Raw genomic sequence first — 72,089 nt, forward strand, 5'->3', positions numbered from 1 at the left:
TATCATAGGTAGATGAACTGGAGTAAAGCATGAGGGAATACAAACTTATACATATGAATTACGGGCCTGTAAGACCAAAATAACCACCTGTGTACTGAATATGGGCGACAAGGCCATACAATCTTTTACGTACATGACATCTGTCTAAAAGCCTCTAAGAATACATTATTTTCATAAAGGTCAGGAAAGAGTCCTACCATACCAAACAATACACATCTAAATCATACTAACCAAACAAGCGACTCCGAAGCAAATGGAGCGTACCAATATCTTCTGCTGAGTTGATAGCCCACTTGGAGGGGTCTCGACCTGTCTATCGGGACCTATGGGCATGAAACGCAGTGTCTCTAGGAAAAAGGGATGTCAATACAAATAATGTAAAGAGTATGTAAGGAATGAAAATCAGTAAATAATAGACATGAGAGAAACATGGAGTAAAAGACTCGACATGTATGTTTGCACAGCTCTGTGAATCACTTAATATTTAATTTCATACATATGCGTATAAATGTCATACCATACATGTGTATATGCTTTCATAACATCATCAAGTCTCTGAGGGCATCCCATCATATCATCTCGGTCACTATGGGCAAATCATCAATGTATATTAGCTGATCAGGTGGTGGTGTGTATATAACGCTGTAACATTTTCCCATATCCCATATACATATAATATATACATATATATATATATATATATATATATACGCGTATATAACGCCATCTGGTCATGAGTCAATGTACATGAATGCAATGCATGAGAAGTAACTCATCTTCGTATGCTTTATTGAAGTAACTCATGTTTCCTTTAGAACATTATCATTACAAAAGCTCTCTTTTTGAATTGTAGAGATTCCAAAATGATAGAGCTCTCTTTAGTATTTTTGGGGTGGGCCCCACTTAGTGAATGACTAAGCCACTTTAATTCTCCAAATTGTGCCATCTATGCAAGATTTTAATAGTCACTTTAAATATGATTGGGGTGCTGCCACGTTTCTTTTTGGGGGAATTTAATCTTATCCTATTATTTCTTAGTTAATTAGGTAATATTCCGTTACTCGGTAATTAAACAATTCCCCGCATAATTAAGAATTATCTCAAATTACTTAAAATTCTACTTATTTTTAATTCCTTTTTATATATCATACTATCATGGTCATATTGTTCCTTGCATGATACTAGTCCATAAATATCGGATATTAACGTTCGGCCTGTATTTTATCCCAACATGCCAAACTTGGACGAAAATTCATTTTCTTTGACTTGCTTCCCCTCTCACCTTCACGAATTTACTCATCACTTGTTTGAAATAGCTTAATCCTTATAATCTCCAAATAATCTTTTCTGTGGACTGCTGTCAATTACCCTACGACGAATTCAACGTACAATACTACAGGGTGCAACATCGTCGTAATTTAATACTGCAAAGCATAACATCATCGTAATGTAGTACTACAAGGCGTAACATCATCGTAATATAATACTATAGGATGAAATATCGAAGTAATATTGTGGGACATAACATCATTCCCCCTTTTGGAACATTCGTCCTCGAATGTTGACTAATGCTCTTAGTACTTTTATGAATAGTCATTTATGAAAGTTGTGTGTTTGCTCGTTTCGTTTGTATCATATGGATTATGCCACAAGGAAAGAAGAGATAGCCTTAACGTACCTGAGCCGATTCTCTTGACAATCCCTCTAACACACGTCAATCGCGACAAAACACGTAATATCGAGATCGAAGTAGGAAAAAATCCGTATGATATTCTTGAGAAAGTTTATACTGGTTCCCTTAGAATTACAAATCACGTTGCTATTACATTATGTAGTTTCGTATGAATTCTGTTGTAGCTTTGATCCGTTACTTTGCAAATATATGCATCTCCCTTTAATGAATTAGGGAGATCTCTTATCATAGTGGTTGTGGGCCCCACTTGATAAGGATTATTTTGCCAAAATCCCCTTAATATGCCACTTAGCCACATAAGCTGAGGAGTCATTGTTTGGTCTTAGCAAATAAACCTCTTGCTGCCACGTTGGGGGTGATATTTCCACTAAATAATTATCCATCAATTTTCAATTGATTTGTTAATCTCCCACTCAAATTAATAATTAATCCATTACCAACATAATTAGGTAATATCTTAATTTACTTAAAATACTAATCACTTTTAACATACTTTATACACCTTACTATCATTGTCATGTGGTACCTTGTATGACACTAGTCCATAAATACCGAATATTATAGCTTGGATCGTATTTTATCCCAAATTGACAACCTTCAACAAAACTCATTTTTTTTATTTGTTTACCCTCTAACCTTCATGACACTAACTTATCACATGTTATAAATAGCATAAATACTTTTAACCTCAAAAATAATCTCATAGCCTACGTCGATTAACTTATGCCGAAACTTTAACGTACAAAAACGAGAAATGTAACAATAATATAAAAACATGGTAATATAAATAAAATGGCACGACATCACCCTTCTTACTTTTACTCTCAAATGAAATTACACGGCATTACCCTTCGTGATTTACACTTTTCTTCACATGACAAAATATATGAAATGACACAGCATCACCCTTCGTGCTTTACACTCTCACTCACATGATAATATATATGTAATGGCACGGCATCACCCTTCGTTCTTTACACTCTTCCTCACCAAACATATGTATATCAATGAAAAGCAAGGTAGGAAGCATAAATAACATCAATGAGAGTGGTTAAATGAATATTCCAAATGAACCTCAATCACCACGTTCAATCCAACAATAGTTCAGTAAACCCTCAAGAACCTTATTGTTCAAGTATTTCAACAAACCTAAAAATGATCTACAACTCAAGTATAGAATCTAATATCTCAAGAATAACAGTCGTAGCAATGTATTAGTGATTAAGCATAATGATGACCGAATTAGACACATCAATGTTTCTCAAAATGCCGTCAAATTTTAATCAAGTTATAATAAACTAAATCTTGGTTTCTAACATTTAATTCCATGTTCTTAGTAATCTAGAAGTCAAGTAAGGCATGAAGCAAGAAGGTCACGTAATTCTACATGGCGCAATTTATAGTATAATTTACCCCCGAGCATGATTAACCTTGCCACATGCAAATACGCTCGTCACGTCACATATGTATCACCCCCGAATGTAGCAAATAATGGCAATTAGTAGGAAAAATTCCCTCAACAAAGTTAGGCAAGACACTTACCTAGAACAAGCCAAATGGAGACATTAAAAGCCCTATCCCGCTCAAATCATCTTCCGAAAGGCTCGAAACTAACCAAAAGTAACTTACAATCATTAAATAATGCCATAGCAATTAAACTCAATCGATAAAGGTCAAATCTTTACATATTTACTTAAAGTGAACTAAAAAGTCAAACCCGGGCCCGCACCTCAGAACCCGACAGAACTGACAATATCCGATAACTCATTCAATTACAAGTCCAACCATACTAGTTTCTCTCAAATCTGACTCTAAATCAATGTTCAAAACTCAAAAATTCACTTTAGGAAAGTTTAGACAAAACCCCCCAATTTCTCTTTTGAAATCATGAATCAAATGCTAAAAACAAAGATGAAATTACGGAATATAATCAAAATCGAGTAAAAATACTTACCTCAATCCACATGGTGAAATTTGCCTCCAAAATCGCTCAAATCCGAGCTCCATAACTGAAAGTGTGATAAAATGTCTGAAACCTTCGAAATCAAGTACTTTATAATATTGCTCCAGCAATACCCTTCGCGAACGCAAAAAGACCATCGCGTTCGTGATGAACAAAATCACACTGACACAAAAAGACTCTACGCATTCGCGGCATAGTCCTTGCGAACATGATGCAAAGCAGAACTAAACCTTCGCGAACGCGGTTACTATTTCATGAACCCGAAGACATTTCCTCTAGATCCTCAACTACAACTCTATGCGGACGCGTCACCTCATCCCGAACGCGGAACAGAATCAGCTTATCTTTCGCGAACTCGTTCCATATATCGCGTCCGCGAAGAACAAATTTGCAGCAGACCAAATTACACTTCGCGATCGCCGCTGGACCTTCGCCATCGTGAAGAACACTAGAAGCAATAGGTAACAACAGAAACCAGCAATCACAACATGGCCCAAAATGGTCTGAAACTCACCCAAGCCCTTCGAGACTCCGTCCAAACGTACCAAAAAATCTCAAATCACACATAACAACGTCCAAACTACGAATCACACCTCAAATCGAACTAAATGAACTTTTGAACTTTAAACTTCCAAATCTCATGTCGAACCATATCAAATCAACTCAGAATGACCTCAAATTTTGTATACAAGTCCCAAATGACATAACGTTGCTATTCCAACTCCCAAAATAAAAATCGAACCCGATATAATCAAAGTCAACTTCCGGTCAACTTATGAACATTCTAAAACTCCAAATTACCAGCTTTCGCCAATTAGCGCCAAAACCTCCAAGAAATATCCAAATGCAAATCTGAGCATACGCCCAAGTCCAAAATCACCATCCGGACCTAGCGGAACCATCAAAACTTTGATCCGAGGTCAAACACACAAAAATTAAACTTGGTTAACCCTTCCTACTCAAAGCTTCTAACATGAGAATCCTTCTTCCGAATCAATCCTGAATCACCTGAAAACCAAAACCAACGATTGGCACAAGTCATAATACATCATATGAAGCTACTCAAGACTTTAAACGACTGAACGGAATGCAAATATTGAAAACGACTAATCGAATCGTTACAAAAAAAAAAATATGAGAAAAAAGGTTTTACTTTTTACACTTTTTCACACACCTCCAAATAAAAATATATTTATACATAATCCAAAAGTGGACATTTGATTGTTAATTAACATTTTCATTGGTAATACCAACAAACGCTACATAACATTGGAAGCAATTAAGCCAAAAAACAAACAGTAAATTCATTATCATAAAAAATCAAACTTATTTTGATAGCCGTAATGATAGCCATTAAAGATTAGTAAAAATATTACATTCAAAATTATTCAAATTTTCAATTATGGATATTAAAATATATCCAATTGATTGGTATAATAAAAACTTATTAAAATAATATTAAAATAATGAACCTACATATTAATTTGAATATTTTTTTTTGAGTTATCAAAATTATTTTTCTAACAGATTTTACCCAATGCTGCCAGTAAATTTACTGATATTGAAATCCTTAATAAAGTGACATTATTATCTCTATATATTAATCACAAAAAGAAGAGCTTTGTTGCAACGGCACAAATTTTCGCCAATATAATTAAAATTTAGTGCATCAAACTGTCCTATATATAGAAAAGTTTAGGGAGAAGACAACATCTATATATTCAAGTCAATCTTGGCGGACTCTATAAATTATAATAGGATATATAATGATATTTCACGTATTCTTGATCCATTGAAAATGTATGAACCAGCTTAACTAACACCTCTTTACGTCATTTAGAATATGATTTGTTATAACAATAGAGATGTCGGGCTATTATTGAGAAAAGGAGATCTAAATAATCCAAATTTTATTGGAGTATAACATTATTGTAGCATATCTTATATAGGTTCCGCTTAAAAAATGTAATGTTAACAAGTACGAAGTTAATTCCCTAGGTTTCATTGTCAAATGCATAGCTTAAGCTTCTTTTGCCATAAAATAGAAAAGTTTGATTTAAAGAATTTGTTGAAATAATAGTAATTTTTTGCATATAACTATATGTTTTATTTCGAAAAATTTGAATTCAGTTGAACCATTTATCCTCTGGACGTGAAACTTCCGAACAATATTCTCAGTAATACGTTATCTTGTAGTATTATTGTGTTCCCATCTCCCATATTAATTAAGTAAATATATTTAATCATGCTATCAACCTTTTATTAATCATCACAAATTAATAGCAACGCTCTAGGCGGATGAAGTTCGAGACTGTTCTGGTGTTAGAACGAACATTTTGAAAGAACGTGCGATTAATTAATTATCAAGTGGCGCACACACTAGCTCAGTATGGGAGCCACGACAACACTCATACTAATACTGAATGTGACAAATACTTCTGAAATGAGCTGTCTTTATTCACTTTCTTTATTTTCCGCAAAGACTTACTTGGAACTGTTTCGTTAAGATAAGTCCAGCACTGTAATAACTATCTCTAGCTTTTACTGCTTAATAATAAATCCAATGCCTTTAAAGCAAAAAAAATTATAAAGGATAGAAAATCAAAATGATTGATGTCCAATAATATATTCTGTATTATCTCTTAATGATCTTTCCACCTTGATAATGCAACATCTTTGATCAATACATTTTTCTTAGTGGGAAAATCAACATTACTTTAACCTATAAAGAATCAATCTTTTACAAAGCCGTGGGTACTCACTATTAGAAGAAAGGCTAAATAGCCTTTACTCATTAATCAAAGATATGGATGAATATTAAAAAGTTCAGTAAAATAAGAAAAGCAAATCAAAACTAGTCTATAATCACCTAATTATGGTTAATTAATGTGCACTTTTGCCTCATTTATTAACTTAATCACGATAAAATATATTAATTTCGTGTAAACATCTATGCTGTATCGTCTATAATTAGGATTTCTTTTTTTCTGTTAAGCAGTGATAATACTTTATTGTCAGATTATGTCCACAATATCATATAATTACGACTTTGTAATGAGTAGAGAGGTTGGTCAATTCTTTGGCGAATAGCTCGAGAAAAATCTCTAAATGATGGTATATGCGTACATATGTAATCAATTTTAATCAAGAAGATAAAAAGGATAATTAATTTATTGTGCTTTTCAGAAGAATCTTTCATCGTCATATGTAATTATTGACTTTTGCATTATAGGAAGATAACCCCGAGAAATTCCATTATCTCATCCCTAACAGAAGACCATTAAAATAAGGTTTTCATAACAATCATAAACCCTAATTACTTGTAAGAAGATCTTTCATATCTTTGGAGATATACCATTTATTAATAATCTAGAATGTATTATGATGGGCAATAATAAAAAGGTTTCAATTGTTGAACAAGCACCTCTAACTGAGAAATCTTGTTACAACATCATGAGAACAATTTTCATTCTGAGAAAACAATAATTATGATTCTCTTGCAGAAAATGGAATATCTTGATTAATTGTTTGAATGATTTTTCTTCGAGGTTAAGTTGAATAATTTCGCATATATATAAAAGCCTTTTGGCATGAAAAACATATAAACATGCAAATTTTACATAAACTGAAGTTTGATTGCGGATAAACAAATCAACGTTTCATCATTAATCTTTGGAGGCATGCGAATTACATAGTCATTCATTATATAATTATTTGATTTTCACACATATATTTATATTTCGCATTAGAAATATTAATTTCGGATGAATTTGCGTAGTCGAAGAGATACGTTTCCCCTACACCTACCAATGGTATATATGATGATGAATCGAACTCTTAAGATCCATCACTCCACCATGTTTTCGCAGGGAGATAGAAAAAACACATATTCATGCATGAACAAGGTTTTTAATTGTAATAATTAAAAGCAATCTACTTTCGACCACTTTTACGTTGCATGATTGTGATCTTTCATTTGCATGCGACGTAAATAAAATGAATGTGTCATATGATTTTAAACATTATGAACATAGACAAAGAAGATCATTCGTAAAAGTGAATATCAATAAGAAATTAAATCGACACGTCAACTTACGAAGGGTCACCTTGTTCCACAAATAATGAGGTTGATATGACATCAATTACCTTAGATGCCTCTATAATTACAGACATTAACGGATAATCATGGAACAATTTTATAGCCACAATAAGAACATTTTTTTTCCCGTTTCTAATCTGGTTTGCCTTTATAAAATACTATTATTGTATTTTGTTTTGCATTCACCTTTTTGTTGCTTGACGATTTGGACTATTACTTCCCCTTTGTTTTACTATGTCATGATGCATGTCAATATCATACCATGGTAAGACCACTACGGAAATATTTTATTTTTATTAGAAATTAGTGTGAGGCCAAATAGAAATATTTTGCTTAGTGTTTTAATTATAATATACTTCAGTAGAGATTTATATCGGTTTGTTTACCAGTTGCCTTGTTGAATGGTAATGCTCATTTTTATTGAATGGCAAATAATACATGTATAATTATTTTCATTGAAGTATAGTTGCAATGAATTTGAGCTAGAATTTAGTAGTCACAAAGTGTAACGAGAAGATTCAAACTTTTATTTTAAATTCAATATATATAAAACTTATTAAACTCGTGGTGGTGCACAAATTCAGCTTTTAACTCTCTATTTATTATCATTTCTGTCTGTAACTCGATTATCTGTGTATCTTGAATTATATATAGAGAAAAGAATATTTTGTTATTGAATAGATCGTTAGTAACAACGTTTTTTGTTTACTAGAAAGAAATGGCAGATTCAGTTATCACAAAAGAAAAAGAAGAAAAAAAAATTGGGAGAAAACACAAAAGAAGAAGAAACGAAATATTGGGAGAAACATCTCACACTTTTGCATAGAGCCAGTATAAATATAGATACCACCAAAGGACGTGGTGCAGTGGATGAGACAGGTCTCGAGTTCGAGCTTTGGGTATGAAAAAATCTTTGATAGGGAGCACTTTCTCCCGAATGAGGCTCTACGCGGCGCGAATTCGAATATAGTCGGGCTCCAATATAAGTACTGAACACCGGGTGAGAAAAAAAAAGTACAAATATAGATGGAGATGTGGATAAAGATTGCTAATAAGTTAAATTGCATCGATATTATGTAAAAGTGAAAAGGCAAATAACAAAAGTTGTTCTTTTCACTGTTTAATACCCGTGTGGTTTTTTGTCTGATGGGAAAAGTTGCGCAAAAAGGGGAAGAGAAAAGAGCTTCCAATTAGGACTTTGGGACCCTAACCTATCTAATTTAATTTTATTATTCAACTATGGTAGGAGAGTACTATTTGGTCTACCTTGGCATTATTTTTGGTTCTTTATGATTTGATAGTGCAAATTTTTTAGATTTATATGTAGGGGTGTCAATGGTTCGGTTCGGCCGGTTATTTTATAAAATTTGTATCATAACAATTTTTCGGTTATTCTATTATGTATAACCAAAATTAGACTTTTCGAAACCGTCCCAATCATGTCGGTTTCTCTTCGGTAACGGTACGGTTCGGTTAATTTTCGATTTTTTTTTTAAATATCATGTAAAATTCACCAGTAGAAGTAGAATTGCAATAACATACGTTCTTTTATAGGACTTAGCAAAATTCTCTAGACATTTTTACTGTTTAAAGAGTAATGAATTAAAAAAAGATGGCTAGAGTATAGATCCATCAACTATTCTACAACAACGTAAAAGAAATCAAACAAAGGCAAACAAAATATTAATCACACGAGTTGAAAGATATACCAAGCTGGTACTCAAAAATAAAATCTATAGAAGATTAAATATTCAAAAAGATAAATCTAAATTATATGAAAGGAAACATATTCAATACATTATAGTTTGCTACTCATAATCGCTAGAATACTTTGTGTCTTGCTAATAAAGATACTTGAAATAACTTAGTTTAAGTAGAAGTAGCATAATAGGTTTTAGGAACTAGTATTTTGAGTTTAATTACTTGTTGGCTTGTAATAGTTTTTATAATTCCAAGGCTCAAAGAAAATTTAATGCATTATTATTTTTAAACTTACTAAATAAATATATTTTTTACATGTAAAATTTATTCGGTATGGTTCGGTATTTTTTCGGTTTATTTTTATAAAATAAAAAACCTACCATAATTATCGGTGCAGTTACAGATTTATATAAAAACCTACGGTTTCTTAAAAAGAAACCTAAAAATCGGTTCGATGCGGTATGATTCGGTCGGTTTAGTCGGTTTTCGAATATCCATTAACACCCCTATTTATATGTAACACCAATTTATCAATAGCTATATTTTTCCATGTCGCGCCTGGTCTAGTACAAAATGAGAAACTACTTGGAATTCTCCATTTTCCCAAGAATATTTTTCACATAAGCTTATCCATGACTCCTAGTCATAGAACTTTAATTTTTTCTTCTTTCTTTGTCTTTTGTTCTTGTTTTATAATTTCAAAAATAGATAAAGAGATTCTTACAAATTTTCAAAAGATTAGGTTGAATTCGACCCAAAAAGAATTTTAGATAAAATAGTTTTTCGGAAGATAGAGAAAAATACAAAAACTATTATCTACCTAAGATAAGAAGAAAAAATTCATATTGTTCTAATTTTACTAAAGGAAGAACTCACTTTTATTGACAAAGGCTTCTTGATTGGTAATCAAGAATATAGGTCAAAAAAGAGTTATCTTCAACTTTAATTTTAATTCTTTCTACAATTAGATCTTCTGTCACCAAAGAAAATATCATGATTATCTTATATACTTTGATTCCAATGGATAAGGAAAACACCAACTTATGCACATATTATTTTGTCTAATTCTAACCAAAGACATTTTCAGATAGGCGATTATTTGGTTTAAACAACACCTTCCTATGATATTCTCAGCCACAATTCGTATCCATTGGTTCGCAAGTGAATTTGAGATTTTAAATTAGCGAGTCAGAGTATCGCTACAATCAATATTCTGTTGAGGAGCTCTAGCTATGGAGGAACTGAAGATTCTAGAAGATGAGAAAGGAAGAAGAAGAAGTATGAAATGAAGCTATGTATTATTCTTACAGAAGGAAATAAAAATAAAACGTGAAAATACAACTGTTTAGTCTCATCCTATTTATACACAATTAACTAACTTCTAAAAACTACAACTAACTCTAATACATTCTAACTAATTACATTTTGTATAAATAGTTGGGACCTACACTACTTAACACTCCCCCTCAAGATGAGGGATGAAATATATCTTTCATGTCCAGCTTGCCTAAGAGATACTCATGGTGTGGCTTGCATAGTCCCTTAGTTAACAGGTTAGCTAGTTGTTCTGTTGTTCTGATGTGTTTGGTCTGAATTAAGCCTTGTACGATCTTCTCTCTCACAAAATGACAATCAATATCAATGTGTTTGGTTCTTTCATGAAAGATGGGATGAGCAGCAATTTGAATAGCAGCTTTACTATCACAATGAAGTTGTATAGGCTGCTCTATGTATGTTCCCAATTCTTTGAAGAGTCATGTTAACCATACCACCTCTACTACAGTAGAAGCCATGCTCCTGAATTTAGCTTCGGCAGAGCTTTTAGACACAGTTCCTTGTTTCTTGGACTTCCAAGAAATAAGTGCTTCACCAAGCTTCACTGCATACCCACTCACTGATCTCCTAGTCTTCACACAAGCACCCCAATCAGAGTCACAAGATGCAACTAACTGCTTGCATGTTTTTGCAGGCATGAACAGTCCAAGGCCAAGTGCAGTCTTGATAAATCTCACTACTCTTAAGGCAGCTTCCATATGAGACAGCTTAGGTGCATGCATGTATTGGCTGAGTACTTGACCCACAAAGGCAATGTAGGCCATATCATGGTCAAGTACAACAGCCTGCCAAGTAGCCTCTGATAACAGCCTTTTTCTTCAAGTTCCTTATCCTCTGTAGTATTGTCATTTGGTACTTCTTTGTCAAACTCAATGGATATGAGCTTATGGTTGAATTCAAGAGGTGTGGCTACTGTCTTTCCTCCTGCTAGACCAAGCTCTGACACAAGCTCAAGGGCATACTTCCTTTGACACATTACTATGCCTTCTTGAGATCTAGAGAACTCAATGCCAAGAAAGTATTTGAGTTCACCAAGGTTTTTCATCTTAAACCTCTCTTGCAACCTTTTCCTGACCTATTTGATTAGTGTCATATAACTTCCAGTTACCAGGAGATCATCCACATAAACTAGAATGACAACCAAGTCTGAGACTATTTTCTGTGTAAAGAGTGAGTAATCACAGTGAGATTGAAGAAAGCCCATATCAACCAAAGCTTCAGTTAATTTCATATTCCATTGTCTAGGAGTCTGTTTCAAACCATACAAAGACTTAAGAAGTTTGAATACCTGCTGACACTCCCCCTCGCTTGAAAAGATATTAGGAACATGCATGTAAACTTCCTCTATGAGATCTCCTTGAAAAAAAGTACTATGTACATCTATATGAAACACATACCAACCAGAAGCAGCAGCTAAGGCAACTATAGCTCTAACGGTGACCATTTTAGCCATTGGAGAAAAAGTTTCTGTATAATCCAAACCTTTCTGTTGACTGTAACCTTTGACTACCAGTCATTATTTGTACCTTTCCATTTCACCAGAGGATTTGTACTTGACTTTAAAGACTCATTTTCAGCCTATAGGAACCTTCCCAAGAGGCAAAGGAACAACGGACCAAATGTTGTTTTCTTCAAGAGCAGTAATCTCATCCTTCATAGCCTCAATCCATTTGAGGTCTTGACTAGCTTCAGCAAAGGACTTAGGCTCCACAATGGCTGAGAAAGCAGTCAAAGAAGATCTGCAACTAGGTGACAGTTTATCATATGCCACATGATTGATCATAGGATAGGAACAGACCAATTTCTTTGATGGAACTACATAGTCAGCTAGCCACATAGGTGGTTTAGTTAATCTTGAAGACTTCCTGAGTGGTACAGAAGGAGCAGAGGATTCACAAGCTGAGGTAGGATAAGGCACTGGTGAGGGCAAAGGAGAGAGAGATGCAGAACTGGGAGCAACAACAACAACATCAACATTGTTGAGAATAGGAGATCCTGCCGGTGAGGAAGTAGCATTAGGAACTATCACACCCCTTTTTTTTACCCCTCCAAAAGATATGTACAAAATGTAACGTGTTATGGATTATGGGTTAAAGAGTTTTTCCATTTGAAGTGACAAATTTGAAATAGGGATTATTTTATTTACAGAGTTGCCACTTGGAATTGATTTTTGCCGATGTTCCAAGTCACCTTTTATTTGAATCCCTATTCAAAGGAAGGTTTGACTCTATTATTATTGGTCTGCGAAAACAAAGTCTGGGTAAGGAATTTTGTTGACCGAGGAGAAGGTGTAAGGCATTCTCTTGCACGGCCGCTTTATTGACTACATTTGGCTTGAATTAAACTTGGATAAATTGTGATTTATTTGATTTTTATGCTTTTCTTATGTCCGCTTTTATTTATTTAAAAAAAATAAAGAAAAGATTTGAATAATAATCTACAACTTAACTAATGAGAAAAAATTATTGTTATGAGTACTAATTTAAAAGTTGAGACTAATGAGAGAAAATTATTAATTGACATTGCTTAAAACTAGTAAGATGTGGGCTTGTCTTGATATTGAATGAGACAGCCCACTATTGGGTTGATGGAGTCAAATGGGCTCATGTCCAAGACAAAATCCAAAAGCCCATATGCTTTTGGACTTTAAATCTGCAGATATGGCCTTTTAAGGCTATGTTACAGATTTGGTCATATCTTGCTATTTGCAATCCGTAGCCAACTATTTACAAAAATAATTTTACAGATTGTCTTTCTAATCTATAACTTAACTACCTTACTAAATAAGTATTTTAGAGATAAAAAAAAGATTATTGGGACTTTAAAATATAATAATAATAATAATAATAATAATAATAATAATAATAATAATAATAATAATAATAATAACTTAGTTTGGTGACAACAAAGGGACAAACATAGCTACAAGGGTTCAAATTTTAATATATATGCTCCTTTCAGACAACCAAATGCCCAGTGGAATTATATCTAATGCTTTGCAAAAAATAAAAATGCAAATAATTAAAGATGCTTAACACAATTTAATTAACTAACATATCGTTGTAACATTATCAAACATTCAAGAGCATATAAAAATGAATTACAATAGAAGGATGAAGCTACTAATATATCCCAGCATCATTATCTTTCATTCCAACTCAATTTTATGAGTTTACATGATCCGAAAATTACCTGGACAGCAGAAAGAAGAACAAATACAGCAGAGTCAGCTCTTTCCAAAATCAACAGCAAAACAATTAAACGGGCAACACTAACAGCAAAAGACAGCGACAACCGGCAGATTCAAACCCAAGAAAATAAACTAGAAATACCCCAGCAAAATAATACAATTATGTAACTCCAAAAAAATCTTTCAAGACTACTCTATTTTCCTTAAACAAATTTTTCACTTAAGAATCAACTCACAAAAGCTGCTAAGAGATATTATAGCTACTGATTTTTTTTTCTCTTTTTTGTGTGTAGAGCTCCCTCCAGTCAGATGGAGTGTCCTCCTTTTTATATCAAAACAACCAGCTATTTCAAAAAATAAAAAAACAATCTTTTTGACAGATTTTTCTACAAAATCTGCTCTTAAATTCAATAATCAAGACTTTCTGGTTCAAATCTTGTCAAGTATTTCAAACAAAAACTGCTCTCCACTATTTAAAGACAAACTTTTTATTCATACACTATCCAAAAGTCTACATTTTCTTACCAAACAATTTGACTTTTGAGTGTTGTACTCAAAGAGTCTTGAAGCAGAAAATAAACAACCAAACAAGTACCATATACTCTTAGGTATTCTTCAATACCTCACTTTTATCAATATAAAACTATTTTACTACTTCAACAAGTGCAAAAACAGAAAATTTAACATTTCAAACTTCAAAAACTAATGCTAAAATAATTAATAATAGACAAAATAAAATCTGGAAAAAAAAAAATCAACCACGAAAAAGAATAGGATTTTTACCATTTTACAATTCAAGTGGCCGAAAAATGGTGGTATACCAAAAGAGGGCGTTCGGGGAGATCGCCGGATTTTGGTCGCCGGATTTTCAGGGTGAAATTGGCATCAATAGCTAGGTCTTGAGGAGCTCTATCCATTGATGTAGGTATTGTGGGGTGATAGTGGCCGGAGCTTCAAGAATTTGAGAAAACAAGTGGCGGTTAAAACTTTCTAGATCTAAGATTCAAGGAGTTTGAGGGAGTTTTGAAGGATTTGGTTTGGAGATATGGAAAGAGGAGGTGTTGGAGATTACATGATGAAATTTTGAGATGGTTTGGAGGTGGTCTGCCGCCGGTGGGCGAATTTCGGCGGCGGTGGAGAGGCGGCTGTTATGGAGAAAGAGAGAGAGAAGAGAGAGGGAGGAGAAAATAATTATGGGAGAAATGGGGGGAAAATTTCAGTATTTCTAAGTCTTAAATACCTAGTTGGAAGATTGATTGTGGACCATTGGATGAGGGAGGGATGAATGGATGAGATTGAATCTTGTCACTTAACCAAAACAACGTAGTTTCAAGACAAAACTACGTCGTTTTAAGCTCTTCTTGGCAGCCCCCTTTTGGACCGAATTTTGGCTCTTTGGGCTCAAAGTTTGGGCCAATTTTGGCACAATTTTAATTAAATTACACTAGCTCAATCCCTACCTCACACACACACACACACACACACACACACACACACACACACACACATATATATATATATATATATATATATATATATATATATATATATATATATATATATATATATATATATAGCAAAAATTAGGCATTTACAGCTGCCCCTCTTTGCTCGAGAACATGAAGAGTTTTCGTGCAAAGACAAATAAATGTCATGGATAATTTTTGCTCACATTCACTCTAGTGGAATCATTTTGAAAAGGTGGTGACCGAACCTTACTTTTGAGGTTGCCTACATATCCTTGGCTATAAAGGAATCAGGTTAGTGTAGTTCTGGGAAAATTTGGTAGGTGGGACTACCAGACACTGGAGTTAAGACTGCTATTGTTGCTGTTGTTGCTGTTACTCTTACCGTTACTGCTTCTTACATCAAAAGAAAAAGAGAAGAGCACTACATATGTCTGCAAACTAAGAGTACAAAAATTCCTATCCACGTGTCTTCTGGAGTCAAATCTTGATTCTTGACCTGCTCGCTTGTGTTGACCTTAGAATGAATCTTAATTCTTTTGAAGAAAAGATTATGACTCAATCTCGATGGCTTGCTTTCTGGATCAGAATTTGAGAAGATGAATCTCGAGAAGCTGGGCTGCTGACACATTATCAAAGCTAAACTCCGACTATCTTGTGATCGAAGGATTTCTTTCTTCTGATGAGAAACTGAAACTGCAAGCTCTAATCGTCACTTGTGCTATACGGCAGAGCCTGCAAAGCCAACAAAGACAAACAAAAATTTTCTGCCCCAGTCTAGCACTAGAAAAATTTTGTGAGTTATTAGAGAAATCTGTAAATTATCTAATTTATTGAAAAGGCAAACAAAAATAGTAGTAAAAACTAGCAAAAAAAGGATAAAATTTGGTAACGAATGATTGTGTAACCAGGGATGGGTACCCCGTACTACAGAAAGGAAATGTAATCAGGGGCTGGTACCTTCTCTTACTAGAAGGAAATAGAATCAGGTGTTAGCACCATGTATTATTGATAAAGTGTTGAATACTTCTAGGTGAAAAAAGGTTCGATCTGAGTTAAACTGTATTAAACAACCTGAGTGAATATTACTTCTACCCAGAACTACAAACTGGATCCCCCTAGGCGAAACGGTTCTACCTGAGTTAAGCTACGTAAAACACCCTGAGCGAAGAGTACTTCTACCCAAAAACTATAAGCTGGATCCCTATAGGCAAAACGGTTCTACCTAGGTTAAGCTACGTAAAACACCCTGAGCGAAGAGTACTTCTACCCGGAAACTATAAGCTAGATCCCCCTAGGAAAAACGGTTCTACCTGGGTTAAGCTACGTAAAACACCCTGAACGAAGAGTACTTCTACCCGGAAACTATGAGCTGGATCCCCCTAGGCGAAACGGTTCTACTTGGGTTAAGCTACGTAAAACACCCTAAGCAAAGAGTACTTCTACCCGAAAACTATGATCTGGATCCCCTTAGGCGAAATGGTTCTACCTGGGTTAAGCTACGTAAAGCACCCTGAGCGAAGAGTACTTTTACCCGAAAACTATGAGCTGGATCCTCCTAGGCAAAATGGTTCTACATGGGTTAAGCGACATAAAACACCCTGAGCAGAGAGTAATTCTACCCGGAAACTATGAGCTGGATCCCCCTAGGCGAAACGGTTCTTTCTGGGTTAAGTTACGTAAAACACCCTGAGCGAATAATACTTCTACCCGGAAACTATGAGCTAGATCCCCCTAGGCGAAACGGTTCTACCTGGGTTAAGCTACGTAAAACACCCTGAGCGAAGAGTACTTCTACCCAGAAACTATGAGTTGGATCCCCCTAGGTGAAACGGTTCTACCTGGGTTAAGCTACGTAAATAGGAGGTCTGAACAATAGTGATGCGTGCTGAAAATAAAAGAAAAATGGAGATTTTAAGGAGCTTACGTTTGGTGACATTTGTTCATTTAGGATCGACATTCTGCATTGCTTTGTTCCTGCTTCAAACAAAGAAAAATTTATGAGTTTTCAAAGTGGTGGTTGGTTTGTGGCCTTGATGCCCTGAGTAGCTTGATTCACGGCCACTGCTGTCGAAGAACCGATTCTGTCAGCGTGGTACCGAGATGCTCTGCCGCTCTGTATCATTTTCTAGAGACCTTGGCTTTACAATGTTTCCTCCAACTGTTTCATACCTAGATGTCCATGGTACCGCTACCCTTGTCTCTAAGGCAAGTCTATTTTTCTTTAAAATCAAGCTCAGCTGTCTTGCACCTAGTATCAGTTTATGTCTGTAGTGCTTATCAACTTTTCTCATGAAGTAGGTCTTGCTTAGGCGACCTTTTCAGTTTCTTTGAGACACTTTATTCGCCTTATCAAATGAGATCACAGATGGATTCGTACTTTCATCAATGTCATATATGCCCCAAATTGTGCTCGACATTACGGGGAAACTGTAGCCAGTTTTGCAACCCTTTCTTTGCTTCGATTTTGATACAGGATTAGACCGAAAGGGACTCAAAGAAAAATTATGGTAAAAATAGAATAATAATTGAAAGCGAAAAGGAATTGTGCTTAAACAAAAGGTGTCCCTTTCAGGTAAAGGAATAGGGAGACTTATCTAGAGGTATGTGCCGACTTTAATGAATCATGACATGCATTTTGGACTGGACGCCTGATCCGTCTGAGCTATCTAATTCTCAAACTCCGCCGCAAATGTTCATCTTGAATTTGTCTTGGTTGTGCTCATGCAGGAGAATCAAAGACCCTCATTCGGCTAGTAGCGCCCTTTGGAGGTTTTCGCTAACTAACCTCTCTCATTTCTCTACTAACAATTGCCTTATGGTGCCCATCTGGGTTTTCACTAATAGGACTCTCTCATTTCTCTGTTCATTGTCACCTTATAGTGCTCGTGTGGGTTTTCACTAATAAGACTCTCTCATTTCTCTTTTTTTTTTTTACTAAAATAATGTATGAGGGAGGTTACCCAACGCCTTTGGCATGGGGACTTCAATCATTCTTAAAAAGCATCGATCAGAAGTTCTTGAAAGGTAAAAAGGCGAAATGAACCTTGAACGGAATTACAACTTTTGGAATCGTCTTTACAGAGAAAACCGTGAAATAAAACAAACTTCTGCCCCAGTTTTGGAGTATTGGGAATATGGATTTTTTGTTCTGACGGGACCGAACCCAGGGTAAGGCTGCCTACATATCCTTTCGGAATCAGGTCGGACGTAGTTCAATAAACTTTTTTTTCTTTCGTTTTTCTGTTTTATTTTGTTTTCTCTTTCTTTTTCCTTTCCTTTTCCTCTTTTGTTTTTCTTTTTCTTTGTCTTTTCTTCCTTTTTTTGTATATTTTTTTTCTTTTTCTTATTTTTTTTCATTTCATTTTTCAATAACACATTCAGGTTCCAAAGAGGGTGATCAAAAAATGGGAGCCAGCTCAAAGGGTTTGCAAAGGGTTGATAGTGTTTAGGTAGCGAGAATGAAAGCCTTCGTCATCCCAATTTGAGAATATTAGTATTATATGGAGGATCTAACATAGTACCTTTTCACTGCATTTGCATTGACAGTTATTTCAGGGACATTTCCTTCGATGTGTCCCAAGTGCAACGCACTCTTTTGGCAGTACTATTGTTTTAATGTACGGACCTTTCCAATCCGGGAACCAATTTTCCCTCAGTTGTTCCAACTCTTTGTTTTATTTCCTTAAACTTTATCTTCATTGCGATCTAATCCTTGATTCATTATTTCGAGGCCTGACAACTTTCAGGATCTGGGCATGAAGTCTGCAAGCATGTCATGTTATTGAAATCTGCATTTAACAGAACTAAAAAGAGAATAAGAAAGAAAAATGACAAGATTAAGAAAAGAGACATTCCTAGAAAATGAAATATTAATTTCGTTTGATTTTTGATTTTTGATTTGATTTTTTTTCAATTTTTTGAAGATAGAATGGTTTGCATCAGAAAGTAAGACAATAAGATAAAACATCCGGATCACACCCTGAGATAATCCGGATGCAGAAAAGATAGCAAGACTGGCCACTAAGACTCCCGTTTGATGGGGAACTTTCATGCTTGGCGACAATTTTTTGGTTTTTCTTCTGTCTCGGCAATGGCTGCAATGGCCTTCAGTGCCGGATTAAATTCCTCAGCTTCACAAATCTTTCTGACCATTGGCCCGATGTTGTGGGCAGGCAACAGAACTTTTGAGGGTCCAACAGTCCTTCGTATTGTGTCCCACTGCTCCAGAGTGGTATTCACATCTAGTGTCAGCTCGGTGCGAAGGGGACTCGGGGTTCGGCCGGTTCGGGGCCACTGGCTGCAATAGATCTAGCCTGATTAGCTTTTGGAACAAACTTCAATATGATTCACCAATAGGGGTGAACTGATTCTTTCTGAAAAGCTTCCTTTGGGCGAGGATTGTATTGGGGATCATTTGGTTGAGGATTATATGGAGCTTGGTAAGGATGGGCATTTCTAGGAGGTGGAGCTCGGTTTTGTGTATGATGTTGTGGCTGCGTGTAAAATTGCGCGCTCATCACTGCATAGGGAGGCGGTGCCACAGCATAAGCATCATTTTGAAGGGGATAATAGTGTGGTGGGACCATAAGAGGCACACATGACTCGCTGAATGACCTGCGGGCCCCTCTCGAGATTGAAACCATCATGGCTCCCTCCTCACTCCCATTACTGTTCATCAAACCCTCCGAACTATTTTGGACAGCTGGTGATGTGGCTCTAAAAGCAGCATGACTCAAGATTCGACCCGTTTTAGCCCACTTTCTACCATCTCCCCAATTTTGATAGCCTCAGAAAATGGCTTTCCCATAGCGGACATCATGTTCTGGAAGTAGTCCGCCTCTTGGGCCTGTAGAAAGACCGTGACCATTTTAAATTCATTCATTGGAGGCTTTACCCTGGCAGCTTGGTCACGCCATTGGACAGCATATTCGCATAAGCTTTCCGTGATTTTCTTTTTCAAATTGAACAAAGAATTTCTGTCGGGAGCGATGTCCATAATATACTAGAACTGACGAACAAGATCTCGAGCCATATCATCCCACATGTGCCAATGGGTAATTTCTTGATCCGTATACCACTCAGAAGCGAATCCGGTGAGGCTTTCCCCAAAATAGACCATTAGTAGCTCCTCTTTTCCACAAGAACCCTTCAATTGGTTACAGTATCGTTTCAGATGAGTAACCGAGTCTCCGTTCCCATTGTACTTTTTAAATTTTGGCATCTTGAATCCAGCTGGAAAGTGGACATGGGGAAACATATAGAGGTCGAAGTATGAGACACTCTTTTGACCACTCAGACCTTGCATGTTTTTCAGGCTTTGTTCCAGGCTCTTCATCTTCCGAGCCATTTCCTCTTGCTCAGGATTTTTAACAATCATTTCTTGCTCCTCCGAGAGATCATATTGCGGAGGTTGAATGAAAGAGTACGGGGTCACATATGTTATTTCTGGTTGAAGTTGTGGACCCTGAAAGATGAACGTTGGAGGCGGTGCCCTTGAAGCTGGTGCCTGGGGGCGAACCACAGAAGGCATGCCAGGATCATTGGAGGGCATTGGAGAGTGCCCGCATGGGATGAGCGGGTTGGGCAGAGGGGCGTTGGTAACCTCACCTGACCTGGGGATCAACTAAGGGAACTCAGGGATTGCACTTGGCGGTTCCCTACCATTAGACCAGGCGTCCCACATTTCCAATATGCGGAGACATAACATTTTGTTCTCTTCAGCAGCTGTTGATTCTAGCTGCAGAATAGCCGATGTCGGGCTATCCTCAGGACCGATGATTGGTAGATTGTTTGCGGAGGCCATCTGTGACTTTGGATCTTGTGAAGGAGGGGAGACTAGACTACCAACAAAACCAACCACCAAAACCTGGCTCTAATTTGCACACCCAACAACTTTGTTAGTTTTGAGATGCTTAACAGATAGGAAATCACATATTGGGATGCAATGCACCCAAACAGTTAAACGTTTCTACTATGTGTCTGAACGAGTTGCATGTTTCATCCCGGCCTTAATTATCCCTTTTTTTTCAATCTGCACCTCTTTTCTTCATTTTTGCTTCTCTCTAATTACTCTTGAATTTTGTTTTGTTTATGTCACTTTTCTATTTTGGCACTTTATTTTTCTCTTTTTTTTTTCACTCGTTTATTTTATGTAACTCTCCTTTTCTTTTCTTTTTACACTTTTTTTTTCACTCAATTTTCTTTCTCTTTTTTTTTTATTTCTTTTTTACTCAATTATTTTACGGCTATGATCAAATCCGATGGGGATTGCCTATATATCATGGCGCCGCATGAATCAGATCTTGCGTAGTTCGGGAAGATCGAGAATAGAGTAAATAAGCTAACACTTTTGTTTTAGTTGGAATTTTTTGAAAGAAATGCTTTAAAAGAAGAAGGAAAATATATTTTTTTTTTATTTTTGAAAGAAAGACTTCTAAAAAAATTCATTTGCTTTTGATTTGAATTTTGGGAATATAAAAGTAAAAAGAAAATATTTTTATTTGAATTTTCATTTATTTTCTCTTTTTCTAAAAAACAAAGAAAATATTTTTGCATTTTATATGTTGTTTCTTAATTTTCGAAAGAGGGAACGTTTAAGAAAAATAATTTTTGAATTTCTGAGTTTTTTATTTATTCACAAAAGCACTTCTAAAGAAAAGCAAAATATTTTTGGAATTCAATTTTTCAAAAAACATTTTTTGAAAGAGAACTTTTAAACAAGGAAAAGATTTTTTTTTTCAATTCATTTTTTTTTGAATTTTTGAGAAAAATACTTCAAAATAAAGGAAACCCGTATTTTGGATTTTAATTTTTTTTTATTTTATTTTCCATATGAAAGACTTCAGAAAGAGGGAAATTTTCTTTTTTGAGTTTAATAACTTCTTTCTTTTTTTTTGAATTTTCTAAGGAAAGATTTCTTAAGAAGGAACTAAGGGAAAATATTTTTGGAATTTTTGAAAATTGGGGTTGGAACCGATGAGGTTTTCCTACGTATCTTACATCCGGTGAGAATCAGACCCGCGTAGTTCGGTGAAACTGGGTACTTTTTCCTTTTGATTTTTATGAAAAATAATCCTTACACCTCACATCAGACTACTACAAAATATTTCTTTTAAAAGGGTTTTTTGCGCTAAACTAAAAGAATGACTCCCTTTTTTTCTCTTTTTATTTTATTTTAATTACACTAATTTTTAAAATCGGTCAAAAATGCAAGTAAGCCTTCCAAATGATGTATCAAATAGCACATAAGTGAACATGATGATCTCAAAGAGGATATATGTCTTATACGGACCCCGGCCCCTGTGCCGAGTTTCGCTAAGTCAAATGCACGTGATGCACATAAAACGAACCTACTAGGGACATCCGGCATGAGGTTTGTTCTTCTAGGTTTAAATCCTGGTGGAGAAGGTATCTACACTGGCTTACTCGAGCGGACAACTCGAGCCGAGGAGGGTCAGTCTACCGGTAGCATTGTTTTCCGGCTTAACTAGTGGTGCTCCCCGCCTAAAACATGTGTGACTAAAATCCTTCATCGGGCGATAAGCACCTCGGCTATCTCAAAGAAGGGGGCTTATGTCAAGCAAATGCCCAATTTTTAATTTCAAAAAGACTCAAAGGGGTGCGTGAGAAGACAGTTTATATGTACAGTTCAACAATATCGAAGCAGTAAAAAGCGAACAGGTAGCACATTATGCACAAATAAATCACAATATATACAAAATAAATAAAGCCAAATAAAAGTCAATATGTACAAGCTCGAATTCTGGTTAGTTCCCAGTGGAGTCGTCAGAGCTGTCACACCCATTTTTTTTACCCCTCCAAAATATATGTACAAAATGTAACGTGTTATGGATTGTGGGTTAAAGAGTTTTTCCATTTGAAGTGACAAATATGAAATAGGGATTATTTTATTTACAGAGTCGCCACTTGGAATTGATTTTTGCCGGTTTTCCAAATCACATTTTATTTGAATCCCTATTCAAAGGAAGGTTTGAATCTATTATTATTGGTCTGCGAAAACAAAGTCCGGGTAAGGTAATTATTTGGTTTAAACAACACCTTCCTATGCTATTCTCAGCCACAATTCGTATCCATTGGTTCGCAAGTGAATTTGAGATTTTAAATTAGCGAGTCAGAGTGTCGCTACAATCAATATTCTGTTGAGGAGCTATAGCTATGGAGGAACTGAAGATTCTAGAAGATGAGAAAGGAAGAAGAAGAAGTATGAAATGAAGCTATGTATTATTCTTACAGAAGGAAATGAAAATAAAGCGTGAAAATACAACTGTTTAGTCTCATCCTATTTATACACAATTAACTAACTTCTAAAAACTACAACTAACTCTAATATATTCTAACTAATTACATTTTGTATAAATAGCTGGGACCTACACTACTTAACACTCCCCCTCAAGATGAGAGATAAAATATATCTTTCATGCCCAACTTGCCTAAGAGATATTCATGTTGTGGCTTGCATAGTCCCTTAGTTAACAGGTTAGCTAGTTGTTCTAATGTTCTGATGTGTTGGGTATGAATTAAGCCTTGTACGATCTTCTCTTTCACAAAATGACAATCAATATCAATGTGTTTGGTTCTTACATGAAAGATGAGATGAGCAGCAATTTGTATAGCAGCTTTACTATCACAATGAAGTTGTATAGGCTGCTCTATGTCTGTTCCCAATTCTTTGAAGAGTCATGTTAACTATACCACCTCTGCTACAGTAGAAGCCATGCTCCAGAATTCAGTTTCGGCAGAGATTTTAGACACAGTTCCTTGTTTCTTGGACATCCAAGAAATCAGTGCTTCACCAAACTTTACTGCATACCCACTCAGTGATCTCCTAGTCTTCACACAAGCACCCCAATCAGAGTCACAAGATGCAACTAACTGCTTGCATGTTTTTGCAGGCATGAACAGTCCAAGGCCAAGTGCAGTCTTGATAAATCTCACTACTCTTAAGGCAGCTTCCATATGAGACAGCTTAGGTGCATGCATGTATTGGCTGAGTACTTGACCCACAAAGGCAATGTAGGCCATATCATGGTCAAGTACAACAGCCTGCCAAGTAGCCTCTAATAACTGCCTTTTTCTTCAAGTTCCTTATCCTCAGTAGTATTGTCATTTGGTACTTCTTTGTCAAACTCAATGGATGTGAGCGTATGGTTGAATTCAAGAGGTGTAGTTGCTGTCTTTCCTCCTGCTAGACCAAGCTCTGACACAAGCTCAAGGGCATACTTCCTTTGACACATTACTATGCCTTGAGATCTAGAGAACTCAATGCCAAGAAAGTATTTGAGTTACCAAGGTCTTTCATCTTAAACCTCTCTTGCAACCTTTTCCTGACCTGTTTGATTAGTGTCATATAACTTCCAGTTACCTGGAGATCATCCACATAAACTAGAATGACAACCAAGTCTGAGGCTATTTTCTGTGTAAAGAGTGAGTATCATAGTGAGATTGAACAAAGCCCATATCAACCAAAGCTTCAGTTAATTTCATATTCCATTGTCTAGGAGTCCATTTCAAACCATACAAAGACTTATGAAGTTTGCATACCTGCTGACACTCCCCCTCACTTGAAAAGCTATCAAGAACATGAATGTAAACTTCCTCTAGGAGATCTCCTTGAAAAAAAGTATTATGGACATCCATATGAAACACATACCAACCAAAAGCAACAGCTAAGGCAACTATAGCTCTGATAGTGACCATTTTAGCCACTGGAGAAAACGTTTCTGTATAATCCAAACCTTTCTGTTGACTGTAACCTTTGGCTACTAGTCTTGATTTGTACCTTTCCAATTCAACAGAGGATTTGTACTTGACTTTAAAGACCCATTTACAGCCTATAGAAAACTTCCCAAGAGGCAAAGGAATAATGGACCAAGTTTTGTTTTCTTCAAGAGCAGTAATCTTAGCCTTCATAGCCTCAATCCATTTGAGGTCTTGACTAGCTTCAGCAAAGGACTTAGGCTCCACAATGGCTGAGAAAGCAGTCAAAGAAGATCTGCAACTAGGTGACAGTTTATCATATGCCATATGATTGATCATAGGATAGGAACAGACCGATTTCTTTGATGGAACTACATAGTCAGTTAGCCACACAGGTGGTTTAGTTAATCTTGAAGACTTCCTGAGTGGTACAGAAAGAGCAGAGGATTCACAAGTTGTGGTAGGAGAAGGCACTGGTGAGGGCAAAGGAAAGAGAGATGCAGAACTGGGAGCAACAACAACAGCATCAACATTGTTGAGAATAGGAGATCATGCCGGTGAGGAAGTATCATTAGGAACTGTCACACCCCTTTTTTTTACCCCTCCAAAAGATATGTACAAAATGTACCGTGTTATGGACTGTGGGTTAAAGAGTTTTTCCATTTGAAGTTACAAATTTGAAATAGGGATTATTTTATTTACAGAGTCGCCACTTGGAATTGATTTTTGTCGGTGTTCCCAGTCACCTTTTATTTGAATCCCTATTCAAAGGAAGGTTTGACTCTATTATTATTGGTCTGCGAAAACAAAGTCCGAGTAAGAAATTATGTTGACAGAGGAGAAGGTGTAAGGCATTCCCCGAGTTTCGTGGTTCTAGCACGGTCACTTTATTCACTACATTTGGCTTGAATTAAACTTGGATAAACTGTGATTTATTTGATTTTAATGCTTTTCTTATGTCCGCTTTTATTTATTTAAAAAAAAATAAAGAAAAGATTTGAATAATAATCTACAACTTAACTAATGAGAGAAAATTATTGTTATGAGTACTAATTTAAAAGATGAGATTAATGAGAGAAAATTATTAATTGACATTGCTTAAAACTAGTAAGATGTGGGCTTGTCTTGATATTGAATGAGGCAGCCCACTATTGGGTTGATGGAGTCAAATGGGCTCATGTCCAAGACAAAATCCAAAAGCTCATATGCTTTTGGACTTTAAATCTGCAGATATGACCTTTTAAAGTTATGTTACAGATTTGGCCCTATCTTTCTATTTGCAATCCGTAGCCAACTATTTACAAAAATAATTTTACAGATTATCTTTCTAATCTATAACTTAACTACCTTACTAAGTAAGTATTTTAAGATATAAAAAAAAAGATTATTGGGACTCTAAAAATATAATAATAATAATAATAATAATAATAATAAAAAAAAAAAACCTAGCTTGGTGACAACAAAGGGACAAACATAGCTACACGGGTTTAAATTTTAATATATATGCTCCTTTCAGACAATCAAATGCCCAGTGGAATTATATCTAATGCTTTGAAAAAAATAAGAATGCAAATAATTAAAGATGCTTAACACAATTTAATTAACTAACATATCGTTATAACATAATCAAATATTCAAGAGCATATAAAAATGAATTACAATAGAAGGATGAAGCTACTAATATTTTTCAGCATTATTATCTTTCATTCCAACTCGATTTTATGAGTTTACATGGTCCGAAAATTACCTGAACAACAGAAAGAAGAATAAATACAGCAGAGTCAGCTCTTTCCAAAATCAACAGCAAAACAATTAAACGGGCAGCACTAACAGCAAAAGACAGCGACAACCGGCAGATTCAAACCCAAGAAAATAAACTAGAAATACCCCAGCAAAATAATACAATTATGTAACTCCAAAAAAATCTTTCAAGACTACTCTATTTTCCTTAAACAAAATTTTCACTTAAGAATCAACTCACAAAAGCTGCTAAGAGATATTATAGCTACTGATTTTTTTTTCTCTTTTTTGTGTGTAGAGCTCCCTCCAGTCAGATGGAGTGTCCTCCTTTTTATATCAAAACAACCAGCTATTTCAAAAAATAAAAAAACAATCTTTTTGACAGATTTTTCTACAAAATCTGCTCTTAAATTCAAAAATCAAGACTTTCTGGTTCAAATCTTGTCAAGTATTTCAAACAAAATCTTCTCTCCACTATTTAAAGACAAACTTTTTATTCATACACTATCCAAAAGTCTACATTTTCTTACCAAACAATTTGACTTTTGAGTGTTGTACTCAAAGAGTCTTGAAGCAGAAAATAAACAACCAAACAAGTACCATATACTCTTAGGTATTCTTCACTACCTCACTTTTATTAATATAAAACTATTTTACTACTTCAACAAGTGCAAAAACAGAAATTTTAACATTTCAAACTTCAAAAACTAATGCTAAAATAATTAATAATAGACAAAATAAAATTTTAAAAATAAAAATAAAATAAAATCAACCACAAAAAAGGATAGGATTTTTACCATTTTACAATTCAAGTGGCCGAAAAAATGGTGGTATGCCAAAAGAGGGCGTTCGGGAAGGCCGCCGGAATTTGGCCGGATTTTGGTTGCCGGATTTTTAGGGTGAAATTGGCATCAATAGCTAGGTCTTGAAGAGCTCTATCCATTGATGTAGGTATTGTGGGGTGGTAGTGGTCGGAGCTTCAAGAATTTGGGCAAAAAAGTGGCGGTTAAAACTTCCATGATCTAAGATTCAAGGAGTTTGAGGGGGTTTTGAAGGATTTGGTGTGGAGATATGGAAAGAGGAGGTGTTGGAGATTACATGGTGAAAATTTGAGATGGTTTGGACGTGGTCCGCCGCCGGTGAGCGATTTCCGACAGTGGTGGAGGGGCGGCGGTTATGGAGAAAGAGAGAGAGAAAAGATAGAGAAGAGAGAGGGAGGAGAAAATAATTACGGGAGAATTGGGGGCAAAATTTCAGTATTTCTAAGTCTTAAATACCTAGTTGGAAGATTGATTGTGGACTATTGGATGAGGGAGGGATGAATGGATGAGATTGAATCTTGTCACTTAACCAAAACGACATAGTTTCAAGACAAAACTACGTCGTTTTAAGCTCTTCTTGGCAGCCCCCTTTTGGACCGAATTTGGGCTCTTTGGGCTCACATTTTGGGCCAATTTTGGCACAATTTTAATTAAATTACACTAGCCCAATCCCTACCCCATTTATCAAACCGTTACTCAATTTTTAAAACCTATACATACATAAATAAGAACAAACACACATACATACATACATACATACATACATATACATATACATATATATATATACATACATACATACATATACATATATATATATATATATATATACATACATACATACATATATATATATATACTAGGCAAAAATTAGGCATTTACAGGAACAAATGCTGACTGAGTAGGCTATTCCACAAGCTCCAGTATAGGAAACAAAGGTGATGCACCTGATGACATATGCTTGAATGGGAACACTTCTTCCTTGAAGACAGTGTCCCTGCTAACAAAAAACCTTTTGGAGCATAAATCATAGAGAATGTAACCCTTTTGTGAAGAAGAGTAGCCCATGTGCACAGCAGGAATTGCTCTGGGACAGAATTTGTCACCTTTTCTCACTTGAGTAGCACAACACAAGCTTCTAAAGACCCTCAAATGTTATAAGGAAGGGCTCATTTGGAAGAGATTGTCAAAAGGGGATTTGCCTTGTAGCACAATAGTAGGCAATCTATTTAAGAGGTAGACTGCAGTAGAGGCACACTCCCCAGAACCTGAGAGGCAAGTGAGCTTGGAATCTGAGAGCTCTGGCCATATCCAAGATTGACCTGTGTTTTCTTTCAACAGTTCCATTCTGTTGAGGAGTATATATACAGGAGGTTTGATGCACAATCCCCTGTTTCTTTAATAAGGTTTGTAATTGATCATTGAAAAATTCTATACCATTTTCTGTTCTTAAGCATTTAAGCTTGCTATCAAACTGTGTATATATTAGTTCTACAAAGTTTTTCAATACTTCATTAGTATCTGACTTGGAATGCAGTAAGAAAAGCCAAGTATATTTTGAGTAGTCATCTACTAGGGTTAAAATATACCTTTTTCCATCATGAGTAGGTACTCTATAAGGTCCCCAAATATCACCATGAACCATATCAAAAATAGATTTAGAGTAAGAGGAGCTAACAGGAAATGGTAGTCTTGATTGTTTGGCAACATGACACGCAGTACAGTGATGTTGTTTAAAATGCATATCATGCAAATATTTCACAGACCTCAAAACCTTTAAAGGAGAATGACCTAACCTCTTATGCCATAAGGAGAATACAGGACATGACTTATTCTCTGTTAGGTTATTACCTTTATTGATGTCATCTGATATGGTATTTACAGTTGAAGTAGAAAGAGATACTAGTGAAGAGGAAGCTTGTTGATTGAGCACTTGTCTGTCATCTACCTTGAGGATATACAAACCAAGCGCTTCCTTACCAATCCCCAAAACCTTTCCACTTGAGAGTTCCTGAAAGACACAGAAGTCAGGGTAAATTGCTACAAGATACCTCAGTTCCTTTGTGAGTTTTGATACTGAGAGGAGGTTGTACTTAAACTCTAGAATGTGAAAGATATTCTGAACCTTCTTGTTCTTGAAGAATGAACAAATACCTACATGAGTGATAGGCATATATTCTCCAGTTGGTAAATGAACCTTACTCCTAGCATTATCAAGTATTTCATCATAAGTCTCTAGCAAATTCAAACTGTGAACCATATGGTTTGTGGAACATGTGTCTATTATCCAGTTATTATGAACTAGATTAGTCATAAAAGCATGTGCAGTACCTGTTGGCCCTGCAGCAACACCATTGGCCACAGATTCAACCTCCATGTCCTTGTTCAACAGGTGCATGATTTGCTGGTACTGTTCCTGAGTGAAGAAATGAGCTGGAGATGGAGTAGTTGTCACCTGTTGTCCCTGTACTTGTGGCTCTGAACAACTAGAATTAATAGCACTATTGGCTTGAGCATGTGGAGCTCCACCTCTTCTCTTGTTCTTGAAATCAGATGGATAACCATGAAACTTGAAGCAATTTTCCCTGGTATGACCTTTGTATTTGCAATAATCACACCAGACTGTAGATTTACCAGCTGTGTTTCTAGGTTTATAACTTCCATTTGAGTTATTTGAACTGACATTAGATTGTCCTCCACCATTGTAACCTCCAGTATACATCTTGTTACTCATCATTGCAACTTCATTGCTTTCATCATATGCACCTTTTCCACTAATCCTCTAGCTCTCGACATTTACGATCATGACATAGGCCTGATTCAGATTTGGTAGGGGTCGGGTTATAAGCACTTGATTCCTAGCATTCTCAAAGGATTCATTCAAACCAGTGAGGAATTGATATAGCTTCTGTATCTGGTAATGTTCTATGTGTTTCCTAGATTCAGCACAACCACGTGAAGGTGATGGTGTTAGTGTTTCATGCTCATCCCAGAGTTCTCTCAGTTTAGTATAGTATATTGAGACAGAGGATATGCCTTGAGTCAGTGTGGCAATTTCCTTGTGCAAATAACAAGCCCTAGATGCATTATCCTTATCAAATCTCTCCTTGAGATCCTCCCAAACAGTGTGTGCATCAGAGGCATAGATCACAAAACTGATCAAACTAGGTGAAACTGTGTTAATTATCCAAGCAAGCACAATAGCATTGCATCTGTCCCACAATTCATACAAACTAGCACCATATCTAGACTTTCTACAAGTGCCTAGAACAAAACCTAATTTATTTTTATCATGCAAAACAATTTTCATAGATCTACTCCAAATTGAATAATTTTCTGAACCTTGAAGCTGAACAGAAGTAAGTACAGAACCTTGAGTGTTAGAACGATAAATGTAAAGAGAATGATTGTGATCAACAAGCTCTGTAGTTGGCGCAGAGATTGAAGTCGCAAATGGAGAATCATCAGTTTCTTCATTAATCGCCATTGTAGCAGAGACACAAAGCTTTCAGACTGTTAATTTCTCACAAAATTGAGCTCGATCTGACCGTGATTCAACCAGATAATTGAGAATTCCCAAACCCTAGAACGAGTGAGAAGTCTTCTGTGTTGAAAAAATAGCTCGATCGATCGATGAGATTGAGAAACTAGAAATGAATTGAATTACTCCAGTTCTATCACAGCAGAGCTTCAGTGAGACGAGCACCGGGCTCTGATACCATGTTGAGAAGCTCTAGCTATGTAGGAACTGAAGGTTCTAGAAGATGAGAAAGAAAAAGAAGAAGTCTGAAATGAAGCTCTGTATTATTCTTACGGAAGGAAATGAAAATGTTATTAATTTACCCATAAAGGAATTGAAATGGACCAAAAAGAAAAAAAAGAGAAGTGGTGATCGTTGAGCATCATTATTCCAAACTTAGAGGGCCAAACGAGAAGTCCAAATAAATACCATAATAAGCCCATTTTCTTAATCACAAACATAACCAACATCCTAGATCCATATTTTTGTTAACTTAACTCTACTTAATCCACTCATTGCTAATTCCAAACAAAACAAAAGGAATGTACAATGTTGCAAGGAAATGAATAGATTAGGGACCAAATCTTGTAGAAAATGATCTGCTCATAAAAGGGTGCAAAATGCAAAGAACTAGTTGTAACAAAATGACGCTTTTTTGTGGACTTTTTAATTGATTAAATCAATATACTTATATCAAGATCCAGCTACATTACCTCTCTAACAAACAACATTAGGAGTGGATTTGTTGAGTAAACAAGTCACTCATCTAGACTGATGCTTAATTTTTCCCGAGTTACAGAAAATTCAGGGCAGCAGAAATTGTTTGGTTAATATATTCATACCCACAATGAGCTATTGGGGGACTATAAAGTTCGGATTATCTATCTATCCCCTTCAATCATACAGAGGGAAAAAACTTGTTGAGATTGAAGGGCAATGAGTAAAACTCTTCACTTCTTGTATCTGTCTTGAATGACTTGAACTTATCCCACCATGGCATGCCCCTATCCTTCCGTGTTGCGGCGTCTTTTTTATGCAGTGATACATCTAGGAATAATGCCAATAAACCAGCAACAAATGGTTCCGACGAGAAGGGCACATTGATCATGTCATTGAACTGGTAAAAAGAACAAAATGCAACAACTCATTTAGGCCATTACTAAAAGAAATATCTTAATTTCAACCCCCCTTATGCTTTGAGACCATTCATACCCTTATTATAAGCAAATTGTCTTATATTTGTCTTTGATACTAACGTAGCTCCAGTATAGCAAAATACTTGGGAAATAGTTTAAATTTATCCCTCTACTTTTGACTTTGGTGGTCTAAAAGTTATCCTCCGATATAGTTCAGTTGCCATGTTGGAGAGAAAGCAATTTGCTAACGACAAGGATATGAATGGCCCTAGGCCCTAGCTTATAAGGGGTGTTAAGATTATAATATTTGGTATCGTGGAGGGGTATTTTGACCCTTTTCGTATAAGTAATATTGATGTAGTAATATGGGAAAGGGGGTTAGAGGGATTACTTACCCATCGAGCTCTAGTATGAACAGGACCATATCCATTTATTGCTGTATATTCATTGAAGTACTGTGGAATAGATAAGCCCATGAAAACTGAGAATCCTAGAATGAACTTTGTTCTAAAGCTGTTTAAATTGCAGAACTGGAGAAAACTGAGACCAGCTGAACCTGCAAACACATTAAGGGCAAACATTATAATTGTCCTAGGAATATACCAACACAATATTAATTGATAATACATACCAACATAGGCAAAGAAGAGACAATACAATGCTGCAACTATTGGTGCAGGGATTGAGGCAAAGACAGCTCCGAATTTCCCTGGTTCAACACAAGTTTAACCATCAAATATTTGTCGTATTTCAAAGAATTAATCTGAGCTAAATAATTACATGCAGCAAAGAACTAACCAAGAATTGAGAAGAAGATCATGAAACCAGCAGATATCTGAATCACTCTCCTGCTCCCAACACGGGTTAATGCGAGTAAGCCAGCATTTTCTCTATAGAACAGAAAGGAAATATTAACATTCTTTGGTATGAGTGATAAGGACATTGCTCGCACACTAATGAAAAAATTTCATCTTTGGTGGAACTTAACAAGAGTCTTACGGAGATACAGATGAGCCATTTCCGGTTCCAAATATTCCTGAGAACAATATGCCCACACCCTTAAAGAAAACAAAGAAAACTAATCTTAGAACCATAGGTAATTAACACCTTGAATGATAGGGAAATTGGGATACATTCTTTCAGCAGAGGAAATATTGGGTTCCATTGTACTGATTTTGCTTGCAGAAAATAACATATGTATATAAGATGATATTTGAACTTTAAGCTATAAGAGGATATAGTAAAAGATTGATTCTTTTTATTACTATCAGGTCACAATCTTTAATGTAAGAATCTCCACATTGGTAATTTAGCGGATTTACCTGCCAACCGACACCACGGCTAAGGACAGAAGGAGGTATAGGAGTTGCACTGGCATACCTTGACACGGCAAAGAAGGTACCAGTAGACTGTTGACAGCCAAAACACGACAGAAACTTGTATTAGTTAGCCATGTTTTCAAGTAGCGAATAAGTTAACTTCAACTACACAGAAGAGAAGGAAACTCCATCAAAATCAGATAGGACCATAACCTTATGAGCAACTTGTTTTGGGATTGACTAACCTCGACAAGAGCAACAAGTGAAGCCGCCATCATTGCAAATGCTTCTCCAGCATCAAATGTGGGAGCTCCCCATTGAAATGGATATGGAACTCTAATCCTGTCCAAGATATACGAGTAGAATATTTAGCATACAGTTCATAGTTAACGACATACCTCTTTTCACCACTGCGTACATAACATGTTTTTACACTTTGTGAGGCATATCCAACAATTATATGTCTTTGCCAACTTCAGTCTAGACTTTATTTTGATAAATTTGGGCAGTTCCGAATTCAAGAGAATGAACTACCCTTACCATGGAGATCCACTGATAATTCCCGCACGATCAGTTCTACAGCTAAGTTGAGTCTTCATTGGTGAATTTTTGTAAGTTCCAGCGACAGTGAGAATGTGAGCATAGACCCATACAATCACGACAGAGAATATAACAGCAAACCGATCAAAGACATGCCTATCCCCTTTCATCATATGGGGTATGTACTGCATACACAAGCAGAAATATTTGTTAACATGTTGGTTGAACTTGTAAAAGTCAGATTCAGAGCATTTTTTTTTCCTAAGTCCATAAATTGAACTAGAAAAGATATAATAGGAAACAACAAGCATCTAGGAAAGTTGTGACTAAATCCACCTGTGAAAAGATTAAGAGAACGATAAGCTGTGGCAATCCAATTTCCACACATTTTGCCACCTAAATGCAAAAAAAAAATCAGTTACCACAATGGACATGCTTATCATTTCAGGCAGAAGCTAATTTTTTACAGATAAAAGATTACCAGAGGAAAGCCAAATTCGTATAATCCAAATCCTGATAGAGCTACCAATGGAATTGTGGAGAGTGGACTGATGAACCTGAGATTTGAAATGGGAAATAGGGCTAACTAGTTAACCTTCAGTCAAGAATTATTTATCATAATCAGAATTTTTAATTCTTTTTGTCAGTCAACTACTTTACTTACAAGTTATTATGATGATGATATCTTTAGCTGATCATTTAACTTACCTTGTCACATTCCGCCATAGGCCACTAAAGCCAATAACAATCTGAAGAGTTGAAGCTACAATCATAGCACCTTGAATCCCTCGCATTATCTTCTCAAATTTCTGTTTATAAGTAAAAGAAAAGGTCAACTACTTTATCATATCAACATCAGAAAGAATGCAGCAAACTGAAAACAGACTCTAAACCGTTCACCTCCTGAGGGGTCAAAACATCACTATATCGACCAGCCAAGACAATCGAAAGTGTTGTTGGCACAAAAGTATAAGAGCCTCCGATAACAGCAGGTAGTCTTGTACCAAACAAAGTCTGAGTTAGTGTATTCAAACCAGCAACAAAGAGCAATGTTTGAATCACCTTTGCTTTCTCTTCCTGACCAGTAAAAAAAACATGGATCCTAATTAGATAGCCCATAATAAACTACAACCATAATATTTTGAACCCAAGTTGAGAACTAATAAAAGCCACAAGTCCCTAGAAAGAAACTATAACAAGAACTAGAATGTGATGGCAATTCTCAATAATTCTTACTTTTCCACCCCCCATTTGGGGAACCAGAGTTGAAGGAATGAGTACAGTTGTGCCAAGCATAACAATGTAATGTTGGAAACCAAGTAATATGGCCTCAGCTGCAACAAGAAATTCAACACATCTTTTTCAATTGTGGTTATCAACATGTCCACTTAATCAAACAAAAATGAATTAAACACACAACAAAAGAAGTAAAAAACCCAAAAACAAAAATAGGACATCATTTTAAGACAAAATCAGTTTTTGGCAAAACAGTGTAGTAATAATACTCAATAAAATATGCATGAAAACACAGAGTGATAAGTGTTTGAAAGAAAGTTGGGAGAAACTGACGCCAAGGAGGAGGACTGGTGATGCAGTAAGAAACATTAGGAAGCTGATCTTTCACAGGATGTGGTATATTCTCATCTTGTTTTGGTGGTGGTGCTGCTCCACCTCCTGCCATTCCTCTGCTTCTTCTTCTCCTTCTTCTTCTTCTTTACTTCACTCACTTAGCTCTCTGAACCTTAAACAAAGTCCCTTCACACAATGCCGCACAAAACTCAAATCCCACAGAACCCAATATATCACAATCCCCAAAAACCCACACTGATCATATTCAAGAATCTACTAAGAAAATGTGGTTTCTTTGAATGCAGCAGTACTATAATCTTGTAAAGATTTGAGCTTTTTATGTTTTACTGAAGAAGCAAGAAAGAGAAGTGCAGCCCAAGTTGATATTATACTACACAGCCTAAAATGCTAAACACCCTCTTGAAGAAAACTGAAAAAATATAAAAATAAAGTAAAATGTGAAGATGGCTTATGCTATGCAAACAAGAAAGAAAGAAAAGGACAGACAGAGAAAAAGAAACCAAAGTAGTCTCTGCAACACTTCCAAGAGAGAATCTTTTTTTTTTTTCAAACTTCAAAATAATTTAAATTGATTGTTGTGAACATTTGGGGTAATGCAGAGTCTTAAACCATTCCTTTTTTCTTCTCACACGTTAAAGATAAAGTTAAAAAGCATCTCTCCATAGCAAACTCTATTGTCCTAGCTACTGTACCAGAATATTAATCTTGAACAAGCATTTTTCTATTTTTTCCCATATACATTTCAAATTTGAAGTGTAATAAAAATAAAAAAGGAAGTTGCTTTTGGATTATTTATAACATTACAGTAATACCCTTTATGATAAAGAGTTATTATTGTAAGTGAAAATTTCCCTGAGAAGTAAGGAATGAAAATGACAAAAGAGGAGCCAAAGTTTTATTCTACCTAGGCAGTTTTCTTTTCTTTTCTTTTTTTTTTTTTTTTTTGGTAAAGACAACAGAGAAGCTGCAGAAAAAATGTGAAGGGTCAAACAGTAGAACTGATTAGGGAGGCAGATTTTCAAGGTCTGATTAGTTTTTTTCTTTTTTCTTCTGATATGTCAAAAAACAAAAAACAAAAAAATGTGTACAGAAAAGCTAATTCTGGTAACTTTTCTGTTGTCTCTGACTTGTAGTTTTGTTCAGGAGGTTTGCATGACTATTTGGAAATAAGCTGTATGTTTGTGTTTTGCATTACCCTCCTTTTGCTGCATGGCCACCATAATCCAGACGACCAACTTTCTCATTGTGAAAAAATGGACATATTTCGGACAGTTTGTCAATAAAAGAATTTTTTTTTACTGAAAATGTGTTTGTACATGAAATTTTATAAGTTTTTGAAAAAAAACCGGAAATGAGATTTTTCAAAAATAAAAAAATGGCTTTTACCACATTTTCAAAATCCTCAAAAAATCTTTTTTCCCCACTCACAAATACTGCAATATTTTTTCAAGTAAAATGCATATCCAAACACAATTTCAAGTTTCAAATATCTTTTTCAACTTAACTCCAAATACCGTTTTTTTTTTCAAAATTTACAATTTTTATGTCCAAAGGCCTGCTTCATCTTCTATATATAATTAATTATATATACAGATATTCATCTTGTGTTCCAAGTAGAAAAGCTTGTAATGTTGGTCTACCCAAAAAAAAATCCTGGTCTAATCCAGTGTATGCAAAATTTTTTGTAAATGGTGTCAATATTTAAAAAAATAAATAAATGAATAAATTAATGTAACGGCAAGTGGTGTCATTTTTTTAATTTTATTTCTTCTTTAAACATGCATATTAGGAAAAAAGTTCGACAAGTGATGTCACGTGAAACCGCTTAGAACAAGATGCCTACGCCCCGGGTCTAATCATAACAAGTTGTGTTGTACTTAATTTGTACGAGATTCAACAACCAAAAAGGAAAAAATTACGGGTCGTTTTGATGAGTAAACATCCTCTTGAGAAGTTTTATTGTGTGCCTCACACAATTGACATTAGTTGTGTGAGGGTTCTTTTTTTCTCACGAATTTGTGGACTCCAATCTTATACTTCTAAGTTCACAAAATCTGGGTCCACAAAACTGTGAAACAAAAAAGAATATCTCATACAATTAGTGTTAGTTGCATGAGACACAAAATAAAATTTTCCCTCTTATAGTAGTTAGGAGTGCTGAACAAGTGTTTTGTTGAAACTCTAGTTAGCCACGAAAATCAAAATTATTATTGGATTCAGCGTTAAAAGTTTAAAATGTTATGTATCAGTATCAAAAGGGAAAAATTCAGTTCCTCCTACTCGACCAAACGAAGGTGATATGAAATGTCTATCCCTTTTTATCTCACTTGTCCCTTAGGAGTCGTTTGGTAGGATGCATTAGATAAAGCTAATGCATGCATTAGCTTTGTGTATTAATAATACATTATTTGGTAGACATTTTAAACCCATATATTAGTTATGCAAGCTTTAGTTATACATCATATTTAGTATTATCCTATGCATAATTAATGCATAGAAAACAATGGTATTAGCAATACAATGAGTTTTAATGCATGCATTAGCTTAGTTAAAGACAAAATTATCCTTCAAAATTTATGCTTGATTAAAATATGCTAGTTAGTATATTAATGCAAGTTCAAAATAATCCAAATAGTGAGAAATAAAATTATATCCCTAGTAAATAAATAAATACTTAGCATATTTTTTTTTATAAATAAATATTTAATTTTATTTTACAATATAGGTAGACAAAAAAAATAATTTTTTTAAAGCTTTTTCATATAAAAACATTTCTCAACATATGTTTCTTTTAAAAAGTTAGAGCGTGGACTAGTTTTGAGAGCATTTTTTAAACAAACAATTCTTTTAGAAATTGTGCAATGCTTTAATACATCAAACCAAACAATGGATAAGAAATATGTCAGCATAACTAATACCAGTATAACTAATGCAAGCATAACTAATATCAGCATTACTAATACACTATATTCAGTATTATTCTTATGCACCCTACCGTATGACCCCTTAGTGTTCACATAAAGAACTGTCATTACGTGTTTAAAATCCAATAAAAAAGCTATGTGAATGAAATTTAGAGTTTCCTATCCAATGGGCTGTCTACCTCATTTGGTTATAACTAATTAATCTCTCACATAAAGACTCAAGATATTTAATAAAATTTTCATTTTATTTTGCTTATTAGGAGGATTATTTACTTTTGAGTCTTTAGGCATATAAATTTTATTAAAATTAAATTTATAAAATAATTTGGACTACATTTTAAATTCAAGATATATTGGTCCAAATAAATATTATAGGCTAATATAATTGAATTAATTATATAAGTCCAATATATACAAATTAAATAAATAAATCTTAATCCATTGGGCTAGCCCATTTAATTGGGCTAAAGTGATGAACTCACTTCATTAAGCCCAAGATGCCATCTTCCTAAAGGCCCAGTTTGATGCCACATGTCATATGTTGACATGCCAAGTCAAGCGGAAGAGCCAATAGGATCATGCAACGTGTCAAAATGACAAGGCATGCCAAGTCACATTAAAAGACTAATGAAATCGTGCCACGTGTGCAAGTGACATGTTCTGGCCAATCAAATATTTCGATTTGATTGGTCGGAAAGAGTTTGTTCTAATCATAACTCTTTCCTCCCACAACTATAAATAGGGATCTTCATAACCCAGAAAAGATACTAGAAGTTATAACAAGAAGCAAGAGAGAACTCGTGGATCAAACGCCGCAAATTTCTCTACAAGTTTCAAGCAATCAAGTTCAAGTTCAAGTTCAAGTTCAAGAAATCAAGTTCAACCTCAAGAACGAAGAACAAATCAAGATTCAAGGAGTACGAGTTCAAATCAAAGTTCGTGCTAGTTGAATCCAAGATCATCATTCGTGGCAACAAATATAGATTTAAGATCAATCTCAAAGGCCCTTGAATTCATTTACAATTGGAAAGAAGAATCAGAGGATCCATAAAGATTGTACACTCATATAATTTGAAATAAAATACTACAATTGTTGTTATATCTTTCGGTCTTGATTTTATTTTCTCGACGCAAATTTATCGTCTACAAATTCTGACACGCCCAGTGGGACAATCTTTACCTCTCATATCAAATTTTCAATCACCAAAGTTCAAGAACATCAAAATGGCTTCAAAGAAAATCAACTCGAGATCAACGTCCACCAAGGCTGCTAAATCTAGGTTCTATGCCGATGTGGAAAGCATTATCAATGTTACCTTTGGAAGTTTTGGACCAACTACAAGGAACAAGGCAAGCTCTTTAGGACAACAAACACTCAAAGTGCCATAAGCATCAACCCTTATTTTCGGATCTTCATTCTCAAAAGGAGCAAGATCTTCCACAAATGCACCCGAAGGAGGAAGCGATATTGCTGGAAAGATTAAGAAAGCTCTTGCGCTGCTTGACATCTCCGAATCTAAGAACTCTGCTCTGAAGGAAGATGATGATGCTTCAAGTGATGAATCCTCTCCACTTACACCATATAGCGTGATCCAATCGAGGATCAATCTGTGTGACAATCCATGCTGCTCTCCATCGTCCACAACAATCATGCAAGCCATGGTGACAAACACTTCATTTGTGGAGGAGCAGTTGGCAAACTTGACGGAAGCAATCGCTCGCTTGACCAAGTGCATGCAAAATCAAGATGCTAGAATCGACAAGCTAACAGATAGGTTGGAAATCTTGATGAAAAAAGAATCTACCCACGCATCTGGCAAGCTACTAGAAGTTCCAAAGAGTGATTCTCCCCCAAGACAAGTAGCATCCGCTAAGGCTATCCCTGTCTTATCTGAAGGGATGATTCCAATCGATCAATTGAAGAAGTTCAGTGAAGGAACTATTAAGAACGAGTATGAAGTTGCTGCCAAGTCCTTCCTTACATATGCAAAGCCGTACACTGCAAGGGTCGATATATTGAAGATGCATGCTGGCTATCAACCTTCAAAGTTTCAACAGTTTGATGGTAAAGGTAATCCAAAGCAACATGTAGCGCACTTCGTTGAGACGTGCAACAATGCTGGGACTTGTGGAGATTACCTCGTCAAGCAGTTTGTCCGCTCGTAAAAGAAAATACTTTTGATTGGTATACAGACCTAGAGGTGGGATTTATTGATATGTGGGATCAACTAGAGCAAGAGTTCCTCAATCGCTTTTATAGCACAAGGTGCACTGTGAGCATGGTGGAATTCATAAATACTCGTCAACAGAAGGGTGAACCAGTTATCGACTTTATCAATTGTTGGAGGAATGCAAGCATCAACTGTAAAGACAGGCTTAGTGGAGCTTCTGGCATAGAGATGTGCATCCAAGACATGCATTGGGGATTGCGCTATATCTTGTAAGGTATCAAGCCTAGCACATTTGAAGAACATGCAACTCGTGTGACATGGAATTGAGCATGGCCTCCCCTGGAAATGAAAGGCTGCCTATCTATGAACCTTGCAAAGGGAACGACAAGCAAGAAGTCAGGAAGCGGGGCAAGTTCGTATCCAATTCTGAAAGCAAAGAAGCTATGAATGTCAACACATCACCTGTGAAGTTCACGAAGAAGGTGAGCAAGAAAAAATGTTTGAAATCCACTTCTTTTCAAGATATGCCAAGTGGAAAGTTGACTGTAAAAAGAAATGCAAGAGAAAGAGTACCCATTTCTGGATTCTGATATGCCAGCCATTTTTGAAGAACTCCCCGAGTTAAATCTCATTGAGCTTCCGGAGATGAAGAGGCCAAATGAAGCTGGGAAAACTGATGACCCAAATTACTACAAATATCATCGGCTTGTGAGCCACCCTCTGGAGAAGTGTTTTGTCTTCAAGGACAAAGTTATGGACTTGGCTCGTGAAAAGAAGATCGTGCTTGAAGACGAGAAAGCAAGCTCAAACCAAGTCTCTATCACATTTGACTCATTTAGTCCAGATGAATTATGTAATTTTAAAGAAAGTAAAGATGAAGAATTACTAGAGAACAACAATGTTGAAGATGATCAACCTGATGATGATGAAAGTTGGACATTGGTGACTCGTCGTAGCCGTCACAAAAGAAGCCCATGAAAAGGATCAATGGAACAACCAACAAGGAAAATGATGGTGAAAAGTCCAAGGAGATGGAATCTGGTTAAGCATTTAAAAAAGAAGCAAAAGTGGAGGTGCACCACCCTCAAAGCTATGACATCCAGTGACCTGGGAGGAGTTTTTACCAAGTTGGTTCCGCACGAAGATTTTCCATGGGGGTAGTGATGCCTCTTGTTGCCATGCTGACAAAGAGGAAGAAAAGAGTGATGACCTACCGTTGGCACCATCTTCAGAAAAGCTCATTGAGTCCAATCCTCAAGAAGTTAATGATTGTAAGGAAAAAGTTACGTTCAGGAATGACGATCTTCTACTAGTGACACTCTTCACAGCTGCCCATTATACCTAGTTGGCTATATACATGATGAAAGAGTAAATCGAATTTTGGTTGACGGAGGATCCTCAGTGAACATCTTGCCAGTTCGCACTGTAAAAGAACTCGACATTCCCATGAACAAACTCTTGGAAAGTCGTGTGACGATTTAAGGATTCAACCTAGGGGGAAATATCCATAGGCTCGATTAGGTTGGGAATCACCAATGAAGATATGCAATCAAGTGCATGGTTGCATGTGATCGATACAAAGACTTCATACAACATCTTGCTTAGAAGGCCTTGGATACATGAGAATAAAGTAGTTCCATCTACCTACCATCATTGTTTAAAATACTACGAGAGTGAAGTCGAGAAAAAGATAGTTGCTGATGATGAGCCATAATCGAGGTTGAGTCACACTTCGTCGATGTAAAGCTCTACTTGAAGAACCGCATTGTGAAGGAGATAAAAGCTTATGATGTCATGAAAAGCAACGAGCCCACAACTAAAAGAGTTGAGGTGACTGATGGTAGAGCCAAAACTATTACTGAGAAGGTACAACCTAACTCGAATAAATTTTATAGAGGGGATATTGCGTCTTATGGCAAGAAAGTAACTCATGCACTCCAATATGTCTCTAAAAGGAAGAAAGATGAAGGTGAATCATCTAATGTCCAAACTAACATTCTAAAGGAGTTAACTTTTCCAGTAAAACGAGTTGAGGCAATAAAGTTGTCCTCAAAGCCACTTGCAGGATTTGTGGCCCAAAATCATTTGCAGAATGTGGCACTCCCTACAAAGCGAACAGATGAAGGTTTTGATCCTGACACTTACAAGCTAATTGCAAAAGCTGGATACAATCCCAATAAGCCGTCAAAGCTAGGGAAGCTCCCATCAAAAGCTACGACGATACAACCATATGAAGTTTTGGGATACAAACAACCGTCACCAGTGTGTATCTCTATAAGAAGCGCAAACAGCAATTATATCACTGTAGAAGATGAATCTGCCGCTTCTAACAAGCCTTATATCTTTGATCGACTTAGAAAATCAATTGTGAGGAATTCCATGGTTGAGAGATTGGGTCCATTAAAGAAAGGGAATAAGTTCTAGAGAAATTATCAAAATACAAGAACACCCGCTTCACAAAATTCAGAAGATCTCTAAGGATTTCCAAAGTCTAGTTCTGATAAGTAGGGATTTTGACTACTTATTTGCACTTTTTTGCTTTCGTTTTAGATCAAAATTGCTTACAGGTATTCTCGAAAACTAATAAAATGTGCTTGCTTGCAGGAGTGTTGAAATATGAGCTAAAGAGCTGAAAATCAACTCTTGAAGAAGTAATTTTGGATAAGGATAGAAACAAGGCTAAAAGGGCACTGTGCGGCCGCAAATCATGAAGAAGACCTCTGACAAGAAATGGCATGCAAAGTGCGCACCGCACAATTCTGGTGTGGCTGCAGAAGACAAAGATCAGAGAGATGGGATGTTAAGTTCAAGAAGAAATATGGACCGAACCATTATTGTGCGGCCTCATTATCAAGAGCATCGCCGCACTCATTTTTATGCGGACCGCAGAAGTGTCAACCGCCAAAGCCCAAGTTCAAGGAGTGCGGAACGCACTATAATGGTGCGGTCGTAGAAGCAAAAGTGAGATCGCACTCATAAATGTGCGGTCAGCAGAAGAAGAAGGAGTGCGGCCGCAACCAAGAATTGTGCAGCCGCAGAACTGGAATCTGTCAAGCCAAGTCTCATTATGCGGATTGCACACATAATTGTGCGGCCGCACAACCTCCTCAGGGGCAATTTTGTCAGATATTTTCAGCTTAGTAAATAGAACTTTTTGTCATTTTTAGGTTAAGTTTTGTTTCGGGAGAGCACCTAAGCCGTTTTTACTTACTGTATTGGGTAACGCTGTACTAGTTTAGCATTTTCACATTAGATTTTCTTCCCTTAATCATCTATTATGGCTTTTATCTTAGTTTCTTCTTTAATTTCTTTAGTTTTCATGAGTAGCTAAATTTCTAGCTAAGGTTATGGCCCAACCCTAGTGTGGGTACTTGATAGGTATTTGATTTAGGGATTATTTGTGATTGGGTTAGTGATATTTACCTAGTTCTTGCTTGAATTCAAGAATTAATGGTTGCAAACATTGATTCATGCCTATTTGACTTAGTCTCTACTTGAGAGAGAGAGACAAAGTCTAGGAAACTTGGCTATCAAGGAATTGGGGTGAAGTCAAGAAATTGATAGTCTCAATTAAAGGGTTAAATCTAGAGATAGTAAGACCCGATTTGAGAATTTATCACTTGTTTTGTGCAATACCCATTTGGACCTGAGAAAGCCAAATTGGGCAAAATCACTCTAACTACCGTGAGGTACTGAGTGGGTAATTGCGTGTGATTGCTATATTACGATCCCGACCAATCAAACTTGCCCTAGAGTTTACAACCCATTAGGCAACCACCTAGATGGAAGTCACAACCCTAGATCTTTTATAAACTAAAAAAAAACCAAAAATATTGTCTCTTAGCTTTTCATTTGCAAATATTAGCATAATCAATAGAAGCAGAAAGAAACAACCAAATATGTGGAAGTGAAATCTTGGGCACATCATACACCTAGTCTAGACATATACCTAATCCCATATCTAACTCCATGTGGATTTGACCCCGACTTGCGTTGGGTTTTATTATTGCTTTGACCGCCTCACAACCTATATTTGTGGTGCGAGTTTGGGCGACACCAATTGTTGGCGCCGTTACTGGGGAGTTAAACGAATTTAGCTATATATCTAGTTTTTTGTGTGATTTGTCTTCTTTTGTTTCTGAGTCACTAACTTGTTTTTGAATTGATATTAGGTACGAAAATGGCTCTCAACAATGAGCCCATTGGGAATTTGCCATTGGGCGATGACGGAGATGACGACTAAGTTGATGAGGTTCCTCTTGAACCTTAAGCAAATAGACTAGGCTGCCCGCCTCAAGACAACGTTCCCGCTCCTTCCCCACCTTCTCCTAGAGTGACAGAACACCGACAGTTACCGAATAAGGGTTATACAAGTGCTATAGTCCCGCCCATATTAGGGCAGGCAACTTTTAAATCACCAATGTGATGCTTACACTACTTGAGCAACGAGGATTCTTCACCGGGGCTCCGGGTAAAAATGCTTACAAGCATCTCAAAAGGTTCGTCGATACTTATTGGGGAAGCAAGCAAACCAATGTCTCCGAGGATGCGCTGCGGTTGAGGCTATTTCCCTTTTCTCTACGGGGAAAGGCATTGGACTGGTTAGAGAGATTGTCCAATCATTCCATCCACACATGGGATGAGTTGACGGAAAAATTTATTGCTAAATTCTTTTTTCTGAGACATATGGCTACACTTTGGGATGAGATTGTCATGACCCAAAACCCGACCCGTTGTGATGGCACCTATGGTGGAACTAGGCCAGCCTCAACTCAATAACCAACACAACAACCATAAGTTTGAAAACATTAACGAAAGCTTTTAACATTTAAAGAAACTATTCGAAACATAAGAAATTCCAAGATAAGATACAATCCAACCCAAAACTAGGGTGGAGTGCATAAGCGTCTAGGCAAATACATGGTCTATTACAATGTCTAAAGGAGCAACTGAAATACAACTAAAGAATAAGAAGGAGAGCTAAGGCCTGCGAACGCCGTGCAGATACCTCAATAATCTCCTAAGCCTGAAGCCTCGATCAACAACCGCCACTGGGTCCAAAAGTTCCTGGATCTGCACACAAAGTGCAGGGGGTAACACGAGTACAACAACTCAGTAAGTAACGAGTCCAAACTATGGACTGAATGGTAGTGACGAACTCAACCTCAACAGATATAATAGAAATAACATACAGAAACGTAGGCATGCTTTCAGTTAAATAGACAGCTCAAAGTGATAAGCTAAATACATATCTCAATAACTCAATATATATAACTCAACTGCCTTTACATGCCAATGCACCGACTATATTAAATGCACAATGTACTCTCACTCTCAAATGCTCAACCACTCGGTACTGGATATGGCCATCCGGCCCAGGGAAATCCATCCCTGAACATATACAACACTGACTGTGAGTCACTCAGTACCGAGGAAAAAGGGCAATCCAACCTTGAGGAGAAATCCATATCCAGGTATATATATAAACATTTAACCACTCAGTACCGTATGGCCATCCGATCTAGGGAAATACATCCAGAAACATAATCATCACTGACTATAATTCACCCAATACCGAGGAAAAAGGGTGATCCAACCCTGTGGAGAAATCCATGTCCAGGGAAATCCATCCCTCAATAATATCATCCGGGCCCACTTTGGGTGTGCAGACTCCGGAGGGGCTCCTACGGCCCAAACACTATCATAATCAATATAATTGTTGCGGTCTGCAGCCCGACCCCATAACTGTCACTCATAATCAGGCTCTCGGCCTCACTCAGTCATCACTCTCCAGTCTTACCTACGGGCTCACAATGTCATGGAAACTAGCCCGGAAACAATGATATGTTATGCCAATAATAAAAACTGAGACTAAGATATGATCAGTGTTTAAAAAACTGCTTGCTTCATTGCTTTAAGCGAGAAGCAAGGCAAAGCGTGAAGGGGAACGCTTCAGTAGGGTGAAGCGACTCAGGTCAGGAAACCTTCAGCAAAACCTTCTCCCCAACCATATAAGACACATCACGAAGACAAGCAAATGAGGATCATCATAATGGAGCTCTCTGATGCAATAAAACAAGGAAGACCGAGAAACCACACAAGCTAGGACTCGACTAGGCTCCGAAATATCCATTCTCACAAACCGATTGGCCAAAGCCTGAACCTCAACTGCAAGAGGTATTTCCCCAATAGGCAGGAATGCCAGACTACCCATACTCGCTGCCTTCCTACTCAAGGCATCGGCTACCACATTGGCCTTCCCCATATGGTACAAAATGGTAATATCAGTCCTTTAGCAGCTCCAATCATCTCTGCTTCCTCCAATTAAGATCCTTCTATTTGAACAAGTGCTGGATACTACGATGATTAGTAAACACCTCACAAGACACACCATATAGATAGTGCCTCCAAATCTTTAACGCGTGAACAATGGCAGCCAACTCCAAATCATGAACAGGGTAGCTCTTCTTATGGGGTTTCAAATGATGCGAAGCATAAGTAATCACTATAACCTCATGCATCAAAACATACCCGATACCGATCTGAGAGGCATCACAATATACTGAATAAGACCCAAAAGCTGACGGCAGAACTAACACTGGAGCTATGGTCAAGGCAGTCTTGAGCTTCTGAAAGCTCACCTCACACTCATCCGACCACCTGAAAGGAGCACCCTTTTGGGTCAATTTGGTTAAGGGTGATGCAATAGACGAGAAACCCTGAATAAACCAGCTATAATAACCCACCAGACCAAGAAAGCTACAAATCTTTGTGGCTGAGGAGGGTCTGGGCCAACTCTGGACCGCCTCTATCTTCTTCGGATCCACCTGAATATCCTCACTGGACACCACATTCCCCAACAATGCCACTGAACTGAGCCAAAACTCACACTTAGAGAACTTAGCATAAAGCTTCTCCTCCCTCAACCGCTGCAACACAATCCGCAAATGTTGGGCGTGCTCCTCCTGGCTACGAGAGTACACCAGGATATCATCAATGAATGCAATAACAAACGAGTCGCGATAAGGCTGGAACACATTGTTCATCAAATGCATGAACGTTCCAAGGGCATTGGTCAGCCCAAAAGATATCACAAGGAACTCATAATGACCATATCGGGTCCTAAAAGATGTCTTAAGAATGTTTGAGTCCCTAATCTTCAACTGGTGATAACCTGACCTGAGATAAATCTTGGAGAACGCCCTCGCTCCCTGAAGCTGGTCGAATAGATCATCAATGCACAACAAAGAATACTTATTCTTGATCGTGAATTTGTTCAATTGCCTCTAATCAATGCACATTCTCATGGTGCCATCATTCTTCTTCACAAATAGAACTGGTGCACCCCAAAGTGACATACTAGGCCGAATAAACCCCTTATCAAGGAGTTCCTAAAGCTTTTCCTTCAATTCCTTTAACTCTACCGGTGCCATACGATACGGTGGCATAGAAATGGGTTGAATTCCTGGCACCAAATCAATACCGAAGTCAATATCCCTATCCGGTGGCATGCCCGGCAGGCCTACAGGAAACATATCCGGAGAATCCTTCACCACTGGAACTGAATCAATAGTAGGAGTCTCTACACTATTGTCCCTTATAAAAGCCAAATAAGAAAGACAACCCTTCCCAACCATCCGTCGGGCCTTCAAGAATGAAATCACTCTACTAGGAACATAATTCGACGAACCTCGCCACTCAATATGCGGCATTCCCGACATAGCCAACGTTACCGTCTTACCGTGACAATCCAGAATAGCATGACACAGAGACAACCAATCCATGCCCTGTTGATACCCAATTTTTCCCAATGTATTTCTTTTACATGCAAATACTTTCAAATATCATGTACATACATATATAAGTATGCCCAAGTGTTTTAGTATTTTTCTAATTTTTTAAAAGATTTTTAAATTGATTTATTGCTCAATAATTATTCCCAAAATTATCATTTTGGTGAATAACTTATTTTATTCTCATATTATACCAAAATATAGGTAGGTTACTTTTCATATATTTTTACAAATTAATTTGATATTTTAAAAGCTGAATTACATATAATTGCAATTTTAGCCTGCTTTAAGATTTAATAGCATTTTATAATTATGAAACTGGTTCCAATATTTTTTAATTAATATTTATATACTATTAACGGATCTAGTGCTTTTAATTTTCTTTCAAAATTATTTTTTACTATTTTTATAAAATAAAAAGGGAAAACTGGCTAAGCTGTTTTTGGTCTCAGTTCGTTTCAATTGTAGCCCCATTACTTTTCGATTTTAGCCTAAAATTGACCCAATTTCAAACTTAAATTCGGACTAGCCCAATTACCACTCTAACCCGACCCAGCACCTATTCAACCGACTCAGCCCATAACCCCTTTTAATCCCGGCCGTTGATCGTTTAGATCAACGGTCACTGTTTCTTCTTACCTTTTTTAATCCAAACGACCCTAAACCCTACCTCATTCTTTCAGAGATGCCGCCTTTGAATCCCTTCTTTCTCTCAACTCACCTCAAACCCTAGCCGCCCCCTCTCACTGAAACCCTAATCCATGGCTTCCCAGGCTCATCGAAGGCCTATACCAGCCTCTCATGGCTTCTACATGCTCGTTTCTGAGGTCTTATGACCAGATCTTGAAAGGTTTCGACCAAGACTTTGCTTGATGACTGTTCTCCGGTCGTCTTCAACCTTTGTCCGGTCAGCCATGGTTATCCGAGTTCGACCTTCGACTCTCCAGCGTAGATCGATGGTTTTCAAAGCCTTCCTCATCACCTGGGTTTCTTACGAAACCCTAATCTCTAAGGTTCTTCCGATTTTATTTCAGATCTGCTTCGGATCTATGTGTGTTTTGAACTTGCTAAGCATTTTTTCTCAAAGTTTCTTTAATTTTGCTTTCAAAACTCTTTATTCTTCAACTAGGGTTTCATGTTAAGTTGTTTCGAATCTCTTCTCTGATTCTCGACATGTTTTCCTGTGTTTTGCTTGTGTTGTTTCTCTATTTGAGTTAGCATGTTGAAAACCCTAATTTTTGGAATATATTTTGAGTTTCTTTGTCTGTTTGTTTGTATTAGTTTGATTTACCTTGTTTACACCTGATTAACGTTGAAAACCCTAATTTTTGGGGTTTATTTGAGATTCTGAATTCGCTTGTTTGTTTCACTTGTTTATCGCCTCTAAACTCGACTAATTTTCGAAAACCCTAGTTCTTTGGGGCCTATTTGAGTCCCTTGAGTTTTTTCATGCAATTCGTCTGTCTGAAGTTACTCAGCCTGATTCTTTTTGTTTCAGCATCTCTCTTCCTTATGTGATTCCTTTTTGTTCTGAGTTCCGACTATCTGTCAAACTCGACTGTGTTTTCAGAAAGGTTTTTACTTGATTCTTCGCATGTTTCTGATCTTTTCCTCTACTACTAAATCACTGAAATCTGACCTACCTGACTATCATGCTATGAATGCTTGCTCTATGCTATTACTGTATGATGTTACTTCTCGCCACAGCTTGGCCTCACATGCTTATTACTTGTGCACTTCATTTATATACTGAGTCCCTTCTGTGATTGATTTTCAAACTCGTGATTGATTTTCAACACTTTTCCTTATGAAATTCTGATTTTTTACTCGCCCATTAAGGGTTAATTGATTCTCTCTCTTTGTTTGGCCTTACCAGATCCTTTCCAAAATAAGTACATTCCTGTATTTAGACTTAATCCCTTACTATATGGTTTTACTGCTCCTTTTATGGTAACAATCATTCTGCTTACAAATTGATCTTCTATCCTTATATTAATCCTGTTAGTGTCCGTTTGAGCAGTAATCCCTTGATTAAAGCGGAATACTTGTGTTAATTGATTCTGACTGTGTTTATATCCATGTTTGTGGTGAAATCTTATTTGTTACCTTATTCTCTACTCGTTTTCAAAACTATAAATACCTGTACCTCTTCTCTTTCAAAAAACAAGTTCGAACACACAGCATAAGTCACCACTTCTTCTCTTAAATACACTTAGGTTTTCTAAAAAAGCATTCGAGTTTTCTCTGAACTCATAAGCTCTCTTCTCTGATTGTGTTTTGGTGGCAAGTATCCTGCTTTTCTTTGTGCTTGCTTTTCTATAACTGGTATGTCTCTTCTTGTTTAAATTTTGCCCCCTCTCTTATGTGTTTATGCTTCAGCCTTTTCTTTATTTATTTTACTGCTTTCTGCAAGCCTGTTATTCCTGCTCCTATATGAATCCCCATCCCTGAACCCTTTGTCTGCCGAGTTATGGTTCAGAAAACATGACAACCCTTGACATTGTTGTTTATGTATATGGACTGGACTCCCTGAGTCCTAAACTCTTTCAATTCCCATTCCTTTTCCCCCTTATATGTATTCTGAGCTTGAGACCTTGGTTTGGCAGTGTCCTAATCACTCCCCAGACCATAGTCTGACCTTCAATTGGTCTGTGCTTTTATTTATTGGCTGAACAGGCTTGGTCAGGGGTGTGCCAGCCTACCTTGTGGCTAGGCATGACCACCAGCCTGCCATGGCATTCCCCAACCCCCTCTCTTGCACTTACACTCATTCTTAGAACCTAAGTTCTGCCCCTCTCTTGTGAGCCTTGCTTTGGGATCCATGACCTCCCTCTAAATTTGGACACCTAAGGGCTGGCTCTTCCACACTGCACTGTAACTCTTTCTAATTAATATCTTGTGTGTAAGCACTACCTGGAGTTCCTGAAACTCCTTGGATCTCTGAAACACCCTAGATAAGAGAGGGCTTTGGAAATCTGGATCTTGGAAGTGGTTCAACCTCATATTGTTAGATACTAAGTCTGAATTAGGCTGCTCAGATGTAGCTGTAATTTCTGATGTATTGTTTATTTATGTCTTATTTTTTACTGGTCTGTAATAATTTGTATAAACTCATGGGATTTTAGTGAAAAGGGGAGGGGGTTACTTTTCATGCACAAAAGGGTAGAAATCATGTCTATAGATTTAATTTCTACACTGCGCAATTTCACACGTAGAGACCATGCCTATAAGATTTAACTTCTAAACTTTCTGCAACTATGCATATATATACCGTGCTCATAGGGGTTTACATTTCTGCACATAATGATACCATTAGGCAAACTATAGGCTTAATTATAAAGTTGCATATACATACCATGTTTGTAAGACTCATGTTAAAAAAGTGTTAAAATCAGTTAGCGTATAGAAAGCATGTCTATAGGAACTTCGAGTCGGAACTGTCTCATTTGTTCAAAACAGCACCAACCATTTAAATTAATATATACTTTGGTAAAACTGGCAGTCTTCTGTGATTTTCTGAACCTTGTAAGTTAATAAACATTTTCTAAACCAAACTGGCATTTTCTGAAACTCACTTTTTTCTGATAAGGTTCGTGAAACTCTTTTTTTCCAACTAGTCTGCCTGTCTTCTAAAGCTCCTTTCTTTTCTTTTAAATCATTTTCAAAATAGTACATTCTTTTTCTGAAACTCATTTCACTCTGATAAAAAACTGGTAACTCTTCATAACCAGTTCGCTTTTTGAAATCGTTAGTTCTATCCAACACATAGATGAAAGTAGACTAGTCCTTAAGAACTGCATTCGAGCAAGCCTAATGCGGACTTCCTGTCTAAAAGTATGTGTTGAACCAGTTCGCTTATCGCTTTAATTTTAAAGACAAAACCGGTACATGCAAGACATGCTAAACTCTATGGCTTATCTGACGTAAGGAGGTTTACTTGAGCCTTACTTGCTTATCTGCTTCCCCTTTTACTTGTATTATGTGTTTTGATTGACGCCTAGTGTTTTATCCTTTGAAAGCTCTCCAAAGGCCCCAAATCCTTTCCCTTTAGGATTAGTAGTCCTAAATGCCTCCGGGACTGATAGGATTGGGACGGGTACTAGCATGCAATAAGTAACGAAACTTTCCGCGCTTTAATACCTTAACGGGGTGGGATGGGTAGAATATGGATATGATGACCGGTGCGCTAATATCACGTGCGACCCCTCTTCTGAGGAGTGATTGCTGGATATTGCATTGATGTGATCCATATTATTTGTAAACCTAGGACCCCTCTCCCCTTTACTTGTTAATTTTTAAGTTTTCTTTTAAATTAATTTTCCAAACTCTCTACTCCTTCAACTCTTAAACTTGTTTGCAAAACTATGTGTAAAATCCTTTTCTTTTCTACTTGTCTGCTTAAAGTCACAATTGTAGCATGGCTAGGAACCACACTAGTGGATCTTGAGGGGTGCCTAACACCTTCCCCTCGATATAATTTCAAGCCCTTACCCAACCTCTGGTTCTTCATCTCAATTCTTTCTTAAAATGTCCTAATGCACTATAATCATTAGGTGGCGACTCTTCAACTTATACACCCAATTCTCTAAAGGGAATAGAGTTGTCCTCCCAAATGTCGTATACCCGATTTCGACTCTTAGAAAAAGGGGGCATCGACAACATGGCGACTCTGCTGGGGATTCTTTAGGCTTTTACCACTGCATGCTGCTTGTGACTCTATTATCTCATTAATTGCTTTATTTATTGTCTTTTATTCTATCACTACGAAACTGACTTGGCTCTTCATGTCTTTTATTTCCTTTAACTGCTTTCCTTTACTGCTTTATTTCAATACTGTTGTGATTACTGCAATTATTGTAATCATTTATCTTATGAACGTGGAAATATATGTCAATTTGTTTCATTCTTGTAAACTGCATCTTCAACATCATATTCCACTCGTGCCAAACAAACACCATAATGACGCTTATAATGAGTGGTTGTGCTCTTCCAATATTATCACCCTTTAAATTCGGCAAAGGCGTATTTACGGTAAAACCAGTCGATCAGCGGTGCAGTTGACAGTTCCGTGTTTTTCCCTCTTGAGTTGTCCGCTCAAGGGTACCTGTCTAATACCCCAATAGAAACCTTACTCTGTTTAATTGTACATGCATCATGGTCAAACCTAGCCGAGTCAGTTATGTTGTCCGCATAATGACTCATTAAGATAACCTTGTCCAAAGTCCATCGGGTTTCCCTGAAACCCAAATGGACACCTACATGTTCTGTGCATTTATTTGGAGAATTAAATGCTTGTTATGCTAATTATTGGTATTAAATAGTCGAGTCTGGTGGGGTGAGGTCTTAACCCTTTTGTTTTGCAGAAAATGAATGACAAAGTTCCTGATTTCGGTATGGTAAACATACCTTCACTCTTGCAGACTTGGTGGAGAAACCTCCCATCGAGAAACCAAATCAACGAATGGAAAGAGAGAGTCACCAAGGCTAGTGAGAAGCTAGAATACATGGAGTACAGCTTGCTGGAATTGGAAGGGAAAGTGAGGAAAAGAGTTATCGAATGTCAAAATGCTGAGGAAGGCAAAGGAGAATGTCTAGCGATAACATTTTTACTGGAAAATCTGTGCGAGCTGGAGGACTTGATCAACGAGAACATTCAACCTAAAGAAGGTCCTTCTGGGACCAAGTAGTTAGGAGTCTTTCTTTTCGCTTTTAATGTAATAAGGCCAATGGCCACTAGTGACATTTTACTTTCCGTTATTTAGTGTCATTTTGGATTCGTCTTATTTTTATCAATAAAATGAGGCACTTAGCATTATAAGTTCTCCAAATTAATTTGTCGCTAGGCCTACCTCGGGCATAACGAGGCACCCAAATTAGGACGCGATTTATATTCTTGCACGATGTGTTTAAATACTGTAACATTTTTCCTCATAATTCGCGCTAACTTGTTACCTTTTTTGTTTTTCTTTTATTTTTATTCCCCTCCCCAAAGGTTAGTTCGTGCATTCTGGCACCATCATCATATAGTACGAGATCGAAGGGCCCTCCACCTCCTCCTCCTCCGAGTCCTATCCGGAACAAGAAAAAAAGTAGAATGGAAGATTCAAGGGTCAGAAAGGAAAGAACTGAGATTCTTTAGGGTACCCCGATTGCTAAGGAAACTGCTACCCAACTTGAACAGAAATTATTGAAGTTCTGAAAAGAACTAGATCAAGTTCGGAACTTGGCAAATTTATCATTCTCTCTCACCGCTCCTGATGTCAACTTTCCAAATGCTCAAAATCCCGCACCTCCACAGAACACCCCACAACCACAGATGCAACCCACTCATGCTCAACACTGCAACACATGCCACACTCCAAACAACACTCCACTACTCATTCCTGAACCACTAAACACCATAAACGACCACCTCCACAACACTCCCATCTACGTAGATACTGTACCCCACTACACTCAACCAATCTCAGGTGCACCTGAGTCTGATGACAAGGACTCTATTATCGGAAACTTGGCAGCAAAACTCAAGAAGTTGACCAGCCGAGTCTAGGGCGTGGAAGGAAACAGAGGTATAGAGGGACTTAATTATGAGGACCTCTGCATTCAGCCAGATGTTGAACTTTCGGAGGGGTACAAACCTCCCAAGTTCGAAATGTTCGATGGCACGGGAGATCCCTGGGTCCATTTGAGGACATATTGTGATAAGCTGGCCGGAGTCGGAAGGGATGAGAAAATCCGTATAAAACTCTTCATGAGAAGTCTGAAAGGGGATGCTTTATCGTGGTACATCAGCTAGGACCCCAAGAAATGGACAAACTGGGTAGGTATGGCATCAGATTTCATGGATAGGTTTCAATTCAATATAGAGAATGCACCGGATGCATTCTACATCCAGAATTTGAAGAAGAAGCCTACCGAGACATTCCGCGAGTATGCTACTCATTGGAGATCAGAGGCTGCTAAGGTCAGGCCAGCCTTAGAAGAGGAACAGATGAACATATTCTTCGTTCGGGCTCAGGATCCGCAATATTATGAAAGGTTGATGCTAATCGAGGGCCAGAAATTCTTCGATATCATCAAACTGGGAGAAAGAATTGAGGAAGGCATTAAGAATGGTATGGTTACTAATCTTGAAGCATTGCAGGCCACCAACAAGGCTTTACAGTTTGGTGGCACATCCAAGAAGAAGGATGTCAGTGCCGTGATGGTCACACAGGGAGCCAAATCACCACTAAAATACCACACTTACCCGTCACCTCCACTTACATATCAGCCTATCCCGAATTACCTAGCACCCGCACCCTCTTACCAAAATCTACCGATTGTTTACCAATCATCTCCACCCCCCACATATCAACCCACTTCACCCAGATATTCTCAACCTGCACTTGTTTACCAATATTATAATGCCCAACCCTCTCACTACCAATCACCTCCCACTCGCCAAAATTTCCCTAGACCTAGACCAAATTTTGACCGCGGACCTCCCAGATAATACACAACCATCGCCAAACCAATTGACCAGATATATGAGAGACTCAAAGCTGCTGGTTACGTCTCCCCTATCCCTGCCATAGCTCCAGAAAATCCTTCCTAGTGGGTCAACCCTAATAAGACCTGTGCGTACCACTCCGGCATGAAAGGTCACACCATTGACGAATGCCGCTCATTGATGGACAAGATTCAAACCTTGATCGAGAATAAGGTCATCGTAGCAAAGGAGCATGCTCCTAATTCCGCAACAACCCTCTGTCTGATCACAAAGGTGGAGACATTCACATGATTGAGATCGAAGATGACTGGGACCCTAAGGGGTCGATAGGAATGATTGTTGAGGGTGATGAGCCAAAGAAACCAGCGGTCACACTTAACCCAATTGTTGTGCAGAATCAGCCCTCTAAGGGCGATGAAGTAAATATGTCTATACCTCTCGAATTTGAAGCACCTTCTTCTACAAAGGCGCCCGGACCAATTAAGGTTGAAGTTTGGAGTTCCGAAGGCACCTACACCTTTCAAAGTTGTTGTGTTACCACCAAGGGTACCTATTCCTGTAGCAATGTCAGACATAACACCATTCCACTCAAATGCCATACCATGGGATTACACAGCTGAAGTAAGGAGGAAAGGGAACACCAAGATAGGAGAAGCAATTGTTATGCAGGGTATGACCAGAACAGGCAGGGTTTACACTCCAGAGCACCTAGCTGAGTCCAGTAAGCAAGCCTCTGGACGGACTACTGAAACTGGGCCCGATGATCTTTGGAGGAAAATACAGGCTAAGGAGTATTCGGTCGTTGAGCAGTTGAACAAAACACCAGTGCAGATCTCCATCCTAGCTCTTCTGTAGAGCTCTGACGCACACAAAAATGCCTTGATGAAGATATTGAGCGAAGCTTATATGCCCAGCAACATAACTGGAGGCGAAATGGAAAATATGGTAGGGCAAATACTGGAAAGCTGCAAAATCACCTTCCACGAAGATGAGCTGCCACCGGAAGGGCTGAGTCACAACAAGGTCCTGCACATCACCGTGCAATGCGAGGATTACTTCATCACTAGAGTCCTGATCGACGGAGGATCCAGCCTCAACATCTGTCCATTGATCACTCTCAAAACATTGGGAAAGAGCCTGCACGAGATCAAAGATGGAGCCATCAATGTCAAAGCCTTCGATGGGTCCCAAAGGTCTACTATTGGAGAGATTAGCCTATGCCTGCAAATGGGACCAACTTGGTTCGACGTTGACTTTCAAGTGATAGATGTCCCAGCATCCTACAACTTGTTGTTGGGACGACCATGGATCCACGCCGCTGGAGCTGTAGCATCGACCCTGCATCAGGAAGTGAAGTTCGAATGGAATCACCAAGAGGTGATTATTCATGGTGATGGTAGCAACCCCATATATAGTCGCCAGACCATCCCGATGATTGGAGGCAGAAGGAGAATAGGCGGAGAAACATACCACCATATTGAAAGGGTCAACGCTGTATACGAGGATAAATGGTGGGATAACAAGATTGAAAGTATCTTGAATTGGTGTAGGTACGAACCTGGAAAGGGACTCGGCAAAAACCTCCAGGGAATCACCAAACCCATCAAGCTGAAGAAACATGGTACTATATTTGGTTTGGGGTATGAATACACTTGGAAGGAGGTTAATGACTGGTCGCCACCATGGCGCGGTCCCTACTATCCACTGGAGCATCCGATACCTCGCCTGGAGCAGACTTTCAAGCCGACAGACATCATATATGGATCAGAGGAAGATGAAGCATTGGCAGCTATGAAGAATCTGTTTCTGGAAGACGATGATATGGACTGCTGTGTTATTTTCGAGGAGGAAGGGGAGGAAGACCCTTCTATACAAGCTGTGAACCGAGAAGAATGCCTCAGCAATTGGTCAATCAGAAAGACTAGGGCCTGGAAAGCTTCGGGGTAGCAAGGCTAAACAAAATCACCATGCATCACATTTTTACTTTTTACTAGCTGATTTTATTTCCGCATTGTCGTTAATTTTGAAAAGAGCTCTGATATTCAAAACAATTATGAATTCAATCGAAGCATTACAGTTTATTATATATCTCGCTCTTATTATTTTTTTCTATCATTCACTTTATTTTACATAGCATTACTATTACTTGCCTTAATGATGAACCAACGATTGTGACTTGTAACGAGACAATGCAACAAACGGATATGGATTCAGAAGAGGTTGATATACCAGAAGAGATCGTCAGAGAGGTTGAGAATTTTGAGAATAGGCCTAAGTCTAACTTGGACGAAACTGAGGTCGTTAATCTGGGAGATACAGAGAATGTCAAAGAAACGCGCATCAGTGTTCATCTGTCACCATTAGAAAAGAAAGAGTACACGGAATTCCTAAAGGAATATGAAGACATATTCGCCTGGTCGTATGATGATATGACTGGTCTCAGTACATCCATTGTAGCTCACAAACTGCCAACAGATCCAACATGTCCGCCAGTAAAGCAGAAGCTCAGGAAATTCAAACCCGACATGAGTTTGAAAATCAAAGAAGAGGTTACCAAGCAAGACAAAGCCAAGGTTCTCAGGGTAATAGAGTATCCGACATGGTTAGCCAACATCCTGCTAGTGCCAAAAAAGGATGGGAAAGTTAGAGTTTGTGTTGACTACCGGGATCTTTACCGGGCCAGTCCTAAAGACGACTTCCCCTTGCCGAACATACACATTCTAATTGATAAATGAGCCAAGCATGAGTTATAGTCTTTCATTGATTGTTTCGCTGGGTATCATCATATATGGATGGACGAGGAAGATGCAGAGAAAACGGCTTTCATCACGCCATGGGGAATGTACTGTTACAAAATGATGCCATTTGGTTTGAAGAATGCTGGTGCCACCTACATGAGAGCCATGACTACCATCTTTCATGACATGATACACAAGGAGATAGAGGTATATGTGGATGACATCATCATCAAATCCAAGAAAGCCAGGGATCACATGGAAGACCTAAGAAAGTTCTTCAACAGACTGAGGAGGTACAACCTGAAACTAAATCCTGCCAAGTGTGCATTCGGGGTTCCTGCTGGTAAATTATTGGGTTTCATCATGAATCGTCGAGGAATAAAATTGGATCTGTCAAAGGTCAAAGCGATCCAAGAATTGCCGCCGCCAAAGAACAAGAAGGACATGATGAGTTTCCCGGGGATGATTTTTTTGGTCATTCAGCACAGCCGTCAGAAATGTCCGCTCAGCAAACTGGGGCAGAATTTTGAGGAGGACCCTCAAAATTCCGGAGCGAAAGAGGTTGCAATGTCTTGAACCATGTCGCAGTCGTTGGTTCATCTAAAGAAAACTATTTTCGATTATATACTTACGTTATATTTAGTAAATCATGCATAACTATTATCCGAATTGTTGTTGTTTAGCAATGCTACCCCAATGACACACAACGTCAAGAGCCCGGGGAAGATGAACTAACCTTTTCCCCTTACAGAACTCATGATTTTTCTTTGGATGCAGGCACTCGACTTGCAGTATCGTTAAGTATATTTATGTATGCATACTTTCCCAAGAATGCAACTTCTTAGAATCATCACTTGCCCGCAATTGCTATCCGTACACAATCTCCCCAGCAGTCATATTGTCGTAATCGGCTATCAGTTAAGAGATCTTACTACTAATCGCCCTTTTACATTCTTGCACTGCATAAGGCTGCTTATATGCCTTTCGATACTAAGCTCTGTCTCCATCTGCATTTTGCATAAGGCTACTTTTCTGCCTTCCAAGGTTAAGCTCTACCTTCCTCATCATCTGCATAAGGCTACTTATCTGCCTTTCGAGACTAAGCCCTGTTTCCATTTGTATTTTGCATAAGGCTACTTTTATGCCTTCCGAGGTTAAGCTCTACCTCCATCATCATCTGCATAAGGCTACTCTTCTGCCTTTCGAGACTAAGCCCTGTCTCCATCTGTATTTTTGCATAAGGCTACTTTTCTGCCTTCCGAGGTTAAGCTCTACCTCCATCATCATCTACATAAGGCTACTTATCTGCCTTTTGAGACTAAGCCATGTCTCCATCTGCATAAGGCTACTCTATCTGCCTTTCGAGACTAAGCATTGTCTCTATCCTGCATGGCTGAAATATCGCCTCTGCCTCTTTACTTTTCTCGCACGGCTGCAACATCGCCACCTTCATTTAAATTTTGTACCGGCTGAAAGATCGCCACCTTTTGCATTTCATGGGCTGAAAGATCGCCAACCTATTCAAAGGCATCATAGTTCGGAGGCACCATCTACATGGCCCGAGAACATCATTTCATGCCCTGCAAATTTTTATTTACGCTCTTCATAGCCCAGGACGTCATGGTCCAAGGACGTCATCCTAACCGTCCAAAGATAGCATTCATGGTCCAATGGGAACTTGCATCACGTTTAAATTTATGTACAATCTATGATGTATTGCCCACTTGCAGGTACACCGGCTAGAAAACGACCGTCTCAGTAGTAGCGATCCCGCTCCGGTTCTCGCAGCCTATCAGACTTCAACTATCCTTCTCAACTTAGGCATCGTGTCCGTTCCTTTCGATAACTCTACCGGCATATTTCGCCGATGGATCCTAAACTACATATGGCCTGATTCCTGTAAGACCGTGGATATGTAGGCAGCTCAAGAGCCAGAGCTCAGTCAGAATTCTTTGCAAATCGTCTCTTTCGGTCAAAATTGGTCATCATATCTTTACCCGATAACTCTTTCATCCTTCTCGGGTAAACAGGGGCAGTTGTTGATACCCAATTTTTCCCTATGTATTTCTTTTACATGCAAATACTTTCAAATATCATGTACATACATATATAAGTATGCCCAAGTGTTTTAGTATTTTTTCAATTTTTTAAAAGATTTTTAAATTGATTTATTGCTCAATAATTATTCCCAAAATCATCACTTTGGTGAATAACTTATTTTATTCTCATTTTTATACCAAAATATAGGTAGGTTACTTTTCATATATTTTTACAAATTAATTTGGTATTTTAAAAGCTAAATTGCATATAATTGCAATTTTAGTCTGCTTTAAGATTTAATAGCATTTTATAATTATGAAACTGGTTCCAATATTTTTTAATTAATATTTATATACTATTAACGGATCTAGTGCTTTTAATTTGCTTTCAAAATTATTTTTTACTATTTTTATAAAATAAAAAGGAAAAACTGGCTATTTAAATTTTGTCCTCGGTTCGTTTCAATTGTAGCCCCATTACATTTCAATTTTAGCCTAAAATTGACCCAATTTCAAACTCAAATTCAGACAAGCCCAATTACCACTCTAACCCGACCCAGCACCTATTCAATCGACCCAGCCTATAACCCCTTTTAATCCCGGCCGTTGATCATTTAGATCAACGGCCACCGTTGCTTCTTACCTTTTTTAATCCAAACGACCCTAAACCCTACCTCATTCTTTCAGAGACGCCGCCTTTGAATCCCTTCTTTCTCTCAACTCTCTCTCAACTCACCTCAAATCCTAGCCACCGCCTCTCACTGAAACCCTAATCCATGGCTTCCCAGGCTCATCGGAGGCCTATACCAGCCTCTCATGGATTCTACGTGCTCGTTTTTGAGGTCCTATGACCAGATCTTGAAAGGTTTCGACCAAGCCTTTGCTTGATGACTGTTCTCCGGTCATCTTCAATCTTTGTCCGGCCAGCCATGGTTATCCGAGTTCGACCTTCGACTCTCCTACTTAGATCGATAGTTTTCAAAGCCTTTCTCATCACCTGGGTTTCTTACGAAACCCTAATCTCTAAGGTTCCTCCGATTTTATTTCAGATCTGCTCCGGATCTATGTGTGTTTTGAACTTGTTAAGCATTTTTTCTCGAAGTTTCTTTAATTTTACTTTCAAAACTCTTTATTCTTCAACTAGGGTTTCATGTTAAGTTATTTCGAATCTCTTCTCTGATTCTCGACATGTTTTGCTGTGTTTTGCTTGTGTTGTTTCTCTATTTGAGTTAGCATGTTGAAAACCCTAATTTTTGGAATATTTTTTGAGTTTCTTTGTCTGTTTGTTTGTATTAGTTTGATTTACCTTGTTTACACCTGATTAGCGTTGAAAACCCTAATTTTTGGGGTTTATTTGAGATTCTGAATTCGCTTGTTTGTTTCACTTGTTTATCGCCTCTAAACTCAACTAATTTTCGAAAACCCTAGTTCTTTGGGGCCTATTCGAGTCCTTTGAGTTTGTTCGTGCAATTCGTCTGTCTAAAGTTGCTCAGCCTGATTCTTTTTGTTTCAGCATCTCTCTTCCTTATGTGATTCCTTTTGTTCTGAGTTCCGACTATCTGTCAAACTCGACTGTGTTTTCAGAAAGGTTTTTACTTGATTCTTTGCATGTTTCTGATCTTTTCCTCTACTACAAAATCACTAAAATCTGACCTACGTGACTATCATGCTATGAATGCTTGCTCTATGCTATTACTGTATTTTGTTCCTTCTCGCCATAGCTTGGCCTCACATGCGTATTGCTTGTGCACTTCATTTATATACTGAGTCCCTTCTGTGATTGATTTTCAAACTTGTGATTGATTTTCAAAACTTTTCCTTATGAAATTCTGATTTTTTTTACTCGCCCGTTAAGGGTTAATTGATTCTCTCTCTTTGTTTGGCCTTACCAGATCCTTTCCAAAATAAGTACATTCCTGTATTTAGACTTAATCCCTTACTATATGGTTTTACTGCTCCTTTTATGGTAACAATCATTCTGCTTACAAATTGATCTTCTATCCTTATATTAATCCTGTTAGTGTCCGTTTGAGCAGTAATCCCTTTATTAATGGGGAATACCTGTGTTAATTGATTCTGACTGTGTTTATATCCATGTTTGTGGTGAAATATTATTTGTTACCTTATTCTCTACTCGTTTTCAAAACTATAAATACTTGTACCTCTTCTCTTTCAAAAAACAAGTTCGAACACACAACATAAGTCACCACTTCTTCTCTCAAATACACTTAGGTTTTCTAAAAAAACATTCGAGTTTTTTCTGAACTCATAAGCTCTCTTCTCTGATTGTGTTTTGGCGGCAAGTATCCTTCTTTTCTTTGTGCTTACTTTTCTGTAACTGGTATGTCTCTTCTTGTTTAAATTGTCCCCCCTCTCTTTTGTGTTTATGCTTCAGTCTTTTCTTTATTTATTTTACTGCTTTCTGCAAGCCTGTTATTCCTGCTCCTATATGAATCCCCATCCCTGAACCCTTTGTCTGCCGAGTTATGGTTCAGAAAACATGACAACCCTTGACATTGCTGTTCATGTATATGGACTGGACTCCCTGAGTCTTAAACTCTTTCAATTCCCATTCCTTTTCCCCCTCATATGTATTCTGAGCTTGAGACCTTGGTTTGGCAGTGTCCTAATCACTCCCCAGACCATAGTCTGACATTTAATAGGTCTGTACTCTTATTTATTAGCTGAACAGGCTTGGTCAGGGGTGTGCCAGCCTACCTTGTGGCTAGGCATGACCACCAGCCTGCCATGGCATTCCCCAACCCCCTCTCTTGCACTTACTCTCATTCTTAGAATCTAAGTTCTACCCCTCTCTTGTGATCCTTGATTTGGGATCCATGACCTCCCTCTAAACTTGGACACCTAAGGGCTGGCTCTTCTACACTGCACTGTAACTCTTTCTAATTAACATCTTGGGTGTAAGCACTGCCTGGAGTTCCTGAAACTCCTTGGATCTCTGAAACACCCTAGATAAGAGAAGGCTTTAGAAATCTGGATCTCGGAAGTGGTTCAATCTCATATTGTTAGATACTAAGTCTGAATTAGACTGCTCGGATGTAGTTGTAATTTCTGATGTATTGTTTACTTTTGTCTTATTTTTTACTGGTCTGTAATAATTTGTATAAACTAATGGGATTTTAGTCAAAAGGGGAGGGGGGTTAGTTTTCATGCACAAAAGGGTAGAAATCATGTCTATAGGTTTAATTTCTACACTGCGCAATTTCACACGTAGAGACCATGCCTATAAGATTTAACTTCTAAACTTTCTGCAACTATGCATATAGATACCGTGCTCATATGGGCTTACATTTCTACACATAATGATACCATTAGACAAACTGTAGGCTTAATTATAAAGTTGCATATAGATACCATGTTTGTAAGACTCCTGTTAAAAAAGTGTTAAAATCAGTTAGCGTATAGAAAGCATGCCTATAGGAACTTCGAGTCGGAACTGTCTCATTTGTTCAAAACAGCACCAACCGTTTAAATTAATATATACTTTGGTAAAACTGGCAGTCTTCTGTGATTTTCTGAACCTCGTAAGTTAACAAACATTTTCTAAACCAAACTGGCATTTTCTGAAACTCACTTTTTCTGATAAGGTTCGTGAAACTCTTTTTTTTCCAACTAGTCTGCATCTCTTCTGAAGCTCCTTTCTTTTCTTTCAAATCTTTTTCAAAATAGTACATTATTTTTCTGAAACTCGTTTCACTCTGATAAAAAACTGGTAACTCTTCATAACCAGTTCGCTTTTCGAAATCGTTAGTTCTATCCAACACATAGCTGAAAGTAGACTAGTCCTTAAGAACTGTATTCGAACTAGCCTAATGCAGACTTCCTATCTAAAAGTATATGTTGAACCAGTTCGCTTATCGCTTTAATTTTAAAGACGAAACCAGTACATGCAAGACATGCTAAACTCTATGGCTTATCTGACTGAAGGAGGTTTACTTGAGCCTTACTTGCTTATCTGCTTCCCCTTTTACTTGCATTATGTGTTTTGATTGACGCCTAGTGTTTTGTCCTTTGAAAGCTCTCAAAAGGCCCCAAATCCCTTTCCCTTTAGGATTAGTAGTCCTAAATGCCTCCGGGACTGATAGGATTGGGACGGGTACTAGCATGCAATAAGTAACGAAACTTTCCGCGTTTTAATACCTTAACGGGGTGGGATGGGTAGAATATAGAAATGATGACCGATGCGCTAATATCACGTGCGACCCCTCTTCTGAGGAGTGATTGATAGATATTGCATTGATGTGATCCGTATTATTTGTAAACCTAGGACCCTTCTCCCCTTTACTTGTTAATTTTTAAGTTTTCTTTTAAATCAATTTTCCAAACTCTCTACTCCTTCAACTCTTAAACTTGTTTGCAAAACTATGTGAAAAATCCTTTTCTTTTCTACTTGTCTGCTTAAAGTCACAATTGTAGCATGGTCGGGAACCACACCAGTAGATCTTGAGGGGTGCCTAACACCTTCCCCTCGAGATAATTTCTAGCCCTTACCCAACCTCTGGTTTTTCATCTCAATTCTTTTTTAAAGTGTCCTAATGCACTATAATCATTAGGTGGCGACTCTTCAACTTCTAAACCCAATTCTCGAAAGGGAATAGAGTTGTCCTCCCAAATGTCGTATACCCGATTTCGACTCTTAGAAAAAGGGGGCGTCGACATGCCCAATATCACATCAAAGTCAACCATACTAAGCAACAACAGATCCACTCTAGTCTCTAGTCCCCCAGTAGTCATTATACATAACCTATATACATAGTCCAAAACAATAGTATTGCCCGCCGGTATAGATAAATGAACAGATAAAAGAAGAGACTCGCGGGGCATATCCAAATAATGAGCAAAATACGATGAAACATATGAAAAAGTGGAACTAGGATCAAATAATACAGAGGTATCCCTGTGGCAAACTGAGATAATACCTTTGATCACAGCATCTGAAGCATTAGCATCTGGTCTGGCAGGGAGTGCATAGAAAGGCCTGACCGCCACCTGATCGGCCTCCCCCTCTAAGGCGACCCTTAGCTGACTGACCTCCACCTCGAGCTGGCTGGGCGGGTGATGAAGTAACTAGTGCTGTAGCCGAAGTCCTACTCCTCTGCTTGGATGAACCTCCCATAAGGTGGGGACAAAACCTCTTGATATGACCCAAATCTCCACACTCAAGGCAACCTCTACTGGCCACTGGCAATGGGGACTGAAGGGAGCTCGTACATCGGGACACCCGCTAGAAGGACCAGGCATAGATGAGCCCTGAGCTGATGGTGCATGAGACGAACTCTGGGTTGGAAAGGAACTGATAGATGAGTGGTCCTAATATGAATTATGAGAACAATAGTCAGATGATGTGCCACGGTGAGCTGGACGAGTCGTCTGAGCAAGCTTGAAGGGACGAACCTTGTCGTGGTAAAACTGACCTCCCAAAGGAACACCACAAAAACTACTAGATCCACGAGGCCTCCTGGCCTCTCTCTCCACTTGCTCCTAGCGGTGAACCGACTCTATATCCCGAGCAATGTCAACAACCTCCTCAAAAGAAGCAATAGACACCCTCTCTCTAGTCAGAAGAATCCGGAGTTGATATGTAAGGCCATCAATGAACCTCCTGATCCTCTCCCTATCTGTGGGAACCAACAAGATAGCATGATGGGCCAACTCATAGAATCTCATCTCATACTGCATCATAGTCATATCATCCTGATGCAACTGCTCAAACTGCCTGCACAACTCCTCTCTGCGGGACTGCGGCACATACTTCTCAAGGAAGAGAATGGAGAGTTGCTGCCATATAAGAGGCGCTACACCAACCGAGCTATGCCTCTCATAAGCCTCCCACCAAGTGAAGGTAACTCCAAGAACTGAAAAGTAGTGAACGAGACTGTCACGCCCCAAATCTGGGGAGGCGTGACTAGCACCCGATGCCGTAGTGGCCCGAGCGAACCATTCCGTAACTCATTCATTCCTTTTGTAACTATCATCGGCCAACATGGCTACAACTCATAATGTACAATTGTAAGTGGGCAAATGTTATATCAATGAACCATCGTTCATAAAACATGAATACATATGGGCCGTCAAGGCCTCTGACATACTGTACATAATAAACATGTGCCTAGAAAGCCTCTAATATTATCTGACATCAAATGGGACAGGACACCAGCCTACCTATAAGTATGTAGTAAAATTCTGACACGATGACTTATAGACTTGGCTGCACTCCGAATGAGGTAGAGCCTTGCCGATCCTTTGCTGAATGCTGACCTCGTCTACTATGAGGGATCATCAAACTGATTATCTATACCTGCAGGAATGAATGCAGCATCCCCAACAAAAGGACGTTAGTACGAATAATGTACCGAGTATGTAAAGCAAAACTGGAACATAATAGTAAGTCATCATTAATTAAGGACATGGAAGAAACATGGGGTAAATGACTCAACCTGTATGTCTAGATAGCTCCGTAATTATGAAATATTTATAGTGTCATGCATATGCGTATGAATGTCATGTCGTACATAGGTACATGTGTTCATCACATCTTCAAGCCTCTGAGAGCACCCCATCATAATCATATCATCTCAGCCACTGTAGGCAAAATCATCAACGTATACCAGCTGATCAGGTGGTGATGGGTATATAACGTCGTAATCTTTTCCCATATCCCATATACATATACATATATACGCGTATATAACGCCGTCGGAGTCATGGGTAGATGCACATGTAAATAAATTCCATGCATGAGAAGTACGTTAATAAAACCTCTCGGAACATCATACAACCATTATACCTTTGATTAATTTCATGAAGTAAACGTTTTCAAACTTACGTATTTTTCGGAGACACATGAACATATGATAAAATAATAGGACACATGGAAATTGAAGAACATAGGAACCTCTAGTATTTATATAAATAGAGTCATTTATAAAAATTGTGCATTTACTCATTTCATTTGTATCATATGGATCATGCCAAAAAAAAAGAAGGGGGTTTCGTCATTCAGTGATCAAGAAACTTACATATAGAAAGAATTTATCCGTAGCAGCACATGAATTACCGAATGGAGCAGATTTCCATTAAAGGTAAAAGGAACGTCAACTTTTTGGAGAGAGTTAGTGTAGCCAGAAATATACAAAAAAAAGGGACCAATTAGTCCCATATGGAAAAGCCCTTCATAGCTCCAGAAGTTCAAGGGAACTACATTAGATACTCTATTTACTAGTTGAATGACCATTCCTTAGAAGTCCGCTAGAAATTCAAAAAGAAATCACAGTGCAAGCAGTGTGCAACATATTATCACTAGGATATTGGCAAATCTACTCAGAACACAGAAACCTCCATAAACCGTCTCTTCACTTATAATGAGTGATGATATGTACACACACGCCGTCTTTATGGCCTTTTATTTTGGTCAAATCTATACTTCATATTAGTTTGCCACCTAATAATGTGACAATAAGAGTCACTTGTTTGGTTTGCGGCATGCTGCCACGTTTTTGGCTATCTAACCTTATCCCATAATTGTAATTAATTAATTAGGTAATATTCTGCTACTCAGTAATTAATTAATTACCCACATAATTAAGAATTATCTTAAATTACTTAAAAAATTTCTTATTTTTAATACACTTTATATACTGTACTGTTACGGTCATGTGGTACCATATAAAATAAATACATATACTATTATTTCATTAAAACATCCATGTAAAAATACATATATTTCTCAACTTTTAATTTCCGAATCTCATATATAAAGAGTAAAATTTTTTGTGCGCTTAATTCTTAAAATGGCAAAAAGATAACCTTCTTTTCTTGTGCAAAAAAAATAATTTTTATATTTACAATAAAGAAAATTTCATAAGCTTTCTCATATTTTGTGTATAATTAAAAGTAGTAATATTAATAACAATATAAAATCATATATTTTTTCAAACTATTCTACAAAAATATTCCGCTCAAAATACAATATCAAACGCATATAACGATGTCAATGTTGTTAAACTTACGGGGTGTAACATCCTTACCCCCTTTAGAACATTCATCCTCGAATGTTAATTCTTGGAGATCTGTAAAATTTTCACTAGGGTCTCCTCTGTAAATTAAACTTAAACCCAAACTATATCTGAAGTCTTGGCTATTCACAACCTTTTGTACTTGAGTATCTCGTATCTTCTTCACATTTACCTTACTTACCTTTCAATCTCGCATCGTGTCATCTATTTTTTTTCATAACTTTCCTTCCACATTACGTCTTAAAACTCTACTGTGATACATGCACCTCTGGTGCATACAAAATCTGGCGAAAGCTTCATACTGACTTCTTACGACTCAGCTCTATGGCACGATCTGGAAATAAAAGAAGGGTAACATTTCCTAAATGCCCTATAGCCTCTCAATTATAAATGTGGCGTGCAACACACCCATAAGTGAGACTCTACTAGGTACGACTTTGTAGACTTCCTAGGATACGACCTGCTCTGATACCACTTTGTCACGCCCCAAACCTGGGGAGGCGTGACTGGCACCCGGTGCCGTAGTGGCCCGAGCGAACCACTCTGTAACTCATTCATTCCTTTTGTAACTATTATGGGCCAACATGGCCACAACTCGTAATGTACAATTGTAAGTGGGCAAATGTTATATCAATGAACCATCGTTCATAAAACATGAATACATATGAGCCGTCAAGGCTTCTGACATACTGTACATAATAAATTTGTGTCTACAAAGACTCTAATATTATTTGACATCAAATGGAACAGGATACCGGCCTACCCATAATTATGTAGCAAAATTCTGACACGATGACTTATAGACTTGGCTGCACTCCGAATGAGGTAGAGTCTTGCCGATACTTTGTTGAATGTTGACCTCGTCTATTATGAGGGATCATCAAACTGATTATCTATACCTGCAGGCATGAATGCAACGTCCCTAACAAAAGGATGTCTGTACGAATAATGTACCGAGTATGTAAGGCGGAACTGGAACATAATAGTAAGTCATCATTAATTAAGGACATGGAAGAAATATGGGGTAAATGACTCAGCTTGTACGTCTAGATAGCTCCGTAATTATGAAATACTTATAGTGTCATGCATATGTGTATCAATGTCATGTCGTGCATAGGTACATGTGTTCATCACATCATCAAGCCTCTGAAGGCACCCCATCATAATCATATTATCTCGGCCACTGTAGGCAAAATCATCAACGTATACCAGCTGATCAGGTGGTAATGTGTATATAACGTTGTAACCTTTTCCCATATCTCATACACATATACATATATATGCGTATATAATGTCGTCTGAGTCATGAGTAAATGCACATGTAAATGAATGTCATGCATGAGAAGTACGTTAATAAAACCTCTTGGAACGTCATACGACCATTATACCTTTGATTAATGTCATGAAGTAAACGTTTTCAACTTACGTATTTTTTTGAGACACATGAACATATGATAAAATAATAGGACACATGGAAATTGAAGAACATAGGAACCTCTAGTATTTCTATAAATATAGTCGTTTATGGAAGTTGTGCATTTACTCATTTCATTTGTATACTATAGATTATGCCAAAAAAAAGGAAGGGATAGCGTTAACATATCTGAGCCGGTTCTGTCTTCGGTGATCAAGAAACTTACATAGAGAAACAATTTGTTCATAGCAGCACATGAACTACCGAATGGAGCAGATTTCCATTAAAGGTAAAAGGAACGTCTAACTTTTTGGGGTGAAAAAGAAAAACTACACGTAATAGTTTTAGGGAACTCAACTTCTATATCCCCCTATTCTATAGAGAATGACACTATACCATAACACAAGGCTATTTGATGAGTTAAACAACTTTTCTGCTTAAACCAAGAATTTTCTCTCTCTCTCTCTCTCTCTCTCTCTCTATATATATATATATATATATATATATATATATATATATATATATATATATATATATATATACACACACACACACACACACACACGAGAACTTTGTGATTATACAATAATTTTATGAAATTTTGAAATACGCAAGTTATCCAATCAATAAAAATTGGCTGCGATGACCCTCCGTATTTATACAAATATCTTTCTGGTAGTAAGACTTAGTGTAGCCAGAAATGTACAAAAAAAAAAGGGACCAAGTAGTCCCAGATGGAAAAGCCCTTCATAGCTCTAGCAGTTAAGGGAACTACATTAGATACCCTGTTTACTAGTTGAATGGCCATTCCCTAGAAGTCCGCTAGAAATTCAAAAAGGAGATCACAGTGCAAGCAGTGTGTGCAATATATTATCACTAGGATATTGGCAAATCTACTCAGAACACAGAAACCTCCATAAACCGTCGCTTCACTTATAATGAGTGATGATATGTACACACACGCCGTCTTTATGGCCTTTTATTTTGGTCAAATCTATACTTCATATTAGTTTGCCACCTAATAATGTGACTTTAAGAGTTACTTGTTTGGTTTGTGGCATGCTGCCACATTTTTGGCCATCTAACCTTATCCCATAATTATAATTAATTGGTAATATTTCCTGCCTAATAATTAACCAATTACTCGCATAATTAAAAATTATCTTAAATTACTTAAAATTCTATTTATTTTTAATACACTTTATACACCGTACTGTTACGGTTATATGGTACCATATAAAATAAATACATACACTATTATTTCATTAAAACATCCATGTAAAAATACATATATTTTCTCAACTTCTAATTTCCTAATCTCATATATAAAGAGTAAAAATTTTCGTACGCTTAATTCTTAAAATGGTAAAAAGGTAACCTTCTTTTCTTTGGCAAAAAAAATAATTTCTATATTTACTATAAAGAAAATCTCATAAGCTTTCTCATATTTTGTGTATAATTAAAAGTAGTAATATTAATAACTATATAAAGTCATATATTTTTTTCAAACTATTTTACAAAAATATTCCACTCAAAATACCATATCAAATGCATATAACGGTGTCAATGTTGTTAAACTTACGGGGTGTAACAGAGACCCTACTGGTCTCCAAAATACTTGTTGTACGGAGAATCGTCTGACACTTATCTAA

General features: G+C 37.4%; 1 protein-coding gene across 1 annotated transcript; it reads right to left on the reverse strand.

The window, feature by feature from the left end:
- Positions 1 to 31,835: 31,835 nt before the first annotated feature.
- LOC107791255 (nucleobase-ascorbate transporter 7-like) lies at positions 31,836 to 36,531 on the reverse strand. Its single transcript, XM_016613281.2, has 14 exons — positions 35,813 to 36,531; positions 35,480 to 35,577; positions 35,144 to 35,320; positions 34,952 to 35,052; positions 34,725 to 34,800; positions 34,580 to 34,639; positions 34,244 to 34,428; positions 33,949 to 34,045; positions 33,707 to 33,793; positions 33,384 to 33,442; positions 33,183 to 33,274; positions 33,016 to 33,093; positions 32,780 to 32,940; positions 31,836 to 32,365 (listed from the first exon to the last, which is right to left on the reverse strand). The coding sequence occupies exons 1-14, from the start codon at positions 35,922 to 35,924 to the stop codon at positions 32,147 to 32,149; spliced, it is 1,602 nt and encodes a 533-aa protein (XP_016468767.1). The 5' UTR covers positions 35,925 to 36,531; the 3' UTR covers positions 31,836 to 32,146.
- Positions 36,532 to 72,089: the final 35,558 nt, after the last annotated feature.

Source organism: Nicotiana tabacum, chromosome 20 (genome assembly GCF_000715075.1).
Source record: "Nicotiana tabacum cultivar K326 chromosome 20, ASM71507v2, whole genome shotgun sequence".
Classification (NCBI taxonomy): domain Eukaryota; kingdom Viridiplantae; phylum Streptophyta; class Magnoliopsida; order Solanales; family Solanaceae; genus Nicotiana; species Nicotiana tabacum.

Coding starts and splice junctions, on each gene's coding strand:
- LOC107791255 (XM_016613281.2), bottom strand. CDS start 35,924: ATGGCAGGAGGTGGAGCAGCACCACCACCAAAACAAGATGAGAATATA. Junction 35,321..35,479: donor CCCAAATGGGGGGTGGAAAA/GTAAGAATTATT, acceptor TTTACTGGTCAG/GAAGAGAAAGCAAAGGTGAT. Junction 34,640..34,724: donor ACGAATTTGGCTTTCCTCTG/GTAATCTTTTAT, acceptor TTTTGCATTTAG/GTGGCAAAATGTGTGGAAAT.